General features: G+C 40.0%; 1 protein-coding gene across 1 annotated transcript; it reads right to left on the reverse strand.

Moving 5' to 3' along the window:
- Positions 1-809: 809 nt before the first annotated feature.
- ABI2 (abl interactor 2) lies at positions 810-58098 on the reverse strand. The gene is given in 13 exon segments (XM_070731996.1): positions 810-4776; positions 6427-6602; positions 7356-7440; positions 10371-10406; positions 10409-10528; positions 12203-12232; positions 12235-12387; positions 20388-20512; positions 21469-21615; positions 22358-22455; positions 28596-28772; positions 29717-29884; positions 57753-58098. Coding segments are annotated over 13 exon segments (1608 nt in total). The 5' UTR covers positions 57870-58098; the 3' UTR covers positions 810-4600.
- Positions 58099-59130: the final 1032 nt, after the last annotated feature.

Here is a 59130-nt window from a genome sequence, read left to right on the forward strand (position 1 = left end):
AGCAGCCAAATGATACAATAGACTGCATCATATTCTCTGCCCCTTTCTCCTATACTATGATGCCAGTTCTCAAATGAGGAAAAGAAATTTTCTATTTCTACTAAAGGAGGGTAAAGAAACCCACTAAAAAGGATAATCCTTGGGCCTGAAGGCACCAATATACTATTTGTTCATATGATAAACAAAAAGCACTTTTCCATAGTGGAAGATTTTATCCTCGAGGACAGCTATATTTAAAGGCTCTGGGCCAAAGCTCAACTTTCCAATCTTCGGGAGGGCTACAGGAGCAAACTTTTTTCCCCCGGAAAGGACAGGGTCAAGAGTTTTGACCTGTGGAAATAAGAATAGGAGAGGTTTCTATTCTTGCCCTCAATGTATCCAAGGCCCTACATAGCAGTATCTCCCCAAATCATTTATATGTTGAGGATGGAAAGATAGGTAATAGGGTTGTCATGCTCCACATCCACTCCCACATTTAATTTGGGTAATTCCCATCTTAAATTCAACTACTTGGTTTATGAATTTGGACAGCATGTCTCGGAGTGGTAGGGGCTCAAACTGGATGTTGAGAAGCTACATGAAGCCAAAGGACTGCTCATTTGTACCATAGCAAACATGTTGCTCTCCAAAAGAAGCAGAAGTATGTTCATGAATATGGATACACGTGCCATCATTTCATGGTTGGAAAAATGAGTACTAAGGGAATCAAAGTCTTTTTATGGTGAAGGAAAAAGCTTTAAAAATTGACCTTGAGCTCTTTTGGGTTTCCCCACTACATGTTTTTCCCCACAAGATACCGAAACAGAATGTGGAATGTTCAATATATTTAATAGCTTTACAGCAGGACTATGGAAAGAGGGCAGGTACAAGAGAGAAATCTAGGCCCTTCCTCTTCATCCCTTTTTCTTAATTAAACACTAGTGGGAGGAAAAGGGTAAGTTGGGAAAAATAGTGGATGATATTTGAAAAAAACCACTCTCACTGTCTTGATATAACATGCAGTCTATGTAACATTACATACACACAGAGTCTGATTACTTTGGGCCTTGTACATAGCATCATCCATAGGCATTCTACAGAATTCAAAATTGTACAAAATAAAAAATAAGCATAAAATCCAAGGATTATTTTCACAACATTAGTATTGCAGAATAAAAGCATTAAACCAGCAGGAGGCAAGGAATCTGTAAACACCCTCTGCAGCAGTTTGCAGGAAGATGATCTTGGCCCATGAAGAATACAGGAAGCAGTCATACAATCAGAGTTCCAAATTCTTATAAGGGAACTGTGGCTCTGCCCTCCATAGAAGCTGTACAGTTTCTCCCAAGACAAGCAAATGAGTAGCATCTTACAAAAATCATGTGATACTGAAAGCACTTTTAAACAGGAAAAACAAAAAGGCTATCAATTAAAAATGAACCCTCTCCATCCCTCCCTTTCATAGCCAGGATTCATTTATGTTCTGCTGCAGAATCATCATCCAACTTGCATTTGTTCTAGGAATAGATTTTGATGGTTGGTCTTGCAAAGGGACAGAGTTAAGAATGCACATCGCTGACTTTTCAACATGAGAGTTCCAGGTGTCTTTTTTTTCACAACCAAAAACAAGTATTTCCCAGAACAGCAGAGAAGACACCGCATGTGAAGGATTGTTAAGGCAACCTGTTTCTGAAAAAGGATAGCAAGATTTTTATTTTATTTTGGGGGGGGGGGGAGCACTCTTCAGAAGTTGAAGCACAGCCAAAAAAAAAAAAAAAACAGTACCAGACAATAACTGCATCAATAATGGCAAAAAGAAAAAAGAAAGCAGAATATGAAAAATTGGGAGAGGAAATTTAAATAAGCTGTGTTTTTATGCTGCTTTCCTAATCAGCTGTGGCTCTGGTTTTCCATTCTAAAGAAATGGTTTGCAACACAGCTCATAGCCTGCAAGCACAACACCCAAGGGCAAATGTTAGTTTTTTAGAACTGAGGCCACGCACGTCCACAAAATTTGTGCAAAATAATTTGCCCTAACCCCTGATCTCTTTTGTTCATCCCCTTGGCAGGCTCTGCAAAATTTAGGAGAAAGAAGGGCACCACTGCTGATCTTTGAAGCAGAATCTTACTCCAAAGTTCCAAACAAGTACTACAGCTGCATTTTCAACTTCTCAGAATAGTCTTCTCTTAGCAGTGGCAGCCACATATAATATATAACAAGCATATTGATGGAGGACGCATTCCCATCTTCATATGCTAGATGTGTCTAGCATATGAGGACTGTACACCATAGCACCACACCTAAGATACAGTAAAATCTATATGCATACCCATCATATGCTTGGTCCTTTGTAGAAATCTACCCTCTGTCCCAACTAACAGATCAGGCTGTCATAACTCATTCTCAACTGGAGGTCTAGTGTTGATGCAGGAAGTAGGCTCCAGTATTCTGACATCTACAGATATATCTAGCTTTCAGAGATACCCATCCTTCTTGGACAAATAAAATCTGAATGTGTTCAAACAAGAGAGTCCTCAGTTATCGTTATACTATAAATACTGGTATCTATTTGGGGGGGGGGGGGGGGTTGCCAGTAAAGTCAAACTGATGGTCACAGAAATGCAACTGAACTCTCACTCCTCTGTACCTCTCCAATATAAGTGGCATTAAAAAGGGGAGGCAGCTTTGATTATCTTGCTTTCTGGGGATGCCAGTGACAAACATTATCACAATAGGTCTCAAGCTTTGAAACAGTAATATTTGAAGGGACCTGGATTTCATTAGCAATCCTATTAATGGGAGCTACAACAATTGATGCTAAGTTAATGACTTTTGGTAGCACCTGAGGTTTATTAATGGCACAAACAAGCAACAGAGGAAGCCACGGAAGTTATACCAACATAATCTGCATAACTCAGAAAGTTTATGGCTAGCTTATGTGAGAACACTACAATCAGTGTTCCAAGCACATGATTACTGAACATTATCTTGAGCAATATACCCAGCAAATCAACTAGGAATAAGAAGTATGAAATGTTTACAATGCCTTAAAAAGAAATATCTTGTTCTGTGTATTTGGGAAAACTTTTATTATGTTAATCAGCAGCGAAGAATTGGACTGGGATTGTGGCATATAGATAAACTTAAATTCTCACAATACACCACAGAGCTAATACAAAACTCTTCAGGTCCTTCTCATAATCCCCCCAATTCAGCTGCTATCAGCATAAAACCAGCAGCTAAGTACTGTAAAAGCAAGTTTCATAAGGACTACGTCTGCAGTATAGAAAAGAGTTCACACCTTCCCCCTCACTTCATGCCTGGATCTGATAGCTCCATGATTGCTGGATAACAAAAATAAACACCTTCTGTATATCCTCTAGCTTGCTGCTAAAGTGCCTACAGACATTATAGAAGATTTTCATTCCCATGTTGGAAAATCACCCACATATTTACTAGTGGGAGAAAAAGCAGTTACACTTTTGCCAGTTTCTAAATTAGCGTTCAAAGAAAACCAACAGCCCTTGGAAATCTTTGGACAATATTTGTCTGCTTTCACAGGTTTTTAATGGTATGTATCAAAATCTGAAATAGAACAAATGACCAATCTCACCAGTACACACTATTCTGAGTTGGGCAAGCTATAGTCAACTGAAGCAGGCTAATCAATTCAGACAAAAGCTTTCCTCTATAAAATACTTATGTCCCTTTCTAACTCCCAAATTATGAAACATGAGGTAATTTTAGAAGACTGCTGTCAGCATTTGTAACAACAATCAGGGCTAAAGCCTGACTGAAAGCAGTTTTTGAACACTATCAGGAGGGCAGGTTTAAACCATTTCACAAATATTTTGCATACTGAGGGTTGAATAAGGCTGCTATATATGAAGGACAGAGGCCATTTTTAAAATTACAAGCTTTATCGTCCTTCGTGGCCTTTAGTCCAACTTCTTAAAAATAATTGAATGATACAAAAAAGGCCCAGTTTATGACTTGGAAGTCTCGATATATTGGGAGATTATCTCTGATGTTATGAAGTCCTGTAAGAAGAAATGAAACACTCCTTAGAAGCCTAGATCAAGCTGTATGTGTGGAACAATTGCAGAATTGCTGTATTAGAGATGCAAGGAACCAAGCTGAGACCCAGTTGATGTGTAATCTCAGAATGTTTGCCAGTACAACAACACACATCCAACAGTAATATGTGCAGAATAAGGAGGGGGAAAGAGATGGCAGATAGCCTAACAAAGCCTTCAGCGCTAACATCCAAGATGCCCCAATACCAGGCATGGTATTCCTGAGGAAAAAAAATCCCATATTTTGATTGAATGGGTCTCAATTTGAATAATGGATCCCTTTACTGGCAAGTTCATTACATCTCTGTATCTACATGTTGATCAGTCAGCTCATTAATATTGGTCATTCAGCTTGGTCGCTGCTGGCAAATGGAAGAGCCATTCTTCAAAACAATTCAAATCACAATTTTATAAAAAGGAAGAAAGGGAAGTGGTTTTGTTACAATGATCCTTCCTTCCTTCAGGTGCCCAGGTTCTCCCAAGCTGCCAATGGGACCTGGGCAGCTCAACAATCTCTTGGTTCTGTCTCTCGCCACAGTGGTCTTCATTCTGAGTAGTGCATGATGGACTCTACGTAGTTTCCAGGGAAGAGTCCAGTTACTCCATTCATCACACCTTCATACCACCCATCATCATTTTTCTTAATGACGTAGATGATGGCACCTTCCTGAAAGGAAAGTTCATCTTCCTTGTCTTTAGTGTAATCATAAATTGCCACAACTAGGAACAAGAAGAAAAACAAAATTAGCATTTCAAATACGCAGTTGGACCCAAAGCAATTATGGCTTTCACTTAAGTGCTCTCTTGTATCAAAAAGTAGGCATTTTCTTTATTGGCTATTCATGCAAGAGTTCCTTCCCATTTACAAAAACAGTTGCTATCACAAAATTGTAAAACATGTAGACATGTAAAATAACACACTGCATTACTAAATGACTAATTCTTCAAAACTGCCCATGGATGGGGCAACAAGCTTTCTTTGATAATAGAAGTGAGAGTCCAATCCATACATCTTTCTTTAACAGTAATTTTTCAGGGTATGTAACTACGATGCTTTGGTGACTCATATGGCTGAAAATGAAATGAAAAGCACAAAAATGATTTAGTGGTGAACTTTTCAAAAACCTCTTTCCCTTGTGTTCAAACAGCAAACTTCTAGTCCCACCTTAGGCACAATTTCAATTGGGTAACCTTGGGCCACTCACTCACTCTCAGCTCTAAGAACAAGGCAATGGCGCACCACTCCTGAAATCTTCCCAAGAAAAATAAATGGAGTTGTCCAGTCAAGTAACCAGGAGTCAACCAGGAGTCAAAGCAAACCCCACCCCACACCCCCAAAACCAAGATGCTATGCAGGTAATCCTTGAACTATAACTATTCAGCAACTGTTCACACTGTTGAATGAGGGTGGTTATGATTCTTTGTCAAGTGTTCTGACTAAACCAACACTCAAACAATCAGTCAATCACAATCAGTTGCCAAGCATCCATCATAAGATGGCCCTCTGTAATTTCCCGTGCTAGCTTTTCCAGAAAGTCAATGGGGAAGCCAGCAGAGAATGTCACAAGTCACTGGGCTAAGTCCCCTTCACCAGCCTCCTGCAATCATGCCATGCCCTCCACTTGCATCTCCCTGTACACTATCTTGGATCTGCATGTCATGCACACCCTCGTGCAACATTGTCACACCTCATTCTCATGCAATCTCATGCATCTGATTCACTCCAACTCTCAGGCAGCCCACCACATTCTCACTGACCTGCACAAAGCCTCTTCACACTTGCCTGACCTCTTGCAGACCCCCTCCCTACACCCTTGCACACTCCTTGCTCTCTGCTCCCACCCACCCATCCCCAGCAGCAGCAACTGAGCTGCCCTACACCCTTGCACACTCCTTGCTCTCTGCTCCCACCCACCCATCCTCAGCTGCCTGCTGAGCTGCCTGCTGGCCTACTACCTGGGACTTCCTGTCAGCTACTCCACTAGGTTTGGTGTAAGAAGTTGCCTCACCTAACAACTGTGGATTTCAATTAACATAGGGAAACATTTTAAAGAACTGAATGCATAAAATTAAATTTCTGAATTACATTCATATCTGGATATGGTTGGGTTCTTGGGGAAAGGAGCCAGTTACGCTTTGTTTAAAAGGAGTTGGAGATGGCTAATAACAATTTTATTTCAGGATCACATCATTTCACGTCACACTTTGGGACATCACATAAGAGAGCAAAGTATTTTTCTAGTGCTATTACTTGGCAAAATGTAGAAAACCTGTGACTCTCAAGCTCTCAGGATTAAAATGAACCACACTGAATTCAGATCCAATGAGGGGACAAACATCCACCCCCTCCCACAACACCAACCAACTAACCTTTCTCCAAATAGGTCCTTGGTGCCCATGGTGGATCCTCTTCAGCATAAGGATCGCTGTATTCCACCACTGCTGCTTCTTCTTCTTCATAATCCTCTGGAGGTGGAGGAGGAGGTGGAGATTCATCAAAAACAGCTTCATCTACTGGGGGTGGAGGGGGAGGTGTATCTGAAACTAAAAAAAATTAAAATATTCAAATTTCCTGACTTAGATGTTTATATAAACAGCAATGTAATAATTGTTACACGTGAAACCCGAAGTGGAAATACAGAGATGTCTTGTAAATAATGTTAGCGATCATGCTTCAAATGTTCCTTCATCCTTCAAAACATTCATCGATAGATGAGCAAAGCCACAAATACACAAACTTGTGGCTAATAAAACTGGAGATAATGAGGGCTTAGCTATATGCATAATATTTATATAGATCTGTTTTGTAGCAAAGAACTTGCAAGACTCCTTTGCTTCCCTTCTTCTAATGAATATAATCTGTTTAGTGGAGATAAGCAAATGAATTTGGTATCCACCAACTATAAAAATCCAACTCCTAGCTAGTATGATGTCAGAGATGATATCATATACCATTCAGCACTGTAAGAACAGGGGGGGGCAGTACCTGGGGATGGAGTTAAAAGAGGGATGATGTAGGATCTCTACGTAGCCACAAGTGAACTAAGCCCAAACTCACCACTACTACCCCAATTCAATTGACCCTTATCTAACTCTGCTTGAAATTGGGACAGAATTTACCAGATAAATCTGATCAACACATCTAAACATGGAATCTACCAGTTCAGGAATGTGATATGGCTGCACAAAATTGCCTGTTATCCAGAGATCAATCAAGCTACCGCATACAGTAAATTAAGATAAGAAACAAAATCTGAACGACCTTAAGTCACAGATCAATAAAAAGGCAAACTTACTGTTTTTCCTGAACTCTGGCCACGAATCCCATTAATGGTAACTGGGGAGTTACCTGTAGGATGGAGGGAGGAGGTGGTGCAAGAGACACTGCAGTGAAGAAGTACAAATAAATAGACTCCGATCAGAAATACAGTATAGAAACAGGAAATAACTGGATAGACAATGTGCCATCTTATTAAATGCAATGGAGTGACTGGATAATTAAAAACTAGGTAATATTGATTGCGTAGAACTTTGAAAATGCATAACCAGCTTTTTTAAGAAACAACTTTTTTAGAATTCTGGGAAACATCTATAGTATCTACAGGATAATATTCCTGAAACAGCCTCATTTAAATCACACTTATTTTATTATAACTAATAAAATGTTATACAATATTATTGTTGCAAATAGAAATATTACTACACTATTAATGCTACTCTAGAGAAAATGTTTCTCTTCAATTTGATATAAATATGGGCGGTGATCCATTTCTGCTTAATCAAAATTAATTTAGGACTAAGGATTTAACTGCATTTAAAGAGTGTGACTATGTGGCTAAGTCCTGAATTGCATTTACCAAACTACTTATATTTTTGTAAGTTTACAATTTTTCTTCAGATTAGATAATTGAATTGGGATTACATGACTATCATTATACAATACTGGGTACCTTCCACGATATCTCAACAAAGAAATAACAAATGTCACAATTTATCTTCCAACTGTTTATTTTACAAAGTATTATAACAAATTTGTTGCCTAGTAAGAAACTAAGAGTTTGTGGAGAAGAAAGTGTCCAAATTTAAGCAAATTTACTTACATTCTTTAAAAAGTACATGCAAGTACTTTGCAAGTACAAGGGGAAATATATGTACCTGAACATAACATGTATGTACTTGTGTATATATAGCAATAGTACTTAAAAGTTATATACTGTTTCAAAGTGCTTTTACAGCCCTCTCTAAGAGTCAGCATATTGCCCCAACAATCTTGGTCCTTATTTACTGACCTCGGAAAGATGGAAGGCAAAGTCAACCGTGAGAAGCAATGTGCTGGCAGCTATCAGAATTAGCCTGCAATACTGCATTTCAACCACTGCAGCACCACAGCTGTAATGTACAGTACCTTTCTATTCACAGGCATTATAGAGGCATTATGATAATGCCATTATGTACTTTGTCAAAAGACACTTAAAGTGAGTGAACTAAATGTTCTGGGATTTGATTTTTCTATTACCAATTCCTTAGTATAAATACTAAAAAAATCCAGGACTTAGTTATGTGCCATTACATATACAGTGGTCCCCCGATTATTGCGAGGGTTCCGTTCCAGGACCCCTCGCAATGATCGGTTTTTCGCGAAGTAGTGGTGCGGAAGTAAAAACACCATCTGCGTATGCGCAGATGGTGTTTTTACTTCCGCCGCAGCAGAGAGGAGCCGAAGATTGGGGTTTCCCCGCCGCCCACGCAAACTCCTCGCTGCTGCCGCGCCCGCCGCTTGTCTTGTCCGCCCGCCGCTTGTCCGCCGCCTGCCTGCCCGCGCGCCCGCCCTTCGCCCGCCCACGCCGTTCGCTCGCGCCGCTTCCCAGCTGAGTCCTGAAGCGAACTTCCGCGTTTGGCTTCGGGACTCAGTTGGGAAGCCGCACAGCTGTTTTAAAACATCGCCGCCGGCATGGGGGGCTTCCTTGCAGCCCCCCAAACCCAGGTTGGGGGTCCGGGGGGTGCTGGCAAGCCCCCCATGCCAGCGGCGACGTTTTAAAACAGCCGCGCGGCTTCCCAACTGAGTCCCGAAGCCAAACGCGGAAGTTCGCCTTTGACGTTTGTCTTCGGGACTCAGTTGGGAAGCCGCGCGGCTGTTTTAAAACGTCGCCGCCGGCATGGGGGGCTTCCTAGCAGCCCCCCAAACCCGGGTTGGGGGTGCGGGGGGTGCTGGCAAGCCCCCCATGCCGGCGGTGACGTTTTAAAACAGCCACGCGGCTTCCCAACTGAGTCCCGAAGACAAACGCGGAAGTTCGCCTTTGACGTTTGTCTTCGGAACTCAGTTGGGAAGCCGCGCGGCTGTTTTAAAACGTCGCCACCGGCATGGGGGGCTTGCCAACACCCCCCCGAACCCGGGTGGCCGGGCGAGCAGCAAGCAAACGGCGGGTGGCCGGGCGAAGGGCGGGGCGAGCGGCGAAGGGCGGGCGAGCGGGTGCTGGGGGGGGCTTCTCGCCCTCCCGCCAGCAAGAGGGGGAAGACCCAGGGAAGCCGCCCAGCAGCTGATCTGCCCGGCGCCATCTACGCATGCGTGGCCATAAAAAAAAGGGCGCGCATGCGCAGATGGTGTTTTTACTTCCGGGTTGAAAAATCACGATTTAGCCCGTTCGCAATGATCGGGATCGCAATACCCGGGGGATCACTGTAGAAGGTTCTTCCGAAAAACAGGGTGCGTTCCAAAAGTAATGCAATTTTTTTTTAAAGTAATTTATTGAACAGATTTCCACAAACACTTAAAATTCTTCAAAGTACTGTCCTTCAGCCCCTAGACATTTTTTCCAGTCACTCTGCCATGACCGGTACACGCCCTGGAAGGCATCTTCGGGGACTTCTCGCAAGATGTTCATCACGGCTGATTGGATATGGATGAAAAACGGGTTCCTTTCAGGACTGGGAACAAAAAGAAGTTTGTTGGGGCAACGTCAAGACTATGGGGGGGGGGCAGCGTTGGAACTCACGGACTTGTAGCACGTTGTAGCAAGGCACGTTTTTTGTTCATAGAAGAGATCTAATCAGCCGTGACGAGAACTTGCGAGAGGTCCCTAAAGACGCCTTCCAGGGCATGTACCTGTCATGGCAGTCGCTGGAAAAAATGTGTATAGGCCCAAAGACAGTACTTTGAAGAATTTTAAGTGTTTGTGCAAATCTGTTCAATAAATTACTTTAAACAAAAATAATTGCATTACTTTTGGAACGCACCCTGTATATCCAGTTACTTCTGGTTAGTATTCTTTTCTATAATGCATCAGAACTGGGAATTCTGCAGGGGCCTATCTTACCTGGATTCTGGCTATAAAACGGTCCTCCGTTGACCTGTTTTGAAGGCTGTTTTGTGAAGTGATGGATGGAGGGCGCCTATATGGCAAAGAGCCCCCTATTGTTGGGGGGGTGTGCCGAGTAGCAGGTCTGTTCATGCTGTAGAACTGAACAGGATGACCTATTTTGGCAGGTTACAAAAAATATAAAAATATTGAGCAATGCATTTTTAGATTAAGTAATTCAATTAAGGCATGGCAATTCAAATTAAGTGTTTAAAAACGTGTTTCCGTCAAGCTCTCTAATGGAAAAAATCCTATGTGGATAAGAATATATTAAACAAATTTAAGAAGTAAACATTTTTACAGATGATTCCCTTGACTCTGAAAAAACTTGGCCAAATACAGAAGTAGATAACTTGATAGATAATCTAGAAATCAGCATTTCAATGTAATATACACATAACATGCAAGTTAATTATTTAATAACCAGCATATGGAAATGAGTTAATATGAACTGAAATATCTACATCCTCTACTCTTTCAACCACAGTGCATCTCAGTAAAAATGTAAAGAGTCGGAATGCAGAAGAATCTCATGTCAGATATTGTATTGTGAAGCAGGTGGGTACTGCGTAAGTATCATATGAATGGGTTTTGCTAATTACAGAATGTTGAATTTCTGGACTTTCCTCAATTGTTTTTGCATGTATTTGCATGCACAGCTCTTTCAGAGAAGTACACGACAGCATGTTGCCAACATGCTTTGCCTTCAAATAATTTCTATAATCTTATTAATCTTAATGTTCCTTTGAATAATTTCTATAATTTTATTATTGACCAGCTTGAGGTCACTTGGCTGAAAGAAGGACCAAGGTAAAATCAAGAACAACAGATTGAAACTGGTGGTCTCAGGAACACTGGTGGCTCCTGGAAATCGTAAATATTCTCCTGATTGATTGCCAAAAATATTTTTTTTAAATGACAAAATATTGCAAACTGTAAAACTATTGGCATTCACTCAGCGTTAGCATCTCAAATCTTGTGAGATGCTAATGCTCATTGTCAGCTTAATATAAATATGTGATCATAATTAATGAGCAGTTGTTAGAACAGTTAACGAAACAAATATAAAGTACTGTAATACAGAATGAGAGCCAGTTTGCTGTAGTGTACTGGGCTACAAACCAGGAAACCCTGTATTCTAGTCCCACACTAGCACAACATCAGCTGGCTATTCCTGTGCTGAACATCCCAATGGCAAATCACTTCTGAAATGTTGCAAAACGTCAGGGATTTGTCCAGGCAGCCTCTGAGAATCAGACACGATTGAATTGGGGGAAAAATATCCAGTTCTATGTGCAAATATTATAAGAGTTTCTAAGAGCTATAATTAAAAACATATGAATTTTACATAGCCTAATTGTGCTTCAGTACATATGGAAGGCTTATTTTCACTCCAAACCTACTATGTACTTCTTGTATAGGAATAAAATAAGACAAGTTGATACCAGAAGCTGTATTATATGAAGTTAAGTAATGAAACTATAGATAAATGTAATAGTATGAGCATATCCCAGAATTTGCTATTGACAGAATTAATCTGGCAAAATGCATCTTGGTTGATTGTAGCTTCCATCTTTCTAATTTTGTCCAGAACATCAGAAAAATTAAAGCCATTAGTTCCAAAATGAATTGATCGTCATTCTGATATGTTTCTAGGGGAAAAGGCATTTTTCCTCAATCAAGAAGGAAAAAAAGAGAAATAATTGATATATCCCTCTATCTAAAGCTCAAACATCTGATCAGCTTTAGGCAGTAATTACACTTTTCAGTTGTCAGTAGCAGAAACTCACCTGAAGAGGGATTGGAAGAAGCAGCAGGGGAGTTGGAGAATTGAAGCCATCAGCAAGGGGCTGACCCCCTGCAGCAGCAGCAACATCTGGGGTAGCAGAGGATGGGGCAGTAGCAGGAGTAAGAGGGGCGGAAGCAGAGGCAGAAGTAGCAGGAAGAGGAGAAGTGCCAGCAGAACTGGCAGGGGCTATGTTGAAAGAGGAGTAGTTCAGGTTAGCAAGGAGGAGAAAAGCTCTTTGAATCATTGCTGTTAGATTTCATGCTATTCTTTAAAAATTAGCAAAAAAAGAAAATGAACAGAGCAGGAATGTTTACACTGAGGAGTTTCCCATTACATAAATTGCCAAATACCAATGTATAAAAGGAGCATGAATGCATTCTATACATAAAAAAACTGAAAAATCTAAATCATGTCCTGTTTTAGCTGTTGAAATAGAACAAGAGTGCCATGTGGTTCTTTGCAGCTCTCATAGAAGGCAGGTCCAAAATTGGGGGAAGAGTATTTGATGGGGGTTTGCATGTTGTTGTGGGAGGGTTTGGGGGGGGGGGGTTGGACCTACTGCATCTTTTATGGTCCTAGACCAATTTCTCTGATTAACTATTTGACTCCTAATCAAATTCATTTACTTAATAAAACTAGATTTACTACAAAAAAAAGTATTACATTGCAGCATTTTATATTTCAATAAAAATATTTATTTTACTCCATGCATGGAGATAATCTTTGTCTTTTGAACATGTAGAATATAACTCATTAATTCTCATTTTTTTTCTTTGCAAATATTTTGTTGCTTATCAATCAATTTAAAACAAAAACCTTAAGACCACTGCATTAAACGGTATCATCATATTCTGAATTTTAAAATGCAATTGGTTATGCATTCGATTCTGGTAGCTGTTGTGCAACTGATATGGCAATAACTTGTTATAATTCCTAATTCTGTTATGCTGGTGTAGAGAAGAGAATTCAAATTTAAAAACAATTGGGTTATCTATATGAGATAGAATCAGCCTGCACCCTCATTACTTTGCATGATACATCTAAATATGAATGAAAGGTTTCAATGTGGCTACTAACCTTTTATAGGTATAAATTAATGTTGTGTTTAAACATTAAAATTTAGGACTTGTTTTTTTGTAGACCTGCTGCTGCTATTATTATTATGTTATTATTCATAAGGCCATTTCAGCATGAACAATTCAAAGCAAAACATGCAAACATTTAAAAGTACATGATAAGTGAGAAAGTTTCCAACTCTCCACAACCTCTGGAACCAAGCAATATAAATAGTTCTGATCTGGATGGAATAATTTGACAGTATTCAAATCAATACTATACTCACTATATAATGGACAATGATATGTTTGTACAATCTATATTTATAGATTCTAGCTATATTGCTATTGTATTGTATAAACCTTATAATATAGATGCTGGTCTAGCCTGTTTGATTGTCTGAATACGAGTGACTGATTTTTTTTTAGTAATTGGGGTTTTAGTATGATTTAGATTTCTACATGTTATGTATTACTTGGTTGTGAGCCGCCCTTAGTCCGAGGAATAGGGCGGCATAGAAATCAAATTATATATATAATATATGGGAATCCAAAGTATGATACCATGGTCTTTCGAGATTGAAGGATGCCAATGCAATACATTCATACATTCATACATTCATACATTCATACATACATACATACATACATACATACATACATACATACATACATACATACATACTAGCATTTAGATTTACAATCTGGGTCATCATTTTACCCATCTCAGAAGGATGGAAGGCTGACTCAACCTTGAGCCTACTGAGATTCGATCTGCCAAACTGCTGGCAGCTGGTGATCAGCAAAAGTAGCTTGCAGTACTGCACTCTAACCACTGCACCACCAATGTTCCTTACCAAAGGACTGGCCCGTGATGCCTCTGCCAGGCAAAATGGGTTGTGGGCAGGTGAGTGCACACACACACACCTTGATAGCCCATTTTCAACCTCCACAGCCTCTTGCAGCACTCTGCCGGCCAAAAACGTTTTTGGCCAACAGAGTGCTGGAGGAAAGCTGGATTGAACTGGATTACAGTTATGTGGTCTTAAGTAGTGCCTGATCTGGATAGAAAACAAGCAACATCCTATGTTAATATTACAGTTTAATGCCAGGTTTTACATACTGTAGGCCCATTTAATCTACAATCAACAATCTATAATTGATAGCCATTTCTATTTACTATCTTGGAAATTTACTTCTGCTGTTAGATCTTGTATTATTATGTTATTTATGCTATTAAATTTTTATTATTACTTGAATAATAAAAATAAAACAGTATAAATAGCTTTTCTGCCTGGATACCAAAAGCTTCTATGACATGTGGACTTCAACTCCCAGAATTCCTGAGCTAGCATGATTGGCTCAGGAATTCTGGGAGTTGAAATCCACAAGTCATAGGAGAGCCAACTTTGCCTCCCCCTGCACTAGACCAAAACATACTAAAGACCAAAATAAACATAGCAAGGAAATACTCTACTAACCAGATGATTAGATAGAAGCAGATACAGTATATAAACTCTCAAAAGTTACCAAGATTTGCTAAATAGTTAGAAATCTGATAGTGATTTCTTAGCTAAAAGGAAATGGCATGAGAATGAAGTAAGAAGAGCATTTACTAGGTTGGATCATCAAACTATACAGATGGTTCCCATTTCTACAAGCAGACAAGGCAAAATAGGGAAACTATTGAATCCTCTCTCCTAACAGCAAGGATGGCAAAACACTTTAATGCAAAAAAGTGAAAAGTTTTTTATGAAATGGGCAAGAGATCTTTGCTTGAGTATCTGGTATGAGAAAATATCTCTCAAAATGCTCTCCTTTATTTATTTATTATTTATTATTTATTTTATTATTTGGATTTGTATGCCGCCCCTCTCCGAAGACTCGGGGCGGCTCACAACAAGTGAAAAACAATCCAATACAATCCAATTAATTAAAATATTATAAGTTAAGAAAATCCCCTGTACTAACATACACACATACAGACATACCATATATAACTTCAACGTGCCCAGGGGAAGATGTTTAGTTTCCCCATGCCTGACGGCAAAGGTGGGTTTTGAGGAGTTTACGGAAGGCAGGAAGAGTAGGGGCAGTTCTGATCTCCGGGGGGAGTTGGTTCCAGAGGGCCGGTGCCGCCACAGAGAAGGCTCTCCCCCTGGGGCCCGCCAACCGGCATTGTTTAGTTGACGGGACCCGGAGGAGGCCCACTCTGTGGGACCGAATCGGTCGCTGGGATTCGTGCGGCAGAAGGCGGTCTCGGAGATATTCTGGTCCAGTGCCATGAAGGGCTTTAAAGGTCATAACCAACACTTTGAATTGTGACCGGAAACTGATCGGCAGCCAATGCAGACTGCGGAGTGATGGTGAAACATGGGCATACCTGGGTAAGCCCATGACTGCTCTCGCAGCTGCATTTTGCACGATCTGAAGTTTCCGAACACTTTTCAAAGGTAGCCCCATGTAGAGAGCATTACAGTAGTCGAACCTCGAGGTGATGAGGGCATGAGTGACTGTGAGTAATGAGTCCCGGTCCAGATAGGGCCGCAACTGGTGCACCAGGCGAACCTGGGCAAACGCCCCCCTCGCCACAGCTGAAAGATGTTGTTCTAATGTGAGCTGTGGATCGAGGAGGACGCCCAAGTTGCGGACCCTCTCTGAGGGGGTCAATAATTCCCCCCCCAGGGTGATGGACGGACAGATGGGATTGTCCTTGGGAGGCAGAACCCACAGCCACTCCGTCTTATCCGGGTTGAGCTTGAGTCTGTTGACACCCATCCAGGCCCCAACAGCCTCCAGGCACCGGCACATCACTTCCACCGCTTCGTTGACTGGGCATGGGGTGGAGATGTAAAGCTGGGTATCATCCGCATATTGATGATACCTCACCCCATGTCCTTGGATGATCTCGCCCAGCGGTTTCATGTAGATGTTGAATAGCAGGGGGGAGAGGACCGACCCCTGAGGCACCCCACAAGGGAGAAACCTAGGAGTCGACCTCTGGCCCCCCACTAACACCGACTGCGACCGGCCAGAGAGGTAGGAGGAGAACCACTGAAGGACAGTGCCTCCACTCCCAACCCCTCCAGCCGGTGCAGAAGGATACCATGGTCGATGGTATCGAAAGCCGCTGAGAGGTCAAGGAGCACCAGGACAGAGGATAAACCCCTGTCCCGGGCCCGCCAGAGATCATCCATCAACGCGACCAAAGCGGTTTCCGTGCTGTAACCGGCCCTGAAACCCGACTGCCGGGGACCTAGATAATCGGCTTCTTCCAAGGACCGCTGGAGCTGGAGTGCCACCACCTTCTCGACAACCTTCCCCATAAAGGGAAGGTTGGAGACTGGACGATAGTTGTTAAGTACGGCTGGGTCCAGGGAGGGCTTCTTGAGGAGGGGGCGCACAAGCGCTTCTTTATAGAGTGATGGAAAAACTCCCCTCCCCAAGGAAGCGTTGGTAATCTCCTGGGCCCAGCTCCGTGTCACCTCCCTGCTGGCCGAAACCAACCAGGAGGGACACGGATCCAGTAAACAGGTGGCGGAACTCACAGCTCCAATGGCCTTGTCCACTTCATCAGGTGTCACCAGATCAAACTCTTCCCAGACAGGTGGACAAGTACGTGCCCCAGTCACCTCGACTGACTCGTTGTCAGTCGACTCTGTTTTACAATTGGAGTCGAGGTCGGCTCGGATCCGAGCGACTTTATCAGCGAAAAACGTGTTAAAGTCCTCGGCACTACTCTGTAAGGGCTCCCCAACTCCCCCCTGGTTAAGAAGGGAGCGGGTCACCCTAAACAGAGCGGCCGGCGGGATTCCGCTGATGCAATCAAGGCGGCATGGTACGCGCATCTTGCCGCCTTGAGCGCCACTTTGTAAGTCTTAATAAAAGCTCTTACAAGTGTTCGATCAGATTCAGACCTACTCTTCCTCCATCGCTTCTCTAGACGTCTCTTTTGGCGTTTCAACTCCCGGAGCTCCTCGTTGAACCATGGAGCTCTACGGGGTCTAGCGCCACGGAGAGGTCGCAAAGGCGCAATCTGGTCGAGAGCCTCCGCAGCAGCCGTATTCCAGGCCTCCGCAAGAGACTCTGCCGAACTGTGGATGAGTGCCTCTGGAATAACCCCAAGCGCCGTCTGGAAACCCTCTGGATCCATTAGGCGTCTGGGGCGGAACATCTTCATTGGTTCCGCCTCCCTGCGGGGAAGGATTGGAGCCAGGAAGTCAAGCCGTAGTAGAAAATGGTCTGACCATGACAAAGGCACTGCTTCTAAGCCCCTTAGTCTCAGACCATTGCTCAATTGCTCGGAAAGGAATACCATGTCAGGTGCGTGCCCCCCCTCATGAGTCGGACCCCGTACTACTTGAGTCAGGTCCATGGCTGTCATGGTGGCCATGAACTCCTGTGCCAACCCCGAGGTTTCGCCGAGTGACGGCAGGTTGAAGTCCCCCAAGACAATAAGTCTGGGGAACTCCACCGCCAACCCGGCTACCTCCTCGAGTAGCACAGGCAGGGCTTTTGACACGCAGCTGGGAGGCAGGTACGTGAGAAATAAGCCCACCTGAACCCCTAAGTCCAACTTCATCAAGAGAGACTCGCAACCCGCAATTTCCGGAGCAATGAGTCCACGTAGGCAAAGGCTCTCCCTGGCTACAATAGCCACTCCTCCCCCCCTTCCCTGGGGTCGAGGTTGATGCCATATCTGAAACCCAGCTGGGCAAATTTCAGAGAGAGGAACACCCCCCTCTGGGCCCAGCCAGGTTTCAGTAATACATGCCAGGTCGGCCTCCTCATCCAGGATCAAATCCCGGATGAGGAGAGCTTTATTTACCACCGACCTGGCATTGAATAGCAGCAACCTGAGCCCAGGGCCAGAGTTACATTCATCACCAGTACCCAAGATTGGGCTCACAGAGCCAGAACAAGGGATCGTTATTAAGCAACGATCCCCCGTTCCCCTGGAACGGCTAACTCTGTGGCCCCCGCCATATCTGCCTCTCCCCAGCAACACTGGAATATTCCGACCCTCTGCCACCCCAGAGATCAGTGCCCCTTCCTCCCCTGTCTCCCGAGCGTCAGGTGGGCCAAATCTGTCGTTCGTACTATTTTCATTCATCTCATGCATACCACAACCCCACCCACTCCAACCATCACAGTCCATACAGCACTGGAATTTTGCTCAGGTCATAGTGAGTATCAGTGTTGAGGATGTTTTTGCTTCAGCTTATAGCAGCTTCTCTCAGCGCTGCACAAAGTGAAACGGTGGGCTAGTAATGTTTCAGGTTGTGAGAATGCCTCACTTCCACAACATACTTCAGCTGCCGTATCCCATCCCCTGAAAAAAGTGCTATTTCAAACAGCAAAGTTTCTCTGTGAAATTGGGCCAGATTCATGAGATTCCAGTCGCAGAAAGATCCCAATAAAAAATTCATAGCAATGCTCCAAAAATTTAGATAGAAATGCCTCCATAGACCTCTACATACCTTATAACAAATCTATAAGCTATATAACAAATAGGTACCTTAGCCTTGAAAAACATAATTGTAGCAAAAGCACTTTTATTATCATTGTGGTTGGCAAAATAGAGAAACTGCATTTGAAAATATATGGCTCTGGTGGTAATATAACAAGATTTGTTTTTGCTAAGAAACCAAAAGATATTTTAGATGTGTATGACTAATGTGCTTTTGTAAGATTGTAACAAAAGCTCAAAGGATTAGACCAGGATTCTGCTGTATGGTTCAAACAATGTGCTTAAGATAAGATGGCTCTATAATCTACAATTATGACTCTCCAAACCTATATCAGACTCTTCTTATTCTCTTTTTTTCCAAGTAGAAAGAACTGACCCATAGGCCTGTTGTGGTGGGGAAAGAGGAGAATGGTGTGTTGGATATGTGTGTTGCCTTGAGTTATTTGTAAAAATAATAAAGTGGAATACAAACAAACAGAGATAAATAAGCCATTTCCTCAAAGTTGGCCGCATTGTTCATTGTTACATCTGATTAGAGAGGAAGAAAACACTGCAATCTTAAAACAGATGTTCAGGAAACCCCAGTATCAATCCATTCTTGATCTTTGGTTCCTGATCTTGAGTCAGTTATCTATAAAATAACCTCTCTTTTCTTCTCATGAATGTTACATTGGTCCAGAAGATTTCTGTGAGGAATTTTTTAAATTCAAAGTACAGTAGAATCTCTGGTCACAACCATACTTTGTTCCATAACTTTGGTCGCAAACCAATTTGGTCATGACCCAAATTTTGGAAATTTGATGGTTACCAAAAAAAAGGAATGGAAAGGGAAATCAGACGTGGGGGGGGGGGATGTGCTTTTTTTTTTTTGTCGGAACCCAATTTGGTTGTAATCAAAAGTGTCCGTGACCAAATGTTCTACTGTAACAGGTAATCCTCAATAGACTGTTCACAATGGTTTGAATTAATGACGGTCTCCCCAAAAGTCAATTAAGACCTAAATTTGAACTTATGACCATCATCATCCTGTCCCTATAGTCACATGATCACAATTCAGACACTTGGCAACCATTTCGCATTTGCAATTGTTTGCAGTGCTCTGCAGTCACATTATTACTAGATATAACATTTTTCACTATTTTCCAGCAAAAATATAATTGATTAAACTGGATTTGCACTTTCAAGCATTGACTTGACTTATGGTTACTGTAAAAAAATGGTCATAAAATTGATTGTATATGATGACTTGATTTAGAATTGCAATTTGCAACAGGAATTCTCATCTCAATTGTGATCATAAGTCAAGGATTACCTATAAACAGTATATATTTTATAATATTTGCAAAATCTAGCTTTATTATAACTGTTATTTGTCATATCACTATTATTATTATTGTTATTTAAATTTATTTGCTGCCCATCTCACCACAAGGCGGCTCTGGGAGGCTTACAACATTGAGTCACATGGAATAGTGAAACAAAATAGCTAAGATTTTAAATAAATCCTAATATTCCAAATTAATGTAAAATACTCACTTTCCTTTAAACAGTACTAAGAAGATATGGTAAATTGTACACACTTCATTGCAATTCCAAACCACTGGCTAATTGAGCGCGTAATCAAAAGAACAAAATAGGACTAGGAACAAAAGGGACTTTACCTGGATACACACTGGGAGGGGATGGGGTAGGGACAGCAATAGGGACTCCAACACTTCCACTCCCGCTGTTCTCTCGACTGCTGCTCCTACTGCTGGGATGGCTCCCTCCACTGCTTCCGCTGCTGCTAAAAGAAATCCAAACCACCAAAGTAACTATATTCCATTCCCTAATAGGAAAACCACAGCTACCCAACATTTATAGAAGCTTGATAAATTTGCCATTTCAGAAACCAATAAAAACTGGATATGTTTTTTAAAATGTCTTCCCAATGCCTCAGCTAAAATCAGGAAACATCGTTTAGGATTAATAGTGCAGATGAAATGATCAGAAACAACTTCAAGAGCATTTTCTGAGTCTTGGTAATATGGACCTTTGGTGGAAAGAAGCTGGTTTCATTTAAAGTGCATAATGCTCTTTGAAGTAAAAGCATCTACACAACATCTTTGTAAATTGCCATGAGAGCTCTCTAGTATATGCTAACATTTTTCCCCTTCTCTACTGATAGCCTGTTCTGCAGGTTGATTCCACACTGCAAAAACTATTTTACAAGGCTATTTTTCTACTGTTACAATATACCTTCTAAGGGTCAATGGAAATAAATAATATTAGCCACATTTCAAGTCAACTGAACTACACATTTGTTTAAAATTGGCAGCACTTTCACAAGCATCAAAATTTTACCACTTCACAATTTTGTACATAAACTTCACAGTTGCAAGTATTCTTGTTAGCAGGTACCACATTTTAGAAGCTGTGTATCACACCGGTTATAAAGAGAAAGTAGGCAGTAAAAATAAATACATCAAATACAATATTATATCTGTTACACAATACAGTAGTATATTGCTTTTGAACAAAACAAAAACCTGTTCCAAGACAAACAACTTCACACTACACAACACGTAGTATAAGCAGCATGGTGTCTCTCTATCTCCCAATGGATTTCCCAGGAAATCACATGAATTTATGAAGCTCTAAGTGGAGAGGTGGGGTGGAGTGGGGTGGGGTGGTTAAAAGCAGATTGCTATAAACCGAGTTTGTCTTAATTGTTAATATTTTGCGCAGGAGCAGAGTGAATACCTGTAAGTGCGATTCCTCTGATTCACAGAAGCTGTTCTAACAGGGCTCTGCTGCGAGGGAGCGATATTACGGGTAGGGCTAGGTACATAGTCATTTGGTACCACTGGAGGACGCACTGGCTCCAGTGTGCGATAGGGAGAGTGACGCCTACACAAGAAAAACATGTATGGAAGCAATTTCAGACAATGAAATACAAAAACCTTTTGGCCAAGGCAGTGCAGAATTCCTGCTAGATTGTTCTGCTCAAAAATGCACAGGGCTGGATCCAATGCACTGCAGGAGTAGCATATGTGTAGGATTTCCTTAAGACCAGCTTTCCCAGCTGGCATTTATGTAGATAATTCACAAAGAGATCCATGCCTGCCTGCCATGAACTATCCCTCCCTCCCTCTTTTGTCAAGATTATTTATGTACTGGGGCAGAAAGGACAGATGGGATTAGGTTATAAGAGGCATGCACAGAGTTCCTATTCCCCTCGGTGGTCTGTCATGCTACGTGTAACAGGCATCCCGATGTAGAAGAAGGGTAGGAGAAAATAAGATTCTTTGGAGATTAAAAAAAAAATCCCCACATTATGGTACAGGTTCACGACATTTTCTATTCATCTATTGCAGGCTGGTCTTTTTTTTTTTCCAAATACAGCCGAAAATAATGTACAGCTATTCAAACTGCAAGCACTAGCCCAAAGGCTTCCACAGGATGACTATGCAAGACCTCTTGGTGATATTATGGATAGGTTTATGCTTGCAAGAAAGATGCCTTCAAACCCCAGATTGCAGTTTTTAAGTACCTTTATGTCAAGAGACAATTGTAAATTTAAAAGAAAGTTTTAGATTTCCCTTTTACATTCTCTCCCTCCACCTTCTGATATAAATGCAATTATACTTACCCAATAGTTCCTTTTCCTGACATTGGTGGACTGGGTGGTTTCTGGGTAGGTGGTGTGGTACGAGGCAGACCACCCATTTTCATATTCTGTGTGCTAACCTATATAAGAGGTAATGGGGGAAAATAAGCTCACAAACTTTTCAGACTCAAACAAGAGTCCTTAAAAACTTGATCTACTACATTAAAGAGACAAGGAAAAGTGCAAATCAAAAAAAGAAAAAGAAAAAAAATCAAACTAGTCATACATATATGTGCTAACTCTACCCTTGTTAAAATTATTAGGTGCACTGAGATTGTGGTTATATATGGTGTGGTTTTCAGACAGAGTTTGCTTAAGGCCATCACATTTACATTTTGAATAGATCATTGGCTATGTGGCATAGCAAATCTACCTCCATGAAGTTGCTGAGCTTTCTAGGCTCAACTTAGGAGTTTTAGATAAATTACCTTTCCAGTAATGCAGTACTGTAATTGTTTACTCCAATAAGATTGGAAGGTAACTCTACGTGAAACATTTTATTGGCTGTACTTTAATTATACTATATACACGTGAATTGTTCAACTACAGGTAATCAATTACATGCTCAAAAGCTGGTTTGGAGCCTGATTCTCACTACACAAATTCTTGGTAACAAATATGAATTTACAACTGCATATTATATAAAAATCCAATATGATTTTACTGCCTTTGAGTGGTGTCCTTCAGTAACAATTTTCTTTTCATTAATACCTTACATATAATTATATAAGATATTCCAAGGAAGTCTTGAAATGTATGAGGTTTCATTAATGTGTTATAACAAAATTGGAATGAGAAACATGAATTCAATTATCTTTTCAATCCAATTAATCATATATCACCATTTGTTACAAGAACGCTAAGGTTTGCTGGAGTCAACAGCAACAGGAAATAGTAATAAATGCCAATCCAACAGCTTCCCTTGCCCTTTTCATATGTCTTTTCATCATTATGGTAAGAATTCTATTCAGTCCCTCTCCCTTTATATGGTTTGTGGTATAAATCTTCGTAAGTCATTTCTCCAAGAAATGATTCATTCTTGGCATGAACAGAGAAGAATTTGACCCAAAGAACAGGTACTAAATTTAAATTTAGTTGCAATTATATCAATTTGTTGAAGCCTTACTTAACAAAACAGAAATAAACTGGGTTACATCATTAATATCATACATTCAAAGGACAATTAAAATTTCAAACATCCAGTTTCTGAAGGGATGGTTCATTCTGAGTTTATAAATAATCCAATATCTGAGTTTATAAATAATCCAATATTGCCCCAAAGGAAAAAAATATTTAAATAAACATTGAAATGGTTTTCATAAGTGTTACTTATTAAATATACTTGCAAATTTTAATATTAAATTCACACTGATATAACTACACTACCACAAGCTTCTATAAATTGAATTCTAGAAAACATATCATGATGCGTTATGTAACAAAGGATAAACATGTTTATATTTATTATGTTACTGGGATATTAGTAATTTTTGTTTTTAATTATTTTTACCATGAATATTTTAATGTATAATTGTATTGCAACAATTTGCAAATAAAATAAATAGTATACAAGACTGTATAAAATATTTTCCTTACTTAATAGTAAATACAAAAAAAAACAAGTCATAATTAGTGCACTTAATTACCTCAATTTTTCAGTTAAGAAATTTACTGATCATATCAGTAAGTCAAACTATATAAATGATGCTATAAATTCAAGATATAAACAGTAAATTTCTCATGTTCAATATAATGAATATGACAGAAATTGTGATTATTTCTCTGTAGATTAAAAAAAGCTCATTAAGTGATGGGGTTCCAATTTGGGAATTAAAAATTGGGATCTGACATGGCGTTCAGAATGTTATTCAACAATATTTCCTTACCATAAAAGCATAAAAATAATGCATTCATAGTCTGAAAGTTTATGGCATACCCTACAGTTTAAAAATTTATCTTAAAAAATATAGAAAGAAGGGGATATCTTTAAAATAAAAAAGTCCATGAAGCACGGCATTCTGTAGCTACCATTATAATGGAATGTTATGAAACCTGGAAGTGACAAAAGCTGTATCTAATATTTGGATGGCATCAAGTTAAACAAGACTGTTAATTAGTAGTTAATATATGCAGAATACTTGGTAACTTTAGATTATCTATATACAATATCCAGAGCATCAATGCCAAATATAAGGAAATATTAATTCAAGGTTGCTGAATGTATTCTAAAGTTTTTCTTTTAAAAGCTCCCAAGTATCAATGCACACAAGTTGCTTCACTGTTCCTCACATCAACAATATAGGTGAGAAGTAATAATGGTTGTGGTGACCTTAGTGAAGACTATGTGAGGCAGTTAAGTCTGTGCACATATTTATAGGAAATAAATTATGTATTCACTTTCAGAAAAAAAATGGCAAAATGCCACAAAGAGGAATGCAAATAGTCAATACCCTGCCATCAAAATATTTATCTGCTAAGGCATGAAGAAAATAAAAGATTTAAACACAGTTCTCAGCTCAACTAATGTTCAAAAACTAAGGTGTGTTTGGCATAAATGCAATTTTTTGTCATCAGTTATACTGTCTTTTTAAAAAAAATTAAATCACATTATTAAATCACCAACTCCTCCAGGGGTTGTAATATCCCTAAGGCCAAGCCAACTTTAGTCAGAACTTCCTAAACTACATTTAAGTGAATATAAGTGGCTAAAGATTATAGTTAGCACAGTATAGAACTGAACTCCAAATTCACATAATAGTTAATTATATGATAAAAGTCACTATGTAAATAAGCCAGCACTATGTAAGTTGACAGCACATGCTACTTGGTTCCAAATTCCGTTATGTTTAATTCAGCACAACTTTAAGGGCTCTATTGTCCTTTCATCTTTCATCTACATCTTCAGCCACAAGGGAAGAATTATCAGCACTAGGTTGAATTTATATAAGGACTATTCACATTCTTAAAGCAACAAAGATTACTTATATGTATAATCAAAGGGCTCAGAATAATTAGGAGATTCACTTTAGTACTTATAATATTGTTATATCTATTCCAACTTTATATCCCCTCCCCCCCCAAAAGAGAAGAATTACTCAGGACTCTCTCTACCCAATTGTCTTAATTTGTAAGCAATTAGTTCTGTGCACTCACCTTAAACCCTACTTAATATAATGAAGACAACAAACATAGCAGAAAATATATAAATGTATATATTTCCAAAGGAACTGTAATATATAGATCTACACCAGCCTAACTGGTGCATCAGTTTAAAAATTTATTTAATAATTGATAGTATAACTTCAAAACATATAAAATAAAACATGCCCCAAGTTATATTTGATTTTGCAAAATAAATAAATTTGCAAATTCAAACTTGGCTCATAAATGAGATCCAAACACATCATATAAATAATAATATATTATTACACAGGGGGAGAGAAGACCTGTCACAAACTTACATTTATATTTTGTCATATAAAATCTGATTGCTCAAGGCCTTGCCAGTTGCCTAGCATATTTTAACTTATTTCTAGCATATTTTAAGACACAAGAAACATATTAAAGATTACTTTCTTCCCATGAGCTTGGCAAGAAACAACATTCTCCCCATATGTAATAGTGTCAAATATAAGAATGAAATCCAGCCCTGATGTTTCTTACCTTAAATCTAAGCAACCACTTAATGCATAAATGAAGCAAATAAAAGAGGTAAAGAAGAAAAGCATTGAAAGGTTAGTTGAAATTTCAGGATATGAAGAAAGAAGGAAAAAAGAAAAGTTAAGCACTTAGCATCAACTAAATAATGTATCAATAGATCATAGAAAGAGTGATTAAAGCAGAAGGTGTTATGAATAAAGGTTTTCAAAATGAATAACGTTTTAAAATATTATTAACAGAATTTGTTAACAAATCTGTTAACAAATAACAATAATAAATTGAATTCTAAATTATTATTTTGCACATGTAGCATATTCATAAATCTCATACATGCTAAGAATACTGAGAAAAAAGTTCACATAATATAGATTTTTAGGGGCTATGAAAATCCTTCAGAAGTGGTTCAACCCATGCTAGAACAAAGCTCTCTTTGGATGATTAAAATAGTGGTATTTTTTTCAGGCTCCCACACCTGCTGTGCCAGCTACCTCTATATACCTGCACAAAGCAAGCTGCTTCTATTTGCCTTTTGGCTGGCTTGCATATATTGATGAAGTACTACCCCTGCCCATGTGTAGATTCAATTATAAAGTTACGCTCAAACAATAATCTTTCACTTGATTAAAAAACCTAGCAGCTTGTCACCTAATAGGGCTTTGCAACACTTCAGATTTAAAGAGAAATAGAGGCTTTGGAGCACACAGCATGCTCCCTGCATCAGGATTCTTAAACAGGTATCACATGTAACGTATAAACTGGACAAAGCTTCTGTTTAAGATTTTCTGTTTTGCACAGGTAAAGTGGAGCATTAACAAATCTGTTCTGACTATATCGTTTTCCATAAATAATGTTTATTTCTAAGTACTTTTATTCTGGTTTTCTATTTATAGTATTCATGTTACAAAATAATTACATTAATTGCTCGTATGCTCCCTTAAAATTAGGATTTATTTGATAATTACCATTATCTTGTAGGTAGGAGCAGCAACTGAACTGCATTTATCAGTCTATCCACCAGCACAAGAGAACCGGTTGGCAAAGCAGATTTCCCTTTTCTGTATGAGCAATTCACACTCCTTAATCTGCTCCAGAACATTAATTAACATTCCAGAACAGATTTAGGAGATATCCGAACATGAATTTTTGATACTCCATAGAATTCACAATTACCAAAGATGATATAACATGGCTATATATTTCTGCTGTTGTTGCAAATACTATTTCAGATAGTGCAAACTGACATACGTATATTTGATTATTGTTTGCCTCCAGGACGGCATTATTGAAAGAAAAACAGAACCAAACATGCTATCTCATAAATCAAAGATGTTATGTTATTTCTACAATCCAAATGTAAATATGTAACAGCTACAGAAACTCTCTATATTTGTTTTATAAAACCTAAAGACATGATAACGATAAGAAAAATAACTGTAATTTACTATATATCTTCTTCATCATACAACTGTCCTATGCATACAATTTTAAGAAAATTCACTAATGTTTAAAGTGAGAATTTCAATCAAAGGTTATTGTGCACTTTCAGAATAGTTTTATATTATAATTAACACAGTAAATGTTTTCACTGAAGAAATATGTATTTAAATATATTTCAAATTTAACAAGCTTCACCGAAGAATCTGAATCATTATACTGTATTCTGGATAGTGAAGTAAACAGTTCAAGAAGAACTGCACAAGTTCAAGAAGAAGTTCTTAGTTCAAGAAGAACTGCACAAACAAATACATTTCTTTGTAAGGAAAATAATTCCCTAGAAAATACTACTTCATATTATTTTGTCCTTTCTGCTATTATGCTGACTAAAAATGCTACAAGTACTGTAAATTGTTCTTTTTTACATTAACGTTTTCCTTCTCATTGGTATTTTCACATCTTTTAATTACTTTGTATATTTTAAGGTTATATTCCAGAGATGCATGCAACAAAATGAACAAACTTTACCCATGCAATTAAATGTGAAGTTACACAGTACATGCATATAAATTTAATATATAATTCTATCTGTAATTTACCAATACTTAAATCATGGGTTTTGTTAGAGCCACATACTTAGTGGATCCTAGATTTTCTCTGGTTTATCTTACTTTTCTGTTTTAAAGGGATATTCAAAGATTAGCCCCTTAATTTTATTTATTATGCAATTCTGGAATTAACTGAGTCTAGAATCAAGAGAGTAGGCAGCAGACAAATCCATACAATAAATATATTTAAGTTGGTCTGACCAAAGGAAAGATTAATATCATGCTTGCAGTGGTATTGTAACAAGAGTTTAGTTCACAAGCAAACAGAAAAGAAGTATTACACTGTCAGTCAGTAGTACAGCTTGATAAATCAAAATCAAGGAGACAAATGAATTTTATTTTATTTTTTGCTCATTGAGACACAAAGAACAGTATTCTACACAATCAATAATATAAAAAGTAAATAAACCATGCTAATAATTGGGGAATGCAAGGGACCCTCTCCACACAAACATTTTTGCATTCTTAAAACTTACAGGCAGGTTAGTACATTTGAGTTATTTCATCTTATTACTTACCTTTACCCCATGTCCAATATCATCAAGAATTGTATAATCAATAGGTTTCCTGATATAACGAACAGGCCGCTCCAGGTTGGCTGGTGCAATGATTTTGTGAGTTCTTGAAGTGTTTTTGTTTGTAGTCAAGATGCCAATTTCCCTTCTAGCCACTTTTTCCTTGTGTATATCAACTGTCTACAGGCATAATGAATATATATGTTGTTAAAAATCATAATTAAAGATCATTAAATAAAACAGCAACAATTGTTACATGTTTTATTTCTTCTAGTGTAATAAAATTTTATTTCATACAAAAACCTCTGAGACATACTGAACAGTCCTTATACTAATGCCATGTTAAGCAATTAAAGAAAAAACCCAAATTCTTTTAAAATACAAATGACATTGATAATTGAAAATCATGATTTACATTTTCATAACAGTTACATTTTCCCTAACATTAAGTGAAAATATATTCTAGAAACATGATTCTATGTTCATGAATCATTCTATGTGATTAACAGTGTTACATCATGGATTCCTTCTGTACATCGATCACCGCTTATTATAAATATCTAGGTCTGCTGCTCTCTAAGATCTCTACAGAAACTTAACATTAGATACAACTGTGCAAAACATACTACAGTACTTCCATTTACTGTGCCAATGTGGATTTCCTCGAATAAAAGGAATAAATTATGCCATGCTTGCTAATATTGTTTTTAATCTAATGTGAGATAGTGTCATAGAAAACAATCATATTTTCAGGATCTTTGTAGAAATTTTTTTAATGTTATAGATCCCAATAACTGAATAAATTCATTGCAATAATTGAACATTTTTGAAAACTGGCAGTTCAGATAATTTTTTTTAGCAAAACATCCCAAGGAAATAATAAATAGTAATATTCAGCATTTGTTGCAATAATCATACATTTCACGTTTGAATTTTACACCGTGAAGCTGGCTACTGAAGTTTTTTACTATTCAAAAAGTGCCTATTTTATTTTCTTCAAGAAAAAAATTATATTTCCATAAAAACTAAAAGACAACAGATTGTATCTGCCTACACAAAACAGTGCAATATTCTTTGTATTACACTGAGCCTGAAATATAAAGTGAGTAAATATATCATCTTACTTGGGAAATGTGGTTGATCGACGATTCCATTCGCCTAAGCTGGGATGCTTGGATATCCAGCATTTGCAGAACATTATTTGCCAAAGTGTTGATCAGATAGGCTACACTAGCTAAAGATTGAGTTGTATATGCTTTGGTTTCTTCTAGAGCCCGTTGTTTATCTGGTGACTAAAGAAAAATAATAATCAAAATAAACATTTTTCATATACAATCTGTCCATCTTCCAACTTTTTAAGATAATAGACACATTATAGTCATTTCTCACAACTTCTTTCTTAGATCAAATTGTTCTTACATGTTTTATTATATAAAATGCGAGCATCAGAGAAAAGATAAAAGAACTGGCTTAAAGGAAAAACTGCCATATAGAGATAGGAGTTTCCTGGCTTTAACTGATTTCAAATCATTTAGGAAAGTAACAAACGTAATCTTTATCACAACAGGTAATTCTGAGCAATCACCAATTCATTAAAATGTAAAAAAATATATATATTCAGGTGCTATTGATAACTTAGTTCTAGTATTGTTCATAATCTGAAGGAAAAAGCATTTCTGCTTTTTCAGTTTCCAAATTATTTCATAATTTAAAATTCATTCCAAATTTTGGAGTTCTGAAGTTCTAATAATTCAGTAATTCATAATTCATAATTCATGGTAGAAATGTGTTGGAAACCAATGAAGTTTTTGTAAAATTGCTATTCTGGTAAGATGATTCTCACAATAATTTAACCACATAGCTTTTTATATTATTATCGACATATACATGCAGAACATTAATGAAACCTAGAACAGAGACCACTGTGATCAATTATCCCTTCCATAAACAGTTGTAATTGGTGGGCCAATCAAAGTTCTAATAATTCAGTAATTCATCATTCATAATTCATGGTAGAAATGTGTTGGAAACCAATGAAGTTTTTGTAAAATTGCTATTCTGGTAAGATGATTCTCACAATAATTTAACCACATAGCTTTTTATATTATTATCGACATATACATGCAGAACATTAAAGAAACCTAGAACAGAGACCACTGTGATCAATTATCCCTTCCATAAACAGTTGTAATTGGTGGGCCAATCAAAGTTAATCAAAAGTAGTCTAGCATACCCGTAAACTAAGAGTACTTTCAGACTATGTATTTTTTTCCTTATTGCAATTCCATGCAGTGTAGACCGCTTACCCCATTCATGGGGTCGAAATCCAACCTTCCCTGAACTATCATCTTTATGAAATGACTATCATCAGTTTAGTTACAACACTCAACTCCAAATCTCTTGTATCAAGTGGCTTCATACAGATACTCAGAATCATTTGCAGGAATGCAGGAAAGAAGTATTAATATAATGTAAGATAAAATACAAAAAATGCAAATGTTAAGACAGCACTCATAACACAGTACCTAAGGTGAACAGATGTAATTAAAAAACATTTCCAGAATCAAGCTACACAAAGGGTAGAACTACACCATCCTCCAAATCTCAAAGCCAATCCAGTAAGATAACAGCATCCAAAGCCAAGCAAAGTAAGGTAGTCCTCAACTTATAATTACAGCACTGGAAAAAGTGATTTAGAATTGCTTTTCACACTTATGACCGTTGCAGCATCCCCACGTTCACATGATCAAAATTCAGATGCTTGACAATTGATTCACATTTACGACATTGTAGTGTCCCAGAGTCATCTGATACCCTTTTGCAACCTTCTGACAAGTGAAGTTAATGGGGAAGCCAGATTCACTGAACTTAACAAGATCTCATCTTTTTCTTCCTCCCTCTGAAGAATTGTTCAAAACCATACTGAAACCACTTGTTAAAAACTATCAAACCAAAACATTTATTAAACTATTGTCTAATAACTTTGGAATTTTGAAGACAACATATCTTGTAATTGTAAAAAGCAACTTTCCTTTTGGGCTCACTCACTTGGATAGCAGTTTCCTTCACAATCAGAAAAACTCTTTATAGTATCAAGTGATCAAGAAGTTGGTGATCCAACTTCTCAATGCTAGAATCTTTGGCTACTTCTGAAGACATAACAGTTTTGGCAAGTATTTTGACACTTGAGTTACTCGCCGGAATTGAGGCAAAAGGGGTTACAAATTTTGAGTAGTTGTTTGTGCTGCAGTCAATAAATAGGAAGCCTAAGCATTAAAGAGTTTAAAAAATACAGAGAAATTTCATTACAATGATTCAAAAGAGGTTAGAAATAAATTGGAATCACACACACACACACACACACACACACAAACAGGGGGGGGGGGATTCCAGGGACCATGATGGAAGACAACATTGAAAAATAGTTGCAATTTATCAAAGCATATTCAATGTCTCTAAAGCATTTTGTATCTTAAACTTTAAGAAGATGAGCTACCTCTAGTGGCTCTTAGAGAGAAATGCTTACTGGGGTTCAATTTGGATTAGAGAGAATTTCTAAAAGCTTCTTAACAAGTACAAAGTTTCATCCTTATTGCACCCCAATTCCTATTTAGGGGATGTTTTGCTAGGAATATATCAGCAAAAATTATGTGTCTTCTACAGTTATTTTAAAAACAAAGACATCAATCACATTTATGACATCAAGGAAAGGCAAGAAATACAGGTCTTTTTCCTGTAAATTACACTTTATTTATCACTGGATAATGAACTGAGGAAATTCTATGATATTGCAATTACAATTAATCAATTATTTAAAGTGAAGGTCTGAAACTCAAATTATTGGAATAGCAACAATCCTTAAAACTAAAAAGAAGGAAGACAATTTCTATTCCTTTTTTACACCCAACTGTGAAAAATAAGATATTATTTTTGTCTCCAAAATTTGAGATTCAGATTTTTAACTGGGGGAATGTGGTCTCTCCCTTGTGGGGTGCCTCAGGGGTCGGTCCTCTCCCCCCTGCTATTTAATATCTACATGAAACCGTTAGGTGAGATCATCCAAGGGCATGGGGTGAGGTATCATCAATACGCCGATGATACCCAGTTATACATCTCCACCCCATGTCCAGCCAACGAAGCAGTGGAAGTGATGGGCCGGTGCCTGGAGGATGTTAGGGCCTGGATGAGTGTCAACAAGCTCAAACTCAACCCAGACAAGACGGAGTGGCTGTGGATCTTACTTCCCAAGGACAACTCCATCTGTCCATCCATTACCCTGGGGGGAGAATCACTGGCCCCCTCAGAGAAGGTTCGCAACTTGGGCGTCCTCCTCGATCCACAGCTGACATTAGAGAAACATCTTTCAGCTGTGGCGAGGGGGACGTTTGCCCAGGTTCGCCTTGTGCACCAGTTGCGACCCTACTTAGACCGGGAGTCACTGCTCACAGTCACTCATGCCCTCATCACCTCGAGGCTTGACTACTGTAATGCTCTCTACATGGGGCTACCTTTGAAAAATGTTCGGAAACTTCAGATCGTGCAGAATGCAGCTGCGAGAGCAATCATGGGTTTTCCCAAATATGCCCATGTTACACCAACACTCCGCAGTCTGCATTGGTTGCCGATCAGTTTCCGGTCACAATTCAAAGTGTTGGTTATGACCTATAAAGCCCTTCATGGCACCGGACCAGATTACCTCAGGGACCGCCTTCTGCTGCATGAATCCCAGGGACCAGTTAGGTCCCACAGAGTGGATCTTCTCCGGGTCCCATCAAGTAAGCAATGTCGCCTGGCGGGACCCAGGGGAAGAGCCTTCTCTGTGGCGGCCCCAGCCCTCTGGAACCAACTCCCCCCAGAGATTAGAACAGCCCCCACCCTCCTTGCCTTTCGTAAACAACTTAAAACCCACCTCTGCCACCAGGCATGGGGGAATTGAGATCCTCTTTCCCCCTAGGCCTTTACAATTCTATGCATGGTATGCATGTATGTATGTATGTTTGGTTTTTATATTAATTGATTTTTAATCATCAATACCAAATTACTATTGTACACTGTTTTATTGTCGCTGTTAGCCGCCCCGAGTCTCTGGAGAGGGGCGGCATACAAATCCAATAAATAAATAAATAAATAAATAAATAAAGTCTATGATCTAGGTATGTCTCCATGAGAAAACTTCCCAGGAGTGATTTTAATACAAACACCTGTATATGTATATCTAGATATTTTTCCTCTTAATTTGTGTGTTTTCAAGAGGTGAGCATTAGAGACAATCAAGCCTTACATGGTATCGGACCAGAATACCTCCAGGACCGTCTTCTGCCACACGAATCCCAGCAGCCGATTAGGTCCCATAGAGTGGGCCTTCTCCAAGTCCCGTCGACTAAGCAATGTCATCTGGCGGGGCCCAGAGGAACAGCCTTCTGTGTGGCAGCCCCAGCCCTCTGGAACCAACTCCCCCCGGAGATCAGAACTGTCCCCACCCTCCTTGCCTTTTGTAACTTGTTGAAAACTCACCTTTGCCGTCAGGCATGGGGAAATTGACACCTCCCCTAACTACTGCTTTATGTATAGTTTGATTGGGTTGTGTGATTATTTTCATGCCTCTCAGCTGCGTAAAAACCTTTGGTAACTTATAATTTTAAAAAAAATAACAAATATTGAAAGAAAAACGCAGGCTACTGAAAAACAACATGGTTTCTTCCCTTTGGCAAGAGCGGTAGAAATTTGAGGAGGGATGATTGATTATTAAATATGGATTGACTATGGAATGATGGTAAAAGATATATTTATATGTTGTTTAATATTAGGATGTATTAATTCGTTTTCAGAATTTCAGAGCTATATAGAATTACATAGGTAAAATTAATGGAAGATACATAGGATAAATAAAGGGTTTATGATATGTACTGTACTGTGTATGATATGTACTGTACTGTGATATGTACTGTATGATTTTATGTGTTTGCATTATGAATTTAAAATATACTTGGAAATGTAGATTGATGAAAGTTAATAATAGTAAATGCTAAGTGCCTGAAAATTAATTGAGCTTGGAAATATTGAATGAAATTATAGAAAAGTAAATATGGAAATATATTAATTGATGCATTGGTGTTCAGATAGACTTTCATAGTATTATTAGATTATTATACTATGATAAATATTTAAGAAATGAAGATTTTAAAGCATGGATTTATTAATAGTTGTGTTTTTGGTTTTGCTGGTTGTTTTCGTTTTAATAGTAATAGATTTTGGTTTTGTTTTATTATTAATTTCTTTTAATAAAAAAGAAGGGAATTTTTTTCTTGTTTGTTTGTTTGTTTGTTTGTTCGTTCATTCATTTATTTATTTAGAATTCTATGCCGCCCAGTCCCAAGGGGACTGCCGCTCAGACACTATACTTTTCTGCCCACACTGAAAAAAAATTAGAGGGAACACTGCATGTGGCGTATTATACTGTTCATTTTATGCCAACACCCTGTCAATTGATAACACTGTATCACATGCTTAATTTCATAGCTACAATCGCCATCACCACTGCCTTTCCTTGCTGCCTCTATTGGGCTGAAAGTGGGACACGTGGAGGCCAAAAGTGGGATGCACGGAGATGATGGGCAGTTGTGGCAATGATGGTGGTGAGCAGTAGCGATCCCTGCAGCAGCAGGATAGCTTTCAAATCTTCTTCAAGGATAGCCCTAAGTCAGTGTTTTTCAACCAGTGTGCCGCGGCACACTAGTGTGCCGTGAGACATGGTCAGGTGTGCCGCGAAGCTCAGAGAGAGAAAGAAAACAAGAGAGAGAGAAAGAAAGAGAGAGAGAGAGAAAGAAAGAGAGAGAGAGAAAGAGGGAAAGAAAGAAAGAGCAAGAGAGAGAAAGCAAGTAGGCAAGACAGAGAGAAAGAAAACAAGAGAGAAAGAAAGAGAGAGAGAGAGAAAGAGAGAGAGAGAAAGAGGGAAAGAAAGAAAGAGAAAGAGAGAGAAAGCAAGTAGGCAAGAGAGAGAGAAAGAAAACAAGAAAGAGAGAAAGAAAGAACGAGAGATATAGAGAGAGAGAAAGAAAGCAAGAGAGATAGAGAGAAAGAAAGAGAAAAAGAAAGAGAACGAGAGAGAGAGAGAGAAAAAAGAAAGCAAGAGAGAGAGAAAGAGAACAAGAAAGAGAAAGAAAGAGAGAGAAAAAGAGGGAGGGAAGGTGGGAGAGAGAAAGACATAGAGGGAGGGAGGGAGAGAGAATTTTTTTGTCCAAACTTTTTTTAGCCGCCCCTCTCTCCCCACTCAATGTGCCCCATGGTTTTGTAAATGTAAAAAATGTGCCGCGGCTCAAAAAAGGTTGAAAATCACTGCCCTAAGTAAAATACAAGTGTTGTGAGGAAGTGACTAACTAAGGCATGACTGACCTTGAGTTTATTATAGGACAAGGCATATTTTTTAACTTATCTCTTGTACTGAAATGAAAATGACATTAATATATACTGATATATTTACACATGGAAGCTGTTATTTGGCACTTAGGAAAGGTACGAATTTTACAAATTTACTTGAGCGTTATAGGAAGTTTAACACATTTCCTGCATAGAAGTTGGTCAGAAATATTTTAATAGTTTTGAGGAGAAATTAATCTACGATCTTTGCTCTCATAGGAAACTGATTTTTTGAAAGAATCCTTATTTTTAAAAAATAGTTGTTGAAAAAAATAGGCTTTTGATAATGAAAATTAAATAGATTCATTAATTAGCTAATTACAGACAATACTTCTAAAAATTTTCAAAGCTTAAAAAAATATAATCTGCAAAACATATATGAATGAATTCATGAAGATAAAGCATTTAACCCTGCTGTTCTGTTCGGGTCTGTGAGACCCGAAATCAAGGTTTGAGACCCTGTAAAAAATTTTCCCTGCATATCTGAAACTTGAAATTTCATGACTTTTCATCATTTCAGGGGTTCTCTCTATGAGAATTTTTTTTGGGGGGTGGGAGGTTTCTTTCTTGCTGAAAAAAAAAACCTCCCTAATGTTATGTTCCCGGGTCACCCTGACCCGGACCGAAAACTCTTCATTTGCAGTGCTTATGTTTGGTCTTTTTGAAAGCTTTTTTCACTTGGAAAGTAGTCTGAACATTTCTTCACACAATGGAATGAAAATTGAACTGAAAAAATTAATCCTTATTGGTTTATTTTGCCCATAAATGTGCCTCCCCCCCCGTTTTTGTGAAAGTTTTTTTCAATTTATGGATAGTTTTGCTTGCAAAATGCAGTCTATTTTACTGGAGTTGGTGTGGGAATGGTACCTTGAACATTTCTGAATATAAGAAAAATATAAAGGAACTGAAAAAAATGATTCTTACTGTTTTTTTAACATCAGAAATAAGGCCTCCCCCCCCCTGGCTGCTTGCAACAATTTTCACTTTTTATTTTTTTATGCTCCAAATCCGAAATATTCTTTAAAATCTTAGGCATTCATTTACTCAATTTAACAATGCTGATCATCAAAAAAATATTTGTGGGGGTGGGGGAAAAATTTTTTTCTTGGCAAAAAAAAAGTCACATTTACTCTGTTCGGGTCATATAGACCCGGATCAAAATGAGTTTTTTTAGGTACTTGAATTTGGTCTTTTTGAAAACTTTTTCCACTGGAAAACTAGTTTGAACATTTATGAACATAATGATATGAAAATTGAACTGGAAAAATTGAGACTTATATTTTTATTTTGATCAAAAAGCCCCTCCCCCCATCCTTTTTGAATTTCGTGTCAATTTATATTTTTTAAGGCTACAAATCCCTAAGGAATTTTCCCCCAAAAGGTTTGATATACTAAATTGAACAATCCTGAACATAAGAAAAATATAAATGAACTGAAAAAAATGACTCTTATTGGTTTATTGTTTTATACTCGAGTATAAGCCTACTCGAGTATAAGCCTATTTGAGTATAAGCATGGGGGCCCATTTATGAGCAAAATAAACCAATAAGGATCATTTTTTCAGTTTAATTTTCATATCATTATGTTCAGAAAGGTTCAAGCTACCAATCCCACACCAAAATATAATAGTAAAATAGAATGCATTTTGCAGGCAAAATTATCAATAAACTCAAAAGTTTTGATATACTAAATTGAACAATCCTAAACATAAGAAAAATAGAAATGAACTGAAAAAAAATGATTCTTATTGGTTTATTTTTGAATATAAGACCATATCATTTTATACTCGAGTATAAGCCTACTCGAGTATAAGCCTATTTGAGTATAAGCATGGGGGCCCATTTATGAGCAAAATAAACCAATAAGGATTAATTTTCTCAGTTCAATTTTCATATCATTGTGTGCAGAAATGTTCAAGCTACCAATCCCACACCAACTTTAGTAAAATAGAATGGATTTTGCAAGCAAAACTATCCATAAATTGAAAAAACTTTCACAAAAACGGGGGGGGAGGCACATTTATGTGCAAAATAAACCAATAAGGATTAATTTTTTCAGTTCAATTTTCATTCCATTGTGTGCAGAAATGTTCAAACATGTTTCCAGGTGAAAAAAGCTTTCAAAAAGACCAAACATAAGCACTGCAAATGAAGAGTTTTCGGTCCGGGTCAGGGTGACCCGGGAACATAACATTAGGAACTTTTTTCGAACAGAACAGCAGGGTTAATAATGTTAATGTGTTGCTAAATTATATTCCAAAACTGCAATTTGTCTACTTTTGGAGAAATTTGGATCCACTGTTCTTGGACTGTTGTCAAAAAGAACTTATGTAACAGGTATCAAAAACTGGTGAAATGTTATTATCTGTCAGGTCTAAGCCCAAAGATATCATAGTGAGCTCTAAAAAGGCCTGAGAAGTTGACAGCTGATTCAGACAGAGAAGAAGCTGGTATGGTGATTCACCATAGACCTGTGCAGCTGGTACCAGAATCTCATAGTAAGGAGGTGGGAGAAGACTTCAGCAAGGGCCTTCAGAACTTCCAGATGCTGCCATGAGGGCAGAAGAGGAAGACGAAGAAGTCCTCAATGCATGTGAGCACAGAGCTGCCAAAATGCAAGAGTGGCTCCTGAGTAGATCTATTTGGGAGTAAGGTTTAGGGTTAATTGGCCACTCCCATAGCTTATTTAAGTGAGGAAAAGAACTGACCAATTTACAGGAAACAACTTCATTCATCCCTGTTGTATCTTTTGTCTTCAAAACTCTTGTTCAGCTTGTGTTTGAAAGATGTCCAGTTTCCTGCAAATTGCTTCTGGGCATTCTGCCATCAATAGTAAGATAGTGTGTTGTTATCAGACAACCTCTTCATTGGACTTTTGACTCTTGTTGCTAGGAGTATTGCTGGCTGTTAAGAAGGTTAATTAACAGCTGCTGCTCCGAAATGATTGCTTTCTTATTTCATTGACTTTAGAATAATTGATAACACAAATAATTAGTAGTTTGTAAATATTAAAACAAGGTTTGTTCGGACACTCTTTGTGCTGTATTCCTTGGTCCGGCAACTGGATCAGAACAAGTCCACTTCTTGATTTGCTTACACCCAATAGACAGAACCTTGCTAGACTAAAGCTATAACCTTCTGACCTAATTTTTATACACTGGGAGATTCTAGGACAGGGATGGTGAACCTTTTTTCCCTCAGGTGCTGAAAGTTTGTGTGTTCGCACACACACACACACTCCCATTTTTCGTCCTCCGCAGGCTCCATAGACTTTCCTGGCATCTGGGGATGGTGAAAACAGCCACCCCTGCCTCCCTGGAGACCCTCCAGAGGCCGAAAACACCCTCCCAGCACCTATGTGTGAGCCCTGTACCTACCTGGCATCCAAAACGGGCTACATGGAGACTCCTGAAAGGAGAGGGGCAGCATGGGCAGAGCCAGCCAAAAATCAGCTGACTGGCACATGCATCCATGCTGGACCTGACCTAGGGCAACTGCTTGTGTGCCCACAGATATGGCTCTCCGTGCCATTTGTGGCATGTGTGCCATAGGTTCGCCATCATGGTTCTAGGATGCAGCTACCCTGAGCCTTTTCTTCACTCCATGAACCAGTTCAGGACTGCAGTCTCATTTACGGTTTTGGCAATATAGTGACATAATTAATAGTATTTTATTTGATGAAGCTTGTTTTCTTTTTGTGTATTTGTTCTTTTAATACTCTGTGCTATTTCTAGGCCTTTTTTTACATTTTTCTTTTCCTTTTTTTAGTATTAATTTTAAAAAATCAGAGTAAACTATTCTGTTCAGCACAATCCATATTATGAACCTATGAGGTACTTTTTCATAGAAGCAAAAATGTACAATTCTAAAGGATTATTTTTTAGAATATATGCATTCCATATCTGATTTCTAGAGACACATTATATATCACATAAAATGATAGAAATCTTCATCCTGTCATATTTCTTTATACTCTTTTAAAAAAAAAAAAGTTCATGATGAATGGAGTCTTGGTTTCTTTTTGTCATCTTCCAAGTGATGAAAATTTGGAAAAACAGGGATCCATGATCATTTAATGTCCAGGCTTCAAAGATATTCCTAGCTGCTTTCCCTCCCCACGACCATTATCCATGCAGAAAAATTGATAATGGCGTGGAAATCCATAAACACTATAAATATAGAAGTTGGTTATTAAAATTGCTAATTCCTATGGATCCCCAATTATCTGCCTATATCTATATAAAAATGTACATTTTTGTTTGTTCAAAATGTTAAATCTCCAAAAGTTCTTCACCGATTGTTTTGAAATTTTGACATAACATTGCATTTGAATATGCACATGTGTTTATATACCTATATTATATAAATGTCACACCTGTGACAGGTAAAAACATACAGGTGTTTAACACCGTCACCGATTGCTTTGAAATTTTGACACGACATTGCATTCGAATGCACAACTGTTTTTATATACCTACTATTATATTATATAGATGTCACACCTGTGACAGGTAAGAACAGCAGCAATGAAGCTGTATGGTGAATTCTTTCATTTCCCATACATGAACGAAGGACCTGTTGTCCTAATTAGATTGATTCTGGCAGCAATTCGATACCAAAATGACATAATCTTGGCTCTTGCATCATCCAGAATAGCTGCAACAAGAACTGCTCATTCCGCTTTGAAATTCAACATGCAACGTGCAAAGGTCTTGACAGGACCTTTCAAAGGTGAAGATGTGCTCATTCCTCGCATTCCTATGATTCCAACAGATATGCCATTTCAATTTAAGAGATTGCATTTCCCAATTCAATTGGCATTTGCAATCACCATCAACAAAGCTCAAGACCAATCTTAAGAATTGTGTGGTTTAGATCTACGCACGGATTGCTTCTCACATGGACAATTATATGTTGCATGTTCTAGTGTTGGCAAACCAGACAAACCAGACTGAGCCACAGCAACGTGTGGCCGGGTACAGCTAGTTTAGCATAAAAGTCTGTTGCATTTAAATATTGTATAGTAAAATTAACATTATGTACTGTAACAGATTGGTTAAATCCAACAAATGGAAGGAAAATCCATCAAAATCATAGTTCAATCAAAACTTGATATTTATTCTCCTGACAGTTCAGAAAGAATACACTAATATAACTCTGCCTTTGATTAAAGAAAGCCAAGCCTTTAAACTGCTATAATTATCATTTAAATCAGTCAGTTGGCATGTTTTGAACTCCAAGCTCCCTATCTAATATGTCTAAATGACAAGATTACATACATTTTAAATAATTATAAAATAACCTACATAAATTGAATAAACAAACAAGAAAAAATGTATATCTCTATCATACAAAGGGATACATACATTCACACACAAGGGAAACAATAAAAGAAATGGAAATACTGCCAGGTTTTGAGGTTAGCCAGGTCAGGAAACAGACACTGCAAAGTCTACTAGAACTCCATTGTTGTAGGTAGAGTTTAATAACTGAATCTTTAAAGCCTGAAGAGGTTTTCCTCTGCCAGCTGTTACATCAAAGAGAATCAAGGTGGAATACTCTTGAGTTTCTTTCCCAGGACTGAGTTTGATGTTCACTTAACTATTCCTGCCTTACTTCTTCAAGGCTATCTCAATACTTCTCTACAGCTGCTGTCACATAGTAGCATATAACTCAATGAAAGGTAAACAAGGATATATTCCCTGATACTGTAGGGGACATTATTAAATAGTGCAATAATGCTGCCAGATGAAATGCTCACATCTTTGTGGCTGACTAATAGCAACATTGAGAGAAAGATTTGTGGCAATGTCTCTTAAATGTCTTCTACATTGGAAACATTGGCCTCAGTATAAAGGAATAAAAGGATCTGGCAATAGAATCTGGAAAATCTGGCAATAGAAATGGCACTATTCAAAAAACAGTTACAGTTCTTTTAAATCAAACATTTTTCAACTTTCAATATTATCTTTTATGTATTAAAGAGAAACTAACATTCTTATTAGATTATGCTAGGGGTAGGCAAAGTTGGCTCTTCTATGACATGTGGACTTCAACTCCCAGAATTCCTGAGCTAGCATGACTGGCCCAGGAATTCTGGGAGTTGAAGTCCACAAGTCACAGAGGAGCCAACTTTGCCTACCCCTGGATTATGCAGACTAACCAGTCCATTAAGAAGAATATTCACATCCATGCTATATTTTATGACTCGTGAGTGCAAGAATAAGTTTATTCTCTAGGGAACCAGAGTGTAGGACAAGAAGTAATTGGTGGAAGCTTGTTCAAAACAAATCCAGCCTAGAAGTAAAGACAAATTTTCTGGCAGAGAGACAAATAAATCAGTGGACCAATTTACCTCCTGGGAGTTGAGATTGCTCCATCACAGGAAATTTTCAAAAATAGGCTGGAAAACTATTGGAGTGGGATGGTATGAGACTCCTGCCTGGATTATGGGGGTTGCACCAGATGAGCTCTGAGGTCCCTTCCATCCCTATGATGCTATGATTCTGATTAATCTCTTAGATGAATCAAGACTTTTTTACTTTCTGGGATTAATTTTTAAAAATAAAACTAGAATAGGCGTTGATTGCTTACCTGAACGCCTCTTCTCGTACGGTGAGCGGGTACAGCAGTCACATGGGTTGCTCATGTCCAATCCGGTGGAACTGAGCCTAGTATTAAAAAAGCTTGCCGGATCCGCCCCTTCCCCAGAATTCGCGAATCCATAGACTAGGCTCAGTTGTGAAGCTCTGTAGTGTTCAACTCTCATTGTTAGAGGAAGAAAGATATAGAAAGGTAAAGAAGACACATACAAGGGCGGGAAGTGACTGCTGTACCCGCTCACCGTACGAGAAGAGGCGTTCAGGTAAGCAATCAACGCCTATTCTCCGTACTGAAGGAGCGGGTCCAGCAGTCACATGGGACATACCCAATAGATGGTCCCTAGGGTGGGATTAGCTTGCTATCGTGTGAGATAACGGATTGGAGTACCCTTCTGCCGAAGGCAGCGTCCGCTGAAGCGTAAGAATCAATCTTGTAGTGCCTGATGAAGGAATTTGGCGAGGCCCAAGTGGCTGCTTTGCAGACCTCCTCCAACGGGGCTTGAGTCGCCCAAGCGGCCGAGGTGGCTGCGCTCCTGGTGGAATGCGCAGTGATGTTCCTTGGAACTGAGAGGGAGGCCGACTCATAGGCCTTAGATATAGTCCCTCTGATCCAACGGCCTATTACTGTTGAAGACACTTTGGCCCCCATGACTCTGGGATGATAGGCTACAAAAAGTGCTTCTGACCTCCGAAAGGGTCCTGTGCGTTGGATATAGATTCTCAGCGCTCTGGTGAGATCCAGGGTGTGCCATCTAATTGCCAAGGGATGGTCTCGTTGGAGGCAGAAGGAAGGTAGGACAATATCCTGAGATCTGTGGGAACATGGAACTGACCTTGGGTAAGAAGGTGGGGTCCAGTCGCAAGACTACCTTGTCCTGATGGAATTGACAAAGGTCCTGCCTGATTGAGAGGGCAGCCAGCTCCGAAATGCGTCGGGCAGAGGTAATAGCCACCAGGAATGCTACCTTAAAGGATAGGTACCTGAGGGACGCCGATTTTAGGGGTTCGTATGGTGCCTGCGTGAGGGAATGGAGAACCCGTGGCAAATCCCAGGATGGATACCTGTGGACCTTGGAAGGTCTGAGGTTGGCTATGCCCTTGAGGAATTCCTGAACTTCAGGGAAGGATCGGAGAGGCTGTCTGCGGGGGCCCCCTAGGACAGATGAAATGGCTGCCAGATGACGCCGGAGGGTGCTGGTGGAAAGTCCTTTATGGAAGCCTTGCATAAGGAAGGAAATTATTCTGTGTATGGGAATGCACAGAGGGGAGAGACCTTCCTGTAGACACCACTGGTGAAACTTGGACCACGTGTGGTCGTAGATTCGATTGGTCGAACCCCTTCTGGCCTTTAAAATGACCTCCACTGAATCGGGGTCATGACCACGCAGTTCTAAATCTCTCCTGATAACAGCCAGGCGGTGAGGTGGAACCACTCCGGGTCTGGATGGAAAGAGGCCCCCTGCCGCAGCATATCCCCCGAAACGGGGAGTCGCCAAGGGTCCTGGACGGACAGCTGTTGGAGATCCGCGAACCAGGGCCGGCGGGGCCAGTGAGGGGCGATTAAGATTACTCGGGCCCTCTCGGTGAGGACCTTGTGAATCACGTCCGGGAGGATTGGAATTGGAGGAAATGCGTAGAGTAGGCCTGGAGGCCATGGACTCCGGAGGGCATTGATTGCTTCCGCTCCCGGGGATGGAAATCTGGAATAGAAGCGAGGGAGTTGGGCGTTCGCATTGGTCGCGAAGAGATCCAGGATTGGTAGGCCGAATCTGAGGGTGATTTGATGGAACAGGTCTTGATGGAGGTTCCACTCTCCTGGGTCTATCGTTGCTCGGGATAGCCAATCCGCCTGGACGTTGAGACTCCCCGAGATGTGATCGGCTAGGAGCGACTGGAGATGTTTTTCCGCCCAAAGGCCCAACTTGAGGGCCTCCCTCATGAGAGCTTTGGATCTCGTGCCCCCCTGTCTGCAAATATGGCTTTTCGTGGCAATGTTGTCGGTGAGAATGAGAACGTGCCGGTTGGGAATGCGAGGAGAGAAATGCTTCAGAGCCAGGGAAACGGCTCTTAACTCTAGCCAATTGATTGGCCTGGAAGCTTCCTCCGGGGACCACGTGCCCTGGGCTATCATCCCCTGGGCGTGGGCGCCTCATCCCGATAGACTGGCATCTGTGGTGATGACAAATTGATCCGGGCACCTGAACGGGGATCCTCTGTCCATGGCCGGAGACTTCCACCACTTGAAGGATCTGCGAACACTCAGTGGGATGACAATGCGTCGATTTGAGTTGCTGTGCCCTGATCTCTGAAAAGGTAACAGGAGCCACTGGAGTTCCCTAGCATGAAGGCGAGCCCAGGGAATGATGCCTATGCATGACACCATCTTCCCCAAAAGGGAAGATAGAGTAACTATGGAAACTGAAGAATTAGATAAAATGTTAGAAATTAACTCCACTATACTGAGTTTTCTCTCGGGAGAGAGAAAAACCTGGGAGGATTCTGAATCAATAATGGATCCCAGGTGAGAAATGGATGTGGAAGGTTGGAGGTGGCTTTTATCAAAGTTGATGGAAAATCCATGGTCCTGAAGGACTGACATGGTGACCAACAGGTCTGTTTTCACTTTCTCTAGGGAGTTCCCATGAATCAAAATATCATCAAGATAACATAAAATATGTATGGGAGACGCCCGGATATAGGCCGCCAGAGACCCCAAGAGCTTTGTAAAGACCCGAGGGGCCGAGGAGAGGCCAAATGGCATCGCCCTATACTGGAAATGCCTGCCTTGAAAGGAAAAACGTAAAAATTTTCTGTGGCATTTGGCTATAGGAATGTGAAGGTAGGCCTCAGTGAGGTCTAAGGAGACCATGAAATCTCCCGAGTGAATGGCGGCCAAAATAGAAGACAAGGAGTGCATCTTAAATTTCCTATATTTGATGAATAGATTCAGTTTCTTTAAATCCAAAATAGCTCTCCAACCTCCGGAGGACTTTGGAACCATAAATAGGATGGAGTAAAAACCTAGGCCCTTCTGACCGGAAGGGACCGGTTGAATGGCTCTGATGGACAATAGATGAGAAATGGCCTCCTCCATACGGTTACAATCTGAGGATGACCTGGGAGAAGGGCAGGAAATAAAACGTTTAGGGGGGGGAGAAATAAATTCTAAAAGAAGGCCTGTTTGAACAGTGTCAATGACCCAAGGGTCCTTGGAGGTGAGACGCCAATTAGAGGCGAAATGAGCTAGGCGACCCCCTATGGGAATAGAGGTAAGATTACCATCTAGGTTTTTTTGAAGCCCTGCTAGAGGAAGCTCCCCTTTGGAAGCGAAACCCTCTACCCCTGGAGTTCCTACCTTGGGAACGAAAGCGGGGGGAATACTGACCTGGAGATCTCTGGTAGGAAGCCGCTTGATCTTGCTGGCGCCCTGGGCGACGAAAGGACTGCGTTTTGGTAGCCTTTTTTGTGGTTGGACCCAAAACTTTCTTCTTGTCCGTGGTTTCCGTGAGGAGTGGATCCAGAAGATCACCGAAGAGAAGGTCGCGCTTTAAGGGACCCTGGGATAACTGCCACTTTTGGCGAACTCCCGCTTGCCAAGGGCGAATCCATAGGAGTCTTCTTGCCGTTGTAGAAGCTGCAATAGACTTAGCAGAAAATCTAGTAGATTGCAAGGTGGCATCAGCCACGTACTGGGCAGCTGCAAAGACCTTGTTGAAGTCTTGTTGACCTCTCAAGTCATCGGGAGGAATATGCTGTTGAAGTTGGCGAAGCCACAGCAGCATGGCTCTGGAGAAAAAGGAAGCCGCTGCAGAGCTTTTAGTGGCCCAGGAATCAGCGGTGAATCCTCTTTTGAGCATTTGCTCAATGCGCTTGTCCTCTGGGCGGAGGACTTCCTCCGCCTCGCCTGGCACAGCCGCTGCCGAGTGAAGAATCTTGACAGGTTCATCCGGTTTGGGAAAGGATAGAAGCTCTTCATAGGAAGAGGAAAGTTTGTACAACTTTCTGTCCTTGGTGGAGGGATTAAGGCCAGAGGCTGGAATTCCCACTGTTTGAGTAAAGCATCTTTAAATAACTTAGGCATAGGAATTACCTCGTTATCCTCCTGTTCCTCTGTGAAGTAAGGTAAATTCTCCTCCGGGGGATCAGTGGAAGTGGAGGCTTGTTTCTCCTGGGCCGCTAATCCCGTAGAAATTCTAGCTTTGAGGAGGAGAGATTTGAATAATTGAGAAGGAAAAATAGTAATTGGAGGGGGAACCTTTATTTGGGATTCCTCATCATCTGATAAGCCTTGAAAAAGATCCTCATCATCCTCTATATCCTCATATTCATCCTGGGAGGAATCTGAATCATCCTGAATAGGAGCTCTGACCGCTGGGGGAGAACCCAAGGGGCGGGAGGAACGAGAAGGAGGAAGAGGTAAGGGAAGCTCATTGATGGTGGAGAGTTTGGCATCAATGGCTTTGGACAACACAGCAAAAATAGATTGGAACTCAGGAGGTAAGCTGGAAATATCAGCAGAAATGGCAGAAGAATCCCTAAAGGCCTGGGAGGATCCTGGCTGGGGGGAATCTTCAATAATATCTGGTTCCTCTGGACCTATGCCCCATAGGTTAGGTTGGGGTCTGTCTAGGTTTGGCTCATCCAGAGATAACACAGGGACCCCAGAAGGAGGAAGACTAGAAGCCTCTGGGGGGTCTTGACTACTGATTACTTGGGCTGCACTTTCAAACGTTTTGCTGATTTGTCATGGATTTTTTGTAGGGCTAGGTCCCTTCTCTTCTCGGCCCTGGTGACCTTGGTCGAGGGGCGGGCCCCTGGAGAAGAGGAGGCAGAGGCCTGGGGGATACTAGTAATCTCATCGCCTGTAGGCCTGGCCTCTCTGGGACCTTTAGTTGTGCCTCTCTTGGGAAAGGTAGCCATAGTCTGACAATTAACAGAAGACAAGGCTGAGCCAATAACTGAATAATAAGGAGAAGAATTTCAAGGACTTCCCAAGAGGAATGGATCCTGCTTCGAGGCCTCGAAGCTGCTGAAACTTGAGGACAATCTGGGCAAACCCAGAGTTCGTGCCCCCAAATCCAGCGGGGCCAGCCTCCCTAAACTTTATAATTAAGTAAACCAAGGCACTCTGGTTGGAGGCTTAGCCGGTGGAGAATTTAGCCTGGGACCCCCAAGGCCCGCTCCGGGATCCACGCGGTGGACTGAGGCCTACGCGGCTGGCAGGAGGCCAACACGAGAGGCCTAGATTTAAAAAGGGCGCGAAGGCCTTCGCGCCGAAAAAATCGCTCCGTAAATTTCTTAAAGGGGAAGCGATCGACTAAGTCCAGGAGACTAGAAGGCGTCTCACTCCGCAGGAGGTATTTCTTAAGCCCTTAAATATATTGTATACAATAAATAATCAATAATTCAATAGATTAATACTTGCACCAGGACCTCCAGGCCAAAGGATTAGAAGAATCCACAAGCGGCCGCAGGAATCGTAACCGGCAAAACCGCCGGGGGGAAACGAAACCGCAACTTCTCCAAAGGAAAAAAGCCGAGCCGCAAACGGCTGGCGCTATTAGTGCAAGTAAATAATAAAGATAAAACAAATCTTACTACTTTGAAGAAAAGGATCGAAGGGAAGGTGTTAGAATGTTGAACGAGCTATCACAATACAACCGCAGGATATGCGAACTGAGCGAATTCTGGGGAAGGGGCGGATCCGGCAAGCTTTTTTAATACTAGGCTCAGTTCCACCGGATTGGACATGAGCAACCCATGTGACTGCTGGACCCGCTCCTTCAGTACGGAGAATTCCTCTGCAAGACCCTGATTGCCCATAGTAGCATACAAAATACGGTGGTACCTCTACTTAAGAACTTTTCTAGATAAGAACCGGGTGTTCAAGATTTTTTTGCCTCTACTTAAGAACCATTTTCTACTTAAGAACCGGAACCCAGAAAAATTTCCCAGGAAATTTGAGAACGGCACGAAGGCCCGGCCAGTTTCCTGCCATTCCTCCTTTAATCCCGGCCATCTCAGGCTTTTCTGGGTTGTCAGAGGAGCCTTTCGATGGCGCTTAAGTAGGCTTTTGGAGTCCAGAGCAAACAAAGCATTTTGTTGCCTCCAGGAGCGTCTGGGCGTGGGAAGGCAAAAGGGGCGCTTCGCCCCAGCCGAATCAACTTGGCTTCAGCCAAACCAAGGAATCACCACAGTGAAGGAAAGGCACCGGTTACAAAGCAAGTGAGCGAGAGAAGAGGGGAGCCCTTCAGCATGGGAAGGAAGAGGAAGCAAGTAGCAACAGCAGCAGGAGCCACCTTTTGGTCAAGGGAGCGGGAGGTTCCCCCCTCTCGCCCACCTGGATTTCTCTCTCTGGCACAGCATATGGGAAGCAGCCTCACGCGGTGTGTATGGGAGGCGCATGCTCCTCCTCGCCACCTCAGTCCCTCTTTTTTTTTTTAAAGTCTTAATGTTTTGGATTTTTTTAAATTCACCTCACCTCACCTTCTTCCTTCAGCAGCGATTGTCCTCCTCCTCTTCTTCCTTCTCCTCCTCTCACCCAAATTCTGAGCTTTTATTTCTTTCCTAATGGGTCTGCACACATTATTTCCTTTTACATTGATTCCTATGGGAAAAATTGCTTCTACTTACAAACTTCTGTACTTCAGAACCTAGTCTACTTCAGAACCTAGTCACGGAACAAATTAAGTTCTTAAGTAGAGGTACCAATGTAGTTTCCTTAAAGGAGGAAACACAACAAGAAATTCTTAAGTAACCATAAGTGAAGTCAATGGAAAGCATCAAAAGAAGTCAGCTTATGTTTACCCCAAGGCAAAACGGCAAAAGGCAATCCTCCCAAACAGTTCAATCTGATGATTCTATATCAATGTCCTACATGGCATTAATAGCAGTGGGAGAATTTTTGTTACATTTTAGGAACTGGCATCATGACCACAGGGAAGATACCTTCTGACTATCCTAAAATAATTAAATGTACATTTTAAATCTTCTTTCTTTTATCTCCAAGGGAAAAAAGCTAGTTTCTATTCTTCTAGCAGACAGTACAAATATTCAGACCTTATATGGTTCAAAAATAGAGTGATTATTATTCTTTTTGTTTAAAAAAGTAAACTTTCAGTTAGCTTCATATGTACTGATAATCTAAATAACCCTTCATAAAAAATGAAAGATTAATTCTATGTTATTAACACATGCTTTTCTGCCAAATATTCTCTATTTAAAGGACTTCTTGGATACATTCACATGGGATAAACATAAATTGTAACATCTCTTAATGTACCAGCTAGCTATTCCTATTACTTCATATGTTTCTCAACAGCCACCAATGGCTAATTCAATTCTTTATCGTGTCATATGCACTGCTGCTTTCACTAACTGAAAATCAAACCTAAAATATCCTACAGCTTCATTTAGCCGATTTCCTTTATTTGGTAGCACATGGGAGTCATAAGAACATGTCATGATAAGCTTTAAACAAGCCAGTGACAGTCACAAGAGAAGCTTTCCAGAAAGCTGGGGGTAATCATCAAGTATAATCAGAAATTTCTCCAACTAACCTTAGCTTATGCTTGTTGTGCCTCCTTTCACAGAATAGAAGCTTAAGAAAAATAATTTAATAATCCAGAATTGATGAAGTTAGTTAATTTCTTCAAACTGAATCCTGATGATTGCATAATATACACAAAAGTGGTCTTAGATGCACTTTCTCAGACGGTTGCAGGAGAGTCCAAAGTGTGGGTTGGCTCTTCCTTCCTACATGGACTGAGTTTACAAATTTTTCCAGCCATGCCTTTCCAGTTCTTTTCCTCCCCAGTTATTCAATAAAGGCATAGCTGAGTAAGGCTCAGTATCTCTCCAGTGATCTTCTAATCTTCTTAAAGATCCAGACCATGAAATATACATACACATATGCGCATACACAAGATGAGTTTTGGACTCTCCCACAACCATCTAAGAAACGCTCCTTCTTCAAATTAGTTGCAGGAGACTTCAAAGCATAGGGCATACCAAAGCGGACTAATGAGAGGGCACCTCATGGTCTGGAAAACCCCCAGCTCTTGCTCTTTGCAAGACCCTCCCACCAAAGCATGCTTTCACAGAAGCGAAAACATCCAACCTGTAGTGTCTAACAAAGGTAGAAGGCAAGGACCAAGTGGCTGCTCTGCAGATATCTTTAATGGAAGCCTCAGTCACCTATGCCGCTGTGATGGCAGCACTCCTAGTTGAGAGGGCAGTTATACCCCTGCTTGGCTTGGCTCCTATAAGGAATTGCTTTGCATGCTCTGAGCTACCTGCCCACCGTTGACTGAGTGACCCTAGCATCCAAAGAAATTGACTGACGGATAAAAACAGGGACTTTGTTTTGCAGAACAGTCTCATCCTTTCGATGTAAACCTTGAGGGCTCTTTGCACATCTAAACTATGCCATTACTTTTCCAAGGCCTGAGTTGGCCTTGGCCAAAAATCAGGAGAAACTAGTTCTTGGGCCCTGCGGAACCATGAGTTCAATTTCAGGATGAATGAGGGATTCAGTCTTAGAACTACTCTGTCAGTGTGTAACATACACAGGTCTTCTTCAACCGAGGATGCTATCAGCTCCGAAATGTGTCTGGCCAAAGTAATGGCCACAAGAAAAATGGTCTTGAAGGTCAAAAATCACAGAATGACTTATCTCAAGGGTTCAAAAGGCTGTGACATGAAAGCCTGCAGTATCCTGTTTAAATCCCAGGAGGGATATCTGTGCACTACCGGTGGCTACAGATTGGCTGCTCTTTGATAAATCTTATTATGATATGGGTTTTAGATGTTTTTATGTACAGTGGTACCTCGTGATACGAACCCCTCGTCATACGAACTTTTCGAGATACAAACCCGGGGTTCGGAATTTTTTTGCCTCTTCTTATGAACTTTTTTTGCCTTACGAACCCGCCGCTGGGATGCCCCACCTCCAGACTTCTGTTGCAAGCGAAGCGCCCGTTTTTGCGATCCTGGGATTCCTTTGAAGCTCCCTTCCATGGGAAATCCCACCTCCTGACTTCCGTGTTTTTTGCGATGCTGTAGGGAAATCCCAGGAGGGGAATCCCAGGATCGCAAAAACGGGTGCTCCGCTGGCAACGGAAGTCCGGAGGTGGGGTTTCCCAGCGAGGGAAGCCTCAGCAAAATCGCACCATTGCAAAAACACAGAAACACCTCCGGACTTTTTGCGATCCTGGGATTCCCCTCCTGGGATTTCCCTACAGCATTGCAAAAATGCGGAAGTCAGGAGGTGGGGTTTCCCATGGAGGGGAACCTCAGGGTAATCCCAAGATCGCAAAAATGGGCGCTCCACTGGGCAGAGTGGGGGGGAACAAAAACGGGAGGGAAAGATTCATGGAGCTCAAGAGAGGAGAAAGGTGTGGGGAAAATGAGCAGAGTGGGGGGGGACAAAAATGGGAGGGAAAGGCTCATGGAGCTCAAGAGAGGAGAAAGGTGTGGGGGAAATGAGCAGAGTGGGGGGGGGACAAAAATGGGAGGGAAAGGCTCATGGAGCTCAAGAGAGGAGAAAGGTGTGGGGAAAATGAGCAGAGTGGGGGGGGGGCAAAAACGGGAGGGAAAGATTCATGGAGCTCAAGAGAGGAGAAAGGTGTGGGGAAAATGAGCAGAGTGGGGGGGGACAAAAACGGGAGGGAAAGGCTCATGGAGCTCAAGAGAGGAGAAAGGTGTGGGGGAAATGAGCAGAGTGGGGGGGGACAAAAATGGGAGGGAAAGGCTCATGCAGCTCAAGAGAGGAGAAAGGTGTGGGGAAAATGAGCAGAGTGGGGGGGGGACAAAAACGGGAGGGAAAGGCTCATGGAGCTCAAGAGAGGAGAAAGGTGTGGGGAAAATGAGCAGAGTGGGGGGGACAAAAGCGGGAGGGAAATGTTTCGTTGGGACTCCCTCCCCCCATTCCGTTCACCTCAACTTCATCTGGCCACCGCTTTTTTTTTTAAAGCCTTAATATTTTGGATTTTCCTAATGGGCTTGCACGCATTATTGGTATTACTATATTGGATTTGTACTTTGTTTATTACTGTTGTGAGCCGCTCTGAGTCTTCGGAGAGGGAAGAGCATACAAATCTAATAAATTATTATTATTACTGTAATTATAATTATTTCAGATGGCAATGCTGGGACAAACCATGGGTTAGCCAGTCAAGTCTTGCCCCCTTGTGATGGTCCTCCCACCTAGATCTGGGGAAATCAGAATGGCAAATTGGCTGCGCTGTGTGACTTTGAACCCAATGAACTCCTATCTGAGTCAGTGGCCTACCCCACTCCTGAAATGTTTTCAAGACAGCCACGCCCCTCATGTTTTCAAGACAGCCACGCCCCTCATGTTTTCAGACGTTTGCAACTCGGCAGCCACCTGAGATTGCGGCAGTGCGAACACCATTGTTTCATCCCCTTTTGCTAGATAAGGCACTTTTTAGTTGAAGGGGAAAAAACTGTTTAAAGTCTCACAGGAGAGTCCAAAGTTTTCCCTATCAACTGAACACATCTATTCTGCAAGGACTGCAACTGATCTGGAGAACCTTAGATTTAATTATGTGTTCAACAGTTTCCACCCTGGAAATTCAGAAATTCAACATCCTTAGGATTAAAATATAAATATAAAATATAAACTTCTTTCATAAAATGTAAAGTAATTAGATCAATATTGAACATTTTAAAATCTTAATGTTTACATACTGTATTTTCAAAAAAAGTTAAAAATAATAATTGACAATATTTTGTGAAATATGCAAGAATTTACACAAATTCAGAAGCTAATTGTAGTATTATTAAATGAAGTAATTCTTATCATACATTTTTAAAATAAATAAATTTTCTTAAATAAATTATTTCTTAAATAATCTGGCTTTGCTACATATCTATTTATGCAAAAGACATTTTCGTTTTAATATTTTATAAAAACACATGCATTTCAGAAAAGGTAATGAAGAGTACATGGATGTAGAAATCACAACTTTTTCTGTTATAGACAGCTTAGTGGAAAACAGAAGAGTTCATTTTTACTTGCATTTGGTATTGAAACAGCAATACTTTTAAATCTTTTTAAAGGATGCAAAAATATCAAACATCAATCAGAAGTAACATTTGTTTCCATATTTGCACTTTTCTAAAAATAATCATTAATTGGAATGTTTCTAATCTTATGATAATGCAGAAAATTATTTTTATGAACTTCAATTAGTCCATAAAACATTTTTTAATTTGGAGACCACACATTATTTACATCGAATATGTGTAAAATCAAAGGTTTGTTCACCAAATAGCTGGTTTAGCAGACATTAGATACAATGGAATTTTTTTCTGATCACTCGGTATTCTGTTTGATGTCTACTCCCTGTTAAGCCATGAAAATGAGGTTTATCCATTAAAACAAAGTTTTACTACAAATGAGGCCATTTATGTTAATTATATAATTACAAAAATGATGTAAATTGATGCGAATGGTGTAAATTGATATTTAAAAGATATTCTGATTTAATGAACACCTCCCATTACTCCAACCAATATATTAAATTGATGATGTACTCCAGGGGTGTCAAACAGGATTTCTTCGAGGGCCAGGTCAGCATTGCAGTTCTCCTCTGTGGGCTGGAGGGGGGGCACGGGGACCAACGGGGAGACTGGAGGGAAGCCTCCTGAAGCACCCTGTTGGCCAAAACAGGGAGCAGGGGCCCCCATGCTTCATTTCCCACACACACACAGAGCTACCTGCAGCACTCTGCTTGCCAAAAATGCCCTGTTTTCAACATTCCCCTGCCTCCAGCAACATCCTGCCATCCGAAAACAAGCCACATAGGAGCCCTGGAAGCCTGGATTTTGGCCAACAGAGGCATCGCGGGGCGATCTTTTGATATTTGCTGGATTTAAGCAGCCTGAAAGCCAGATCCGATCCATGGGCCATCAGTTTGACACCCCTGATGTACTCCATAAAGATTTTTAGTATACCCGCAACCATGCAAGAAGGCTGTTTTAAGTAAAAAAGCACAGAAAATATTGCCCCCAAAAAATTCAGATATAAATTGAAATAGAATTTTCTTTTCTGTTTAGCAGGATTCAAAACAAATTAACAACAAGCCAGGTGCAGACTTTTTTAGTTTTGTTCACTTGAGGAAGGGAGGGAGGGAGGGAAGGAAAGAAGGAAAGAAGGAAAGCAAACAATACAAGAAAGTTGTAGTACTTCTAAGTAAACGTGGACTGATCCTGTGGAGTGTTTTGATGAATAATTACAGCAACAAGCTCATTTTTGCACGGACATGGGAAAAATGTTATTCTAGGTTACCTGAAAGCATATTTGAGAATGAATGGGAAAGATGACTGTTTAGTAAGTATGTGCTTTAAAAAAAATCCTATTCCTTACTACAGAATTAATGAAGGATGCAAGACACTGAGCTATACCATATACAGGAAAGCCCCTCCTTTTTTATTTTTATTTTTTTGGTAGTACCAAAACTACCAAAACCTTGGGTAATGACCATGGAAAAAAGAAGGAAGTGAATGAAGAAACTAGACTGAAAATGGAACAACTTCACAGAAAGTCAGCATGAGCTGTGTATAAAAAAGATTACAAAATAATCTCCACCAAATAAATGAAGAGTGAATTTTTAAAAAGAAGTTGCTTGAAACAAATAGAAAATGTGCTACAAAGGTGCAGACTGCATTTTTTGCTTTTCAGCTAGAAATTTAGAAATAATCAAAAGAAATCTACTGAGCCCTTGTACAAATATTTGCCCAAAAGCAATTGGGAGGAATTTATTTTAACATTACAGCTGGCTAATACATAAAGTGCTATCCCAAACTGTTCCTCCTTCACCATTGTCCTTTAAGTTCTACATTTTTCATTGGAATACTTCAGATTTATAATATAATATACTTAGAAAGATTCTCTTGGCATATATTATTTCAGCAAAGTCTTTCAAAAATCCAATCATTCCCAGGTGAAGCTAACAGAATTCATCTTTAAGCATTATATTTTATTCATTTTATGTTACAGTATCACAAAGAAAAATCTTATTTTCGTCTTGGACTATAAACATTGAATGTAAAGAGTAATATGGTGAATCAATACATGCCTCATGACATATTATAATAAATACAAAAACTTTCAGATTATAGAATTCAATATCCAATTAAAAAAAAATAAGCAAGTCACACTGCACATTTTCTTAGTGATTTTTAAAACTTCAGTTCTTTTGATCTTCAAATAGGTACATTCATATGCATGAAAATAGAAACTTATGAATATGCTTTGCTGCCAAAAACATTTTACTTATTTACACTGTACACAGAAAAAGTTCTAAAACTTCAGAATTTTTATCAGTGCCACATACATTTTAGGCTTCAAATCAAAAACATATTATGAAATTGATATGATGAAAAAGAAAATATTACCCATATTTTCTTTGCCTATTCCTTAAGATCCAGATGTGTTTAAGTGATTGATAATATAAACTTCACATTCAAGATTAGATAGTTAACTAAACCAATTTCATAATAAAGCTATTTGATAATCAAAAAGGAACTGCAATTTCATAACTCGCCTATGAAGCAAATTAATTACATTTGATTAACATCTTGTCAACAGAAAGTCATTATTAAATCTTAATTTACAACATCTCCCCAGCAAAATCTGCCTTTTTTTACAACTTAGAATTTAATGATGTTTTAACTGGTGATACTAACTTCTCTGAAAAAATATTTGAAATACAAAATTCTAATCACCAAGCAGAATACTACTAAATCATATTACCATATGCTATATTAATAAGGCAGCACACTAAGTAATAGATACCAAGAACATCATTCCGTTTAAAAATGAGAGAGATTGCCATTAGACTGCCTATCTATCTATCTATCTATCTATCTATCTATCTATCTATCCATCTAATCTATTATCTATCTATCTAATCTATTATCTATCTATCTAATCTATTATCTATCTATCTAATCTATAATCTATCTATCTATATAATCTATCATCTATCTATCCATCCATCCATCCATCTTCCACCTTATATACCTACCCATTTCACTAAATACATATAAAGTTGTAAGCTAAAAATATTTCCTGATGATTTTAATTTAAATATTGAAGCATCATGTCATTTATGGAGGAGAAAATCAGGGTGTTTTTTTTTCCTTTGAAGAATCGGTAGAAATCAGAACAGTAATCAGCTAGCCAGCCATATATTCAGCTCATTACCACATCTGAGTAAGAGCCTTGAAGCTCAGTACAGTTTGACATCACATTCAGAACTGGTGCCAAATCACAATTTTAGCAAATGAGGCAGTCTGATAACCAAAGCTTTGAATTCTCTTATTAATCAATACCTTCTTGTAAGGAACACAACATTAACCTTACAGGACAGTAGTTATTAAATGAAGCACACCATTTACTGAGAGAGAGAAAATCCTTAATAAAGATAGATATAACATCTCTGGAGCAGTAGCATTTACACGTGGAGTCGTGGGGAGGGGGGTTTATTCTTGTCGTCTGTGAACATTTTCCTCACCTATTAGTCCAAAATCATCTCTTGCCATGATTTCCAAGGTGTAGCAGACAGAAATACAGCACACTATTCCAGTTACAGAATGGGAAACATTTTATATAGAATAAATAGAATTCTTTATTGGCCAAGTGTGATTGGACACACAAGGAATTTGTCTTTGGTGCATATGCTCTCAGTGTACATAAAAGAAAAGATACATATATCTCAACGATCCCAGATAGCTATGAGTCCCAGGCGTTATTATCAGCCGTGTACAGGGACGGTCTCTTTCTGGAAGGAAATCTCTGGATTAGGGGCACCTCTCAAATCTTAAAACCCAACGGCTTTTTGCGTGGGCGTTCAATGGGCACCCACCTCATCTCCACTTCCCTCTCGTTCTCATATCATTCCAATCTCCTTGCAGGCCTCCAAGGCCAGCTGAGATGCCTGGGATGGAGAGGAGAGGGACATCGACATTCCGTATGGCAGGCATGCATGCTTGCTTGCATGCAAGCATGCATCTATGCATATATACGAGCGCGCACTCCGAGCGTTGACCCCTTCTTTGTTGCAGCCGGGGGAGGGGAGGGTGTGCAATTAGGAAAGACAGCGACCGCACCGTACCTGGATGTAGTTAGTCTCGCAGTATTCGGCCACCCGTTCGAGGTTTGTGTAGCTGTCGAAGAGGGCCCGGCGCCCTCCCGGGATCTCCTCCTCCAGCAGCATCTGCAGCTCCGCCATCTTCACATCCTCGCGCGCGTGCGCGCTCAGCCCCGCCCCTCTGTTCCCTCCTTTCCACCCACCGCCACCACCTCGCCCCCAAAAACCAGGGGTCCCGCTTTTTTGTCCACAATGGTTTCAGCAGTCAGGTCCGCCTCCTCCGCCGCTCGCTCACCGCTCGCCGACACCCCGCTGGTTCAAGTTCCCTCCCTCGCACCCAGGTCCTCAGCTGAGGCGCGGCGCAAACCACCCACAGCAGCGGCGGCCACTGCGCGTGCGCTAAAGCTTTCCATGAAAATTCTTTTTCGCGCGCCCCCTTTCCCCGGCGATTCCCTGCCGCCCACCGCTTTCTGTTCCCACTTCCGGTGCCTGCATCCCGACGTGGGGGGAGTGAAGGGAGAGGGCTATCCATAGAGTATAAGGAGTGCTGTGTGTCCACTTGCCTTTCTGACTTCCAGGAGGAAAAGGATGCGTGGGAAAGGGTTTGCGAGGAATTGTATTCAGACTGCGTCCGATGAGTTACTCCACTACTGGGCTACTGACTGGAGAGGAGGCGGGAGAAAAAAGAATGTCTCCTACTCTCTATTTGCCCATTCAGACTTAAGGCTTTTTATTCTCAGCACAGTTCTGCATATTACCTGGACTCCCTTTTTTGTCCTTAATCGTTTCTTTACTGTATTACTTTTTTTTAACACAAACCATCTGAACATAAGAATCTTGAGGCATTTTAAGCAGAATGCTATTTGATACTCAGAAAATTTATCATATTGATTGAGTCCAAAATCTTTGTGACTGTGTCACATATCAACTTTAGGTCTGCTTTGTCAGGGTTTGTGACTCATGGATTCAGCCATTTGATGTAGAGGGTTGGATTCCACAATCATTAAACTTACATTTTATTATTTCTCAAGTATATAGTACAAAAAGACAATAATAAACATATGATTAGAGTACAGTTAAAATGCCTTAATAAATAATAAATATACAGAGAGGCTTGTATCAAAGGCTTCAAAGGGCTACATTATTTGAATACAATGGGCCAATGTACTGTATCAGAATAAACCTAATTTCAGGAATTGTTTGAATTATTCTACAAACTGCAGTGTTGGGTAGATTCAACTGAACATTAAAACTCTTGTCAAATGGATAACTGCAACATTTTTTCAATCTTATTCTTAAACAAGAGTGTATATTTTTGGAGGAGGTGCGGCTAGCTTTGTACCATGACGTTTGTTCAGGTGCTCTTCCATTTTCCCTACATCAACAACTTTATAGTTAAATT

The sequence above is a fragment of the Erythrolamprus reginae genome, chromosome 1, assembly GCF_031021105.1.
Source record: "Erythrolamprus reginae isolate rEryReg1 chromosome 1, rEryReg1.hap1, whole genome shotgun sequence".
In the NCBI taxonomy this organism is placed as follows: domain Eukaryota; kingdom Metazoa; phylum Chordata; class Lepidosauria; order Squamata; family Dipsadidae; genus Erythrolamprus; species Erythrolamprus reginae.